Below are 72089 nucleotides of genomic sequence, written 5' to 3'. Positions count from 1 at the left end.
AAGTGCCTGTTTATCTCGGCCTTTTCTTTGTCCTCTATAATTATCTTATTATCATCTTATAAGGGGAAAATACCATCTGTTTTATACTTTTTGGCATTGATGGATTTCTAAAAATGTTGGCATTTATTTTAACGTAGCTGGTGATTTTTTTTCACTGCAAATAACTTTCTGTATTCTCGGCCTTCAAGATTTTGAATGCCCTTTGTTTTTGTCTTATTAAAGTTTATACTGCCATATTTATGCATAATGGTATTTTTATTCCTGGAAATTTAATTAAAAGAGGGTATACGTTTTCTACAGAATTCTATTAGTATATCCTGAAACATGCCCCATTTTTTTCAGCATCCCCAGTTACCATGACATGGTCCCAGTTTACACAACTAAGCTCTTCCCTTAATTTGTGAAATCAGCTTTCCTAAAGCTTCAGGCTTTTACATTTCTACTTTGAAATGTTTTATTGAATTTTACACTGAAACTCTCCATATTATGATCACTGCATCACAAATGCTCCCTGACCTGTAGAACTGAAATTGAATTTGGTCTATTTGACAGGACCAGATCCAGTAGATTATCTTCCCTGGTTGGTTCATCTACCAGCTGAGAGAGGTAATTGTCTTGAACTGTGGATAAGAACGAGCAGCCTTTAGCACAACCAGAATATTATATGTCCCATTGAATGTCTGGATAGTTAAAATCCTCCATAATATGGACCCTATTATTATTTGCTTACTTTCTAAAGGGAACATATCACCAGAAATAACACTATTAACCTGCAGATATGAGGTTAATTTGCAGGTTAACAGGTTATGATGCTGCCCGGCACCTACACACGGCCGAATACAGCGGGGAGAAAATTATCTTTATTCTCGAGGCCAGCATTCGGTATTCAGTCATAGGGGCAGGGGCGGCGCCGGTTTAGTCATGCTCTGAGTATACAGAGCAGCCGCTGTAACTGTGCCCCTGGCCCTGCCTGACACTGGCGCTGTTACAGCTGCTGCTCAGCCTATTCAGAGCAGTGACTTGTGCATGCTTCGATATTATGCTTGAGTCCCCGTAGCTGCATGATTTATGGCTGTTAGACAGCCTGAACACATGCAGGGATTGCCTGTTTGTTAAGGAATCCCCACATGTGTTCAGGCTGTCTAATAACTGCAAATCATGCAGCCACAGGAACATGAACATAATATACTGGCATGCCCCAGATACTCGGATAACACCTGAGCATGCTCGGATAAGACGTTCGCCTATTAATACAAACTATGCTACTATGATATTGTGTTTAACTATGCACTTATCTGCAGACCCGCACTTAAAATGCAGCAATGTCGCTTGGAGGCCATAGAACTTGTAGTTCTCCAACCAGTAAAGAACAGGTGTGGCATGACAGCATGGGAAACACCACTTCTGATCCGGCGGTAATCCGATAGGGACTTTTTAATTAAAGTATATTTAAAAAATTATTAGATTAGATTTTAGTTTCAAACCACTCTTTTAAACTAGTGGCCTAAATCTCTGAAATCATTTTTAACAACTTACCCATATACCTCTAACTTTGTCATTGGTAATATGTCAATCCAATCTGCAATGTGACATCAAACTCTTAATGCCAAGAAGTCAACACACCGTTCAACCATTGTTATCCTTCAACCGGATTTTTTTTTTGCAGTCCTGTTATTGTATTACAGCATGGCACTTAACAACTATCTGAGCCTCTAAATTTCATGACTTAGGCTTAAGAATTTATCATTAACTTTATTTTATTTTTCTGTGATCAAGGACATCTTCTAATATATAATATGAGTGGTGAGGAGTTGTGTTTTTTTTCAGTTCTGTGCTAATGATGACAACAGTTCATTTTAATGTTTTGCTGAAAAAAAACTAGTGTTAATGATGTTCAAGTCTACAAGTGCATAGTTATTCTGTCAAATGTAAAGGAAAAAGGTCCCCAACTGTGTCATATAAATATACTGCATTCTCCCCAGCAAGCGGCTCTTCCAAAATCAATTCATTACCATCTACAACACACAATGAATGCCACTTTACCAGAACATTATGACATAACACAGGAAATCGTATAGGTCACTGTATTAAAGTAAATTAGATTTAGTCCTTTCCACTGACAGCTGTAACTAGCATAATAAACACCTCTTTGGAAGTGACAGATCTGAACTGTAAAATAATTTCTATAAAGTCAAACTCCAATTCTGTCTGCAAGGGCATCATGTGAGTTTTGTTTTAGCACTGCTGGAATCCAATTTGATTTACGTGACTTCAGCTCAAACTAACTGCCGGAAAGTTTGCTGAATCTTTTTGTTGCCTGGAAAAAACAGAGATGTGCCAATTATTTCTTGTCATACGATTGGGTTGTGAGGGAGGTGTCCTGCAAGCTGTCATTTTATAATAGACTTTGGCTGGTATAAAAAAATAAAATTTTAACCCGTGATGTCATGCCATGTGTTATGGCACCCAAAAAATCACTGAAAGAATGCTATAATTACTAATGTCTGGTCATTATACCAATATAATTGTGGGGTGCACTTACATTGAAAGCCTATCTGATCTACTATGGGCATCATTAATAGACTGTAAGATGGTGCTCAATATGTATATGTACTGTAGCTGGCCCCATATATAAGCGTTCTCTTTGTGCATCTATAATTCTAAGCTCGCCTCATGGTTAATAGCTGTGTGAGTGGGTGTTCATCTGTATTTTGCACGTCATATCATTAACATGATCGTGATCGTGTATTTTCCATAACTCCATGATTTTTTCTTCTTGATGTTGCAATTTCATTGTTAAAATTTTTTATTTCATCTAAATGTACCTAAGGCCGTTCACATGTTGCATTTTTTACATCTTTTTTAATGCAAATTTTCACCTGCGTTTCACAGTACCAGCAACATCAAGGTGATTTCAGAAATCTCATGCACACACATTGCTTTTTTTTCCTGACTGCTTTGCGTTTTTGAAAAATGCTGCATGTCACTTCTTTCAGCGTTTTTTCAGTATTTTTCACCCATTGCTTTCTGGGTAATGCAAAAAAACGCTGAAAAAATGCAGGTATCAGGTTTTGCTGCGCTTTTGGTGCCAAAACCTGATGAGGTAAGTCAGATTAATTTTTATGCACCAAACTTTATCAGAATGCACAAGAGGCAAATGTACCCTGACAAAAACGCGGCAATAAAAACATAGCAAAAACTAAGCAAAACCTGCTTTTTGTAAGCAGCTTAGACGCAGCTTAAACTTTGCATTAAAAAAACGCTGCAAAAACACAAAGTGTGCACATAGCCTGATAGTGACTGAGATGGATGTATACATTTGCTTTTGCACCCTTAGTAATGGCTAGTTTTTACTGAAGTTCTTAAAGGGTAGTCTTAAAGCGTAGTCATTAAAGTAAGTGTTTTTACAGGCTTAACATATTGAATATCTATGCTAAGGATAGGTCATTAATAACAGACAAGTGAAGTTCGAGACCTGATACCTCCACCAATCAGCTCTTTTCAGTTCTGGAAATGGCTAGAGATACACAATGAGCTAATCAATTCACCGCACACTCTTCAATGTGAAGATAGCAAAATATACTGTTTAGTGCAAAGTAAAAATGCAAAAAAAATGTAATTGGTGCTGGGAGGTGAGTGACATAGACTTTAGACGTTTCGACCCTTCCTGGGTCTTTGTCACAATTGCCACTGGAAGAAAAGGAGAAAGCATAGCACGAGCGCCAAAGTTGCAGAGATATACAAAATACTCCATTATAGTATATATAATATACTAGATGGCAGCCCAATTCTAACGCATCGGGTATTCTAGAATATGTATGTAGTTTATTTATGAAGATTTTAGAATAATACATTGAATACACAGGATTCGGCTGGCCACGACCAATTAGCGAAGCCTGGTTCAAATCCCGCGTCAATTCTCAGCCGGACTGCACCTGTCGCTGATTGTTCGCAGCCGGCCATGTAGTATATAACAGCCCACATAGTAAATAGCACAGCCACATAGTATATTGCACAGCCACGTAGTATATAGCACAGCCACATATTATATAGCACAGCCCACGGAGTATATAACACAGCCCACGGAGTATATAGCACAGCCACGTAGTATATAACACAGCCCACGGAGTATATAGCACAGCCATGTAGTATATAGCACAGCCCACGGAGAATATAACAGCCCACATAGCATATAACACAGCCACGTAGTTTATAACAGCCCACGTAGCATATAACACAGCTCACATGCTTTTTTGCATGCGGTAAAAAAAAGCGGCGTTGTGCCGCGTTTACATGCATTTTTTCCTTTGTTTGCGTTTTTGAAATGCATGCTGAGAAGTGTGTGACAGCTGCCAATCATTAAAATTAGGGTTGAGCGAAACAGATCGGCCAATTTCAGAAGTCGACGACTTTTGGCAAAGTCGGGTTTCGTTTTATATATATATAAATATATATATATATATATATATATATATATATATATATATATCATTGAGACACACATATATATATATTTATATTTACTTCAGCGCGATATAGCAGAAAAGCCGATTGCCGGCTTTTCATTTCTCCTGCCTACACCCGACATGATATGAGACATGGTTTACATACAGTAAACCATGTCATATCCCCCTTTTTTTGCATATTCCACACTACTAATGTTAGTAGTGTGTATGTGCAAAATTTCGGCGCTGTAGCTATTAATTTTAAGGGTTAAATCGCGGAAAAAATTGGCATGGGCTGTTTGTAGGCTCGGGGAGCCTATATCAAGGGCCCCTTAGCAGCCCCCAGCTGTGAGCTTTAGCAAGGCTGACTGTTAAAAAACAGCGAGGGGACCCCACTATTCTTGATAACCAACCTTGCAGAACCGGACAGCTGGGGGTTGCAGCCCCCTGCTGTGATTTTTGTCTGGTTGGTTAATAAAATAGGGGAGAACCCATTTTTCATCCATTTATTTCCCACATGTGGAATACCCACATCCTCCGCACTTACTGTCACTGTTATTAGCGACAGTTATTAGTGACTTTAATATATCGCTCATCATTCTCCTCTGCTCGCTGGCAGAGCATGGGAGAATGATGACAGCCGGCTTCAGCACCAGCCACCGGGTAACAGTACTTAATGTAGAGCTTCTTCCCCGGCAGCTGTCCGGGTGGTACTGATGCGGCACACGGGTGGCACACGGTTGCCACATGTGTGCCACACGTAGTACATACACGGACACGGATATCTCTGGCACCATTTTTTTCCGGTACTGGATATATATGGACATGTGAAACCGGCCTTAGAGGCACATGTCAACTGTTCAAAACAGCTGACATGTGCCATGAAAGAGGTGGACTCAGCGCCAGAGCCCACATCAAATGGGGAGACACAACATGTGTCGTACTAGTGTGGCGCATATTGTGAAGAGGTTAAAACAATGAACTAATTATGATTTGATTTTCTTAGTTTATTGTCCCGCAGAATCTCTCTATATTTGTTTCTGGATATTTACCTGATGGCTGACTCAGCAGACTTGGCAGGCGTGCTTGAGATCTCAGGAATCTTTTACTGAGTCAAATAGACGATGAGCTATTTTCCAACTTTTGGGTTACATTTTTTTCCATAAAAATTATTGCCTAGCTTCTGACATTCCTGGCTACTGTCAGAGGTCATATTTGCAGCCCCATTACAATTAGTATTATTGGACATCATAGTTTGAAATTTTTTCTCATTTTATGTAACTGTGGTCAAGTTAATGATATATCCACATAATTTCACCTACCATGAAATATTATCATAATTTCACCTACCATGAGATGTTTCTCTGAAAAAGATTGTCACTGTCTGTTCAATACATCAATTTTTAATAGCTCACAAAAGACATTCACTTTGTTTTTAGTTTTTCTTTTATCATAGGACTGCTGTCAGATAGAAAGTCATGATTAATGCATGTATTAGGTGAGCTAAATATTAATGCATATACAGTGCAGTATATTAATGTTCATCATACTCCATAATGACAGTATTTAGTGCATATTTAGCTTTTTAAGTAAATAGGAAAATAGGAAATAATATAATTAAGCAAATCATCATGCATTATTTAACAAAGAAAAAATACTGTAATTGTTCTAATTTAGAAACAGAAAAAAGGGGAGTGTATGGGCTCAATATCATGTAAATCTTGCAAAAAGCTTAGAAGTTACCAATAGCGGAAAAAAAAAATGTGCATTCAATAATTTCCTATTGAACTACAGCTAGACAACATTTAGCCACAGTGGTTTTCCTGATCACAAATAGCGAAGAAAAAATTGCCAAAAAATCATCAGTTTTCCTTCAAACATTGGATGCAAAGACATTCATAAAAGGTTTTTTTTTAATTATTTTAAGTAAGAATGTTGGTAATGAAAAATTATTAGTCTACATAACTGTGAACATAACGTAAACTGTCAAGGGTTAATACATTCCGTGTACACAGCTCCTATCCTGATTCAAAGGTTTATATTTTTACAATCTTTCTGGAAAGGAAGAATTTTGCAGGCCATCAATGGGTGGATAGATGTGCAACGCATGGATCTTGTGCAATTCAAATTCATTGATTTTGTCTAATTTTCTCTAAAAATATATATTTTTTTTAGCAAATCTCAATATTGGAAACCTTGTAATTGTTCTGAAAATACACATGGGAGAGAGGACTATTGGAGCCTACACTTTACAGGTGCGCGAGAGAGTAGCTCGATGACCTTAAAAGCTTATACAGTACAAGAGAGAGGACCCCGTTGATCGTAAGAGCTTACTCTCTACAGAAGAAAGGAATAGAGGACTCTGTTAACTATAAGAGCATACACTTTACAGGACAGAAAGGACCCCATTAACTATAATAGCTTACACTCTACAGAGGAGAGGAAAAGGACCCTGTTGACCATAAGAGCTCATTGTCTGTAGGAGAAAGAAATAACGGACTTGTTAACTATAAAAGCCTATACTCTACAGGAGCGAGACTTTGGAGATGGAACCGTTGATCTCACAAGGCCCATGTACTGATTCCCCATTCTAAGTATGATAATCCGTAAGATGTCATAGCTGCCGTGCAGATGGGAAGTTTTGCCCTTTTCATGAATTACCGTATATACTCGAGTATAAGCCGAGATTTTCAGCCCAAATTTTTGGGCTGAAAGTGCCCCCTCGGCTTATACTCGAGTCACGGTCGGCGGGTGAGGGGGAGAGGGCGCTGAGGCATACTTACCTGCTTCCGAGGCTCCCGGCGCTCCCCCTGCCCGTCCCACGATCTTCGGTGGCGCAGCTCTTCCCCTGTTCAGCGGTCACATGGGACCGCTCATTTGAGAAATGAATAGGCTGCTCCACCTCCCATAGGGGCGGAGCCGCATAATTCATTTCTGTAATCAGCGGTGCCGGTGACTGCTGCCAGAGGAAGAGGCTGCGGCACCCGGAGACCAGCTGTCCGGGAGAAGGAGCGGGACGCCGGGAGCAGGTAAGTATTACATATTTACCTTCCCTCGTTCCACACACCGAGCGCCGCTCTGTCTTCGCGTCCTCTTGTTCTGAATGTGCAGGTCAGAGGGCGCGATGACGCATATAGTGTGCGCACCGCCCTCTGCCTGATCAGGCAGTGCGGAGAGACGCCGGGACGGGACGCTGAGGAGCTGCAAGCAAGAGAGGTGAGTATGTGTTTTTTTTTTTTTTTATTGCAGCAGCAGCAGCAATGGCACAGATTTATGTGGAGTATCTATGGGGCAACGGTGCAGAGCACTATATATAAGGCACAGCTTTATGTGCAGCATCTATGGGGCAACGGTGCAGACCACTATATATAAGGCACAGCTTTATGTGCAGCATCTATGGGGCAACGGTGCAGAGCACTATATATAAGGCACAGCTTTATGTGCAGCATCTATGGGGCAACGGTGCAGAGCACTATATATAAGGCACAGCTTTATGTGGAGCATCTATGGGGCAACGGTGCAGAGCACTATATATAAGGCACAGCTTTATGTGGAGCATCTATGGGGCAACGGTGCAGAGCACTATATATAAGGCACAGCTTTATGTGCAGCATCTATGGGGCAACGGTGCAGAGCACTATATATAAGGCACAGCTTTATGTGCAGCATCTATGGGGCAACGGTGCAGAGCACTATATATAAGGCACAGCTTTATGTGGAGCATCTATGGGACAACGGTGCAGAGCACTATATATAAGACACAGCTTTATGTGCAGCATCTATGGGGCAACGGTGCAGAGCACTATATATAAGGCACAGCTTTATGTGCAGCATCTATGGGGCAACGGTGCAGAGCACTATATATAAGGCACAGCTTTATGTGGAGCATCTATGGGGCCATAATCAAAGGTGCAGAGCATTATATATGGCACAGCTATCTATGGGGCCATAATCAAAGGTGCAGAGCATTATATATGGCACAGCTATCTATGGGGCCATAATCAAAGGTGCAGAGCATTATATATGGCACAGCTATCTATGGGGCCATAATCAAAGGTGCAGAGGTAATATATAGCACAGCTATCTATGGGGCCATAATCAAAGGTGCAGAGCATTGTATATGGCACAGCTTTCTATGGAGCATCTATGGGGCCATAATGAACGGTATGGAGCATCTATTTTTAATTTTGAAATTCACCGGTAGCTGCTGCATTTTCCACCCTAGGCTTATACTCGAGTCAATACGTTTTCCCAGTTTTTTGTGGCAAAATTAGGGGGGTCGGCTTATACTCGGGTCGGCTTATACTCGAGTATATACGGTAGATGGGCGGGAATTGGTTTGCCTCATTCCACCCATGCTACACCTATTTCTAAGAGGCTGGCTGGGATTGGTGTGAAAATACCAAAAGTCACAAAACTTTTGAGCAATTTGCATGTTGCACAAAATTTGTGCTACTATTTAAAGTGCTTTATGCCATAATTTTCATGTAAAAACCTTAAGGAATCAGCCCCTAAAAGTGTTTTATTTTTTAATTGGTAAAACCACTTGGTTTATTAGTCATGTTGAAGTATTTAAATTGTTCTTGTTTGAAGCTTATTTTAGCCAACAAAGGAAAGTTTGGAAATTTTATTAATAACCCTAATTTGCAATGTGGGTTGTTTGATTTTTATTCCATTTGTATTTTTTTAATTAGTATGTGTGCATTGTCCTCCAGATTTTAGCATCGGTCCCAGGTTCCAGCAGCTATGCTTTTGGCTTGAGTTCAACACAGGAGATTTTTTGTTTTATCGGTATATGACCACTGCGTTTGCAAAGGGGCTGGTTGAATTGTTCTTTTCAATAGCCAAGTCAGGCCCTTTGTCTTTGTATTTAACGTGACAGTGAATGGGGTTGACTTATCTTTTTAAATGAGCTGATCAGTCAGCTTCCTTCACATATAGTGCTGGTCATTTACCAATAACATATTTTTTGATGTGGAACAAAAAACAGAAGTAAAGCAGTCAAAGCTGACTCTAATGTCAGAAGATAGGGGCACTCGTGCTAATTAATGCATATGAATAACATGTATATTTCACTATTTTACACACATTTATAATAAATCATATACTTTTAAAAATATATAAATTAAATTTTACCTTTATCTAATTAAAGACATTAATAAACTAATGCCAATGTGGGCAGAAAGACCCAGACACATGGATAAATTATGGTTCAGCTAAATTATGAGTATAGAAATTATTCTACTTTAGCAAGTATGTGAAAGATGACACCAGAGAAATCACGCAGAATCTCCCCACTGCCACTACATGTGACAAACCTGCACCTCGCCACCCAATCTGACGTCACTATTACGTCAGCGAGATCGCATGGTATGATCTCCTCACTTGCACCAACGTGGCATTCCGCACCCCCTTAGTACACGTAAAGTCAGCTTGGCACAGTTTTACACAGACAACCCTGGTCCACATTGGCTCAGGTCGGAACCGAGAGTGAGAGGAAGTGGCCCACACAGTCACTGACATGGCACCACACTCGCCCACAACCCTGATTGGCTGAAAGGCCCCTTTCACTAGCCCCAGTGAAACAGAACCTTATCAGCCCAGTAAAACTGCCACCAGTTCCTTGTTTGACGTAAGCTTGGTCCGTTAACAGGAATTATATCGGGCTAGAAACCAGCCCCATAGCAAGGAAAGTTAAACGGAGAAATGGACGTGTGTATTCATGGATCAAGGTTAAATTATATATTTAATCGCTGTATGGGCACACTAGACAATACACTATATACTGTACACAATGGTTATACATATATAAGGTCAGATATGTAAACACAGGGTATAGTACAAAAGACATAAGCAGAAGATATGAGTCAGTTAACATTAGATGAAAGGCCTGGCTTGCAGGGGAGGGGATATCACATGGGAGGATTGTGGTCCCCATTGTTCCTTGACTTTTCCCCACATGATATGTTGTTGCATTCTATCTAGAGAAAAATCACTAGGCCATGCTTTACACAAGCATGTAACCCCTCTCGGTCACACCCCTCCTGCTGGGCTATACCAAAATACTCTCCCATTGCCTCTGCAGCTGAAAACTCCAAAACCTCTGAAAGATCATAATCCCTTTATGGAACAGTCTAGGGCAGCAATTCTAGCGCTATCAGATCCAGTCAGGCCCCTGTTACACGTTAAGACCAAACTCAGCTTTGCTTTCTGTTTCCTACTAGCTATTCTATGTATCAGACCACCCCATGTAATGCTAGGTCAGATCGAAACCCTGGAAGGTGTATGGTCCAGTCTATGGATCTCTGAAATAAACACAATGTATGGCGAGGAGTGGACGTGAAGCATATCCATAACTCCTTATAGAATCAGAGCTGGCTGAACAAAGGACTAAGGCCGCATGGCATGGATCCACAGGGGGTCTTCCTGTAGAAAGTTGCATACCAGCTATCTAGGTGGGAGTGTGAATCCTTTTTGTCTGAGCTGGCCAGGTGTCATGTTCAAAGCAATTTTGACCTTATGGTCTCCGTATGGCAGCAAGACTTTTGTTCTGCTCGGAGCTGGTCAAAGTGTGAGTTCTGTACCTCCCCTGCTGCTGCTTGGTGTTCTGTTACAACTTCACACTGATGGGTTTTTATAAACCCATGCCAAATACGATACAAATGATTGACATGGAATTATATCTCCAATATTTTTCACAAACTGGATTACATGAAGGAGGCATTTTTATTTCAGATGCAACATAATAGAATGTATAGCCCAACAATGTTGCTCTTTTATTACCATCTTACAATATATATACAATATAATCTAAGGATCTCACTTGTTTGAATCCAGGATAATATTGTGTAGAAATCGAAAGGCCCTTTCAATACTGTAAATGTCCTATTGACGTTCCGCTTTTGATCATTTAGACCAATGGATATTATAAAAAGGGACGACACATAAAGTTCACCATATATTCTTATTCTTCTTAGGTTTTTCTGTTTCTGAGGGCACTACATAATGTGCTTTGCAAATAAGAATGGTTGTTGAAAACACAAAAATACTGAAGAAATCAGAACAACTAAGCATGGATATTGTAGTATATATGAGTAGTAAATGTACTGTAGATACAAAAACTTAAAGGAAATTGATCAGCTCTTTTTTGTCCATAAACTCACCATTACTAAATGATTTTACAATATTTCCAATAAAGCAAAACTTCAAAAATCACTTTTTTCAATAATGTGCACGATATGTATATATTAACATTGGCGGAATAATCATCTGGGTAGTTCCGAGATCACAAACAGTAAAACAGTTCTGACTCTAAGCCCTCATTTCTAACATCACCTTGTTTTGCACAGTTCTCTTGCATGTACACTGTTCATACCAACATACAGTGGGTACGGAAAGTATTCAGACCCCCTTTAAATTTTTCACTCTTTGTTTCATTGCAGCCATTTGGTAAATTCAAAAAAATTATTATTTTTTCTCATAAATGTACACTCTGCACCCCATCTTGACTGAAAAAAAACAGAAATGTAGAAATGTTTGCATATTTATAAAAAAAGAAAAACTGAAATATCACATGGTCATAAGTATTCAGACCCTTTGCTCAGACACTCTATTAGATATTTAAGTCATATGCTGTCCATTTCCTTGTGATCCTCCTTGAGATGGTTCTACTCCTTCATTGGAGTCCTGCTTTAATTAAACTGATAGGACTTGATTTAGAAAGGCACACACCTGTCTATATAAGACCTCACAGCTCACAGTGCATGTCAGACCAAATGAGAATCATCAAGGTCAAAGGAACTGGCCAAGGAGCTCAGAGACAGAATTGTGGCAAAGCACAGATCTGGCCAAGGTTACAAAAGAATTTCTGCAGTACTCAAGGTTCCTAAGAGCACAGTGGCCTCCATAATCCTTAAATTTGAGAAGTTTGGGACCACCAGAAGTCTTCCTAGACTTGGCAGTCCAGCCAAACTGAGCAATCGTGAGAGAATAGTCTTGGTGAGAGAGGTATAGAAGAACCCCAAGATCACTGTGGCTGAGCTCCAGAGATGAAGTAGGAAGATGGGAGAAAGTTCCACAAAGTCAACTATCACTGCAAACCTCCACCAGTTGGGCCTTTATGGCAGAGTGGCCCAACGGAAGCCTCACCTCAGTGCAAGACATATGAAAGCCCGCATACAGTTTGCTAAAAAACACATGAAGGACTCCCAGGCTATGAGAAATAAGATTATCTGGGCTGATGAGACAAAGATAGACCTTTTTGGTGACAATTCTAAGCGGTATTTGTAGAAAAAAACAGGCACTGCTCTGTTGTGAATTGACCTTTTGGCTCCCTCTTGTGGTCACTAGTGTGTTGTGGATTCTGTTGGTGGGCTCCCTCTGGTGGTTACTGCTGGTACTGGGTGACTTTGGTGGGTTGCGGCCTTTGGTTTCCACCTGTCCATCAGAGGCTGGGTGTTTCCTATTTTACCTGGCCTTTCTGTCATTTCCCTTGCCGGCTATCAATGTGTTCAGATGTGCTCTGTTTGGTTCCTGCCTACCTGCTCCCAGATCTTTCAGGATAAGCTAAGTGCTGATTTTCAGTTGTTTGGTTTTTGGTCCAGCTTGCTTAGAATGTCTCTATGCTAGCTGGTTGCTCTAGTGGACTGAGGTTCTCCCCATGTGCCATGAGTTGGCACATGGGTTCTTGTAATCTCAGGATGGTTTTTTTGATTAGGGTTTTTTGCTGACCGCTCAGTCCCCTTTTGTATCATTCTGCTTTCTAGTTTTCAGCGGGCCTCTATTTTCTAAAGCTATATACATCATCTCTATGTGTGTGCCTTCCTCTCATTTCACCGTCAATACATGTGGGGGGCAACTATACCTTTGGGGTTAATTCCTCTGGAGGCAAGTGAGGTCTTGTTTTCTCTGCAGTACTAGTTAGCTCTTAGGCTGGTGCGTGGCGTCTAGAACCAACGTAGGAACGCTCCCTGGCTATCTCTAGTTGCGTTTGTCAGGCGTAGGGCAGCGGTCAGCCCAGGTTCCATCACCCTAGAGCTCGTCCGATATTTGTTATACTTTGCTTGTCCTGTGCTATCCCTAGCCATTGGGGATTCATGACACTAGTGATATTACACTTTGATATTCCTTCCCTTGCTTGGTACCCACCTGGCCTCGTTAGTCCAGGGGTGTCGCTATTTGAACTTCCTGGATTTTCAGTCTGGTGCCTGGCATCGTTGTAATCAGATCCTTCTGTTTGCTCCTATCTGCTGGTCCTGGTTCTATGCAAAATTAAGCTAAGTCCTGCTTTCTTGTTTTTGGTTATTTTCTGTGCTCTTATTTTTGTCCAGCTTGTACTAAATGTGATTCCTGATATTGCTGGAAGCTCTAGGGTGCGGATGTTCTCCCCCCGTGCCGTTAGACGGTTCGGGGGTTCTTGAATATTCCGCGTGGAGTTTTTTGTGAGGGTTTTCGCTGACCATATAAGTCATCTTCCTATATTCTGCTATTAGTTAGCGGGCCTCTCTTTGCTAAAACCTAGTTCATTTCTTGCGTTTGTCTTTTCTTCTTACCTCACCGTTATTATTTGTTGGGGGCTTGTATCCAACTTTTTGGGGTATTTCCTCTGGAGGCAAGAAAGGTCTTTCTTTTCCCTGCTAGGGTTAGTTAGTTCTCCGGCTGGCGCGAGACGTCTAGAATCAACGTAGGTACGTTCCCCGGCTGCTGTTATTTGAGTGCTAGGTTCAGGTATATGGTAAGCCCAGTTACCACTGCCCTATGAGCTGGTTTTTATGTTTGCAGACTTCGCTATTGTCTCTGAGACCCCCTGCCATTGGGGTCATAACAGTATGCCAGGCCATAAGTGAATATTTAATGCATTGCAGAAGTGGGATTATAAGAAAGGAAATTCTGAGTTTTTTTTTTTTTTTTCCTTTCTTTCCTCCCCTTTATCTCAGAGTGGCTGGAGCCTTGCTGCAGACTTGAATGTCCAGACCTTGATTACTAGTGTGGATCAGCTTGCTGCTCATGTGCAGAGTATTCAAGATTTTGTTACTAGCAGTCCAATGTCAGAACCTAAAATACCTATTCCGGAATTGTTCTCTGGAGACCGATTTAAATTTAGAAATTTCAGGAATAATTGTAAATTGTTTCTATCTCTGAGACCTCGTTCGTCTGGAGACTCAGCTCAGCAAGTAAAAATTGTTATCTCTTTCTTACGGGGCGACCCTCAGGATTGGGCCTTCTCGTTGGCGTCAGGCGATCCGGCTTTGGCAGATGTTGATGCGTTTTTTCTGGCGCTTGGGTTGCTATACGAGGAGCCCAATCTTGAAATTCAGGCAGAAAAAGCTTTGCTGGCTATCTCTCAGGGCCAGGATGAAGCTGAAGTTTATTGCCAAAAATTTCGGAAATGGTCCGTGCTTACTCAGTGGAATGATTGTGCTCTGGCCGCAAATTTCAGAAATGGCCTTTCTGAAGCCATTAAGAATGTGATGGTGGGTTTCTCCGTTCCTACAAGTCTGAATGACTCCATGGCATTGGCTATTCAAATTGACCGGCGTTTACGGGAGCGCAAAGTCGCTAATTCCCTGGTGGTGTTGTCTGAACAGACACCTGAGTTATTGCAATGTGATAGAGTTCAGACTAGAATTGAACGGAAAAATCATAGACGTCAGAATGGGTTGTGTTTCTACTGTGGTGATTCTACACATGTTATATCAGCATGCTCTAAACGCTTAACAAAGGTGGTTAGTCCGGTCGCCATTGGTAATTTGCAACCTAAATTTATTTTGTCTGTGACTTTAATTTGCTCATTGTCTTCCTATCCTGTTATGGCGTTTGTGGATTCAGGTGCTGCCCTAAGTCTTATGGATCTGTCGTTTGCCAAGCGCTGTGGTTTTGTTCTGGAGCCTTTGGTTAATCCTATTCCTCTGAGAGGTATTGATGCTACGCCATTGGCGGAAAATAAGCCGCAGTTTTGGACACAGGTGACCATGTGCATGTCTCCTGAACATCGAGAGGTGATTCGTTTTCTTGTTTTGCATAAAATGCATGATTTGGTCGTTTTGGGTCTGCCATGGTTACAAACTCACAATCCAGTTTTGGATTGGAAGGCTATGTCTGTGTCAAGTTGGGGCTGTCAGGGAATTCATTGCGATTCCCCGCCGGTGTCTATTGCTTCCTCTACTCCTTCGGATGTTCCTGAGTATTTGTCTGATTATCAGGATGTATTCAGCGAGTCCAGGTCCAGTGCTCTTCCTCCTCATAGGGACTGTTACTGCGCTATAGATTTGATTCCAGGTAGTAAGTTTCCTAAGGGAAGATTATTTAATCTGTCTGTACCTGAGCATACCGCAATGCGTTCGTATATTAAGGAGTCTCTGGAGAAGGGACATATTCGTCCATCCTCTTCCCCTCTTGGTGCGGGATTTTTCTTTGTGGCCAAGAAGGACGGATCTTTGAGACCTTGTATAGACTATCGACTTCTGAATAAAATCACTGTTAAATTTCAGTATCCTTTGCCTCTGTTGTCAGACTTGTTTGCCCGGATTAAGGGTGCCAAGTGGTTCACCAAGATAGACCTTCGTGGTGCGTACAACCTTGTGCGCATTAAGCAGGGAGATGAATGGAAAACTGCATTTAATACGCCCGAAGGTCATTTTGAGTACTTGGTGATGCCTTTTGGGCTCTCTAATGCTCCTTCAGTGTTTCAGTCCTTTATGCATGACATCTTCCGGAAGTATCTGGATAAATTTATGATTGTTTATCTGGATGATATTCTGTTTTTTTCTGATGATTGGGACTCCCATGTAAGGCAGGTCAGGATGGTGTTTCAGGTTTTGCGTGAGAATGCTTTGTTTATTAAGGGCTCAAAGTGTCTCTTTGGTGTGCAGAAGGTTCCCTTTTTGGGTTTTATCTTCTCCCCTTCTGCTGTGGAGATGGACCCAGTCAAGGTCCGAGCTATTCATGATTGGACTCAGCCCACGTCGGTTAAGAGTCTTCAGAAGTTCTTGGGTTTTGCTAACTTCTACCATCGTTTTATCGCTAATTTTTCTAGCGTTGTTAAACCTTTGACAGATATGACCAAGAAAGGTTCTGATGTTGCTAACTGGGCTCCTGCAGCCGTGGAGGCTTTTCAGGAGCTGAAGCGCCGGTTTACTTCGGCGCCTGTTTTGTGTCAGCCTGATGTCTCGCTTCCCTTTCAGGTTGAAGTGGATGCTTCTGAGATCGGTGCAGGGGCCGTTTTGTCGCAGAGAAGCCCTGGTTGCTCGGTAATGAGACCATGTGCTTTTTGTTCTAGGAAATTTTCGCCTGCTGAGCGGAATTATGATGTTGGCAATCGGGAGTTGTTGGCCATGAAGTGGGCATTTGAGGAGTGGCGTCATTGGCTCGAGGGTGCTAAGCATCGTGTGGTGGTTTTGACTGATCACAAAAATCTGATGTATCTCGAGTCTGCTAAACGCCTGAATCCTAGACAGGCCCGTTGGTCATTATTTTTCTCCCGTTTTGACTTCGTGGTCTCGTACCTGCCTGGTTCGAAGAATGTTAAGGCTGATGCTCTTTCTAGGAGCTTTGTGCCTGACTCTCCTGGAGCCTCAGAGCCAGTTGGTATTCTTAAAGAGGGAGTAATCTTGTCGGCCATTTCTCCGGATTTGCGACGTGTGTTGCAGAGATTTCAGGCTGATAGACCTGACTCTTGTCCACCTGACAGACTGTTTGTTCCTGATAAATGGACCAGTAGAGTCATTTCCGAGGTTCACTCCTCGGTGTTGTCAGGGCATCCGGGTATTTTTGGCACCAGAGATTTGGTGGCTAGGTCCTTTTGGTGGCCTTCCTTGTCACGGGATATGCGGTCATTTGTGCAGTCCTGTGGGACTTGTGCTCGGGCTAAGCCTTGCTGTTCTCGTGCCAGCGGGTTGCTTTTGCCCTTGCCTGTCCCGAAGAGGCCTTGGACACACATTTCCATGGATTTCATTTCGGATCTTCCAGTGTCTCGGGGCATGTCTGTCATCTGGGTGGTATGTGATCGCTTTTCCAAGATGGTCCATTTGGTGCCCTTGCCTAAGCTGCCTTCCTCTTCTGATCTGGTTCCGTTATTCTTTCAGAATGTGGTTCGTTTGCACGGCATTCCTGAGAATATCGTGTCTGACAGAGGATCCCAGTTTGTTTCCAGGTTCTGGCGAACCTTTTGTGCTAGGATGGGCATTGATTTGTCGTTTTCATCTGCCTTTCATCCTCAGACTAATGGCCAAACTGAGCGAACAAATTCTGACTCTAGAGGCTTATTTGAGATGTTTTGTTTCTGCAGATCAGGATGATTGGGTGACCTTCTTGCCGTTGGCTGAGTTTGCCCTTAATAATCGGGCTAGTTCCGCTACCTTGGTTTCGCCATTTTTCTGCAACTCTGGTTTCCATCCTCGTTTTTCCTCGGGACATGTGGAGCCGTCTGACTGTCCTGGGGTGGATTCTGTGGTGGATAGGTTGCAGCGGATTTGGGATCATGTGGTGGACAACTTGAAGTTGTCACAGGAGAAGGCTCAGCGTTTTGCCAACCGCCGCCGCGGTGTGGGTCCCCGACTTCGCGTTGGGGATTTGGTGTGGCTGTCTTCTCGCTTTGTTCCTATGAAGGTCTCCTCTCCTAAATTTAAGCCTCGCTTCATCGGTCCTTATAAGATTTTGGAAATTCTTAATCCAGTGTCCTTTCGCTTGGAACTTCCTGTGTTGTTTGCCATTCACAACGTGTTCCATAGGTCCTTGTTGCGGCGGTATGTTGTGCCTGTGGTTCCTTCTGTTGAGCCTCCTGCTCCGGTGTTGGTTGGGGGCGAGTTGGAGTACGTGGTGGAAAAGATCTTGGATTCTCGTCTCTCCAGGCGGAGGCTTCAGTATTTGGTCAAGTGGAAGGGCTATGGTCAGGAGGATAATTCCTGGGTGGTCGCCTCTTATGTGCATGCGGCCGATTTGGTTCGTGCCTTTCACGCTGCTCATCCTGATCGCCCTGGTGGTCCTGGTGAGGGTTCGGTGACCCCTCCTTAAGGGGGGGGTACTGTTGTGAATTGACCTTTTGGCTCCCTCTTGTGGTCACTAGTGATATTACACTTTGATATTCCTTCCCTTGCTTGGTACCCACCTGGCCTCGTTAGTCCAGGGGTGTCGCTATTTGAACTTCCTGGATTTTCAGTCTGGTGCCTGGCATCGTTGTAATCAGATCCTTCTGTTTGCTCCTATCTGCTGGTCCTGTGTCATGATTCTCAATGGCGAGAGAACATAGCCCAGCATATATGAGAACTAGCTCTTGGAAGATGGAAACTATACTGACCATGAACTAAACCTGCCGCACAACTAGAAGTGGCCGGGTAGCATGCCTACGTTTTTTAACCCTAGATGCCCAGCGCCAGCCGGAGAACTACCTAATCCTAGCAGAGGAAAAGACAGTCCTGGCTCACCTCTAGAGAAATTTTCCCAAAAGGCAGACAGAGGCCCCCACATATATTGGCGGTGATTTTAGATGAAATGACAAACGTAGTATGAAAATAGGTTTAGCAAAATCGAGGTCCGCTTTCTAGATAGCAGGAAGACAGAAAGGACACTTTCATGGTCAGCAGAAAACCCTATCAAAACACCATCCAGAAATTCCTTTAAGACTCTAGCATTAACTCATAACACCAGAGTGGCAATTTCCGATCACAAGAGCTTTCCAGACACAGTAACAAAACAGCAGCTGTGAACAGGAACAAAATGCAAAAACACACAAGGACAAGAGTCCAACTTAGCTGGGAGTTGTCTAGTAGCAGGAACAAGCACAGAAGGCTTCTGATTACATTGTTGACCGGCAAGAAACTGACAGAGGAGCAAGGTTATATAGCGACTCCCACATACTGATAGGAGCAGGTGAACAGAGGGGATGATGCACACAAGTTCAATTCCACAAGTGGCCACCGGGGGAGCCCAGAATCCAATTTCACAACAGTACCCCCCCCTCAAGGAGGGGGCACCGAACCCTCACCAGAACCACCAGGGCGATCAGGATGAGCCCTATGAAAGGCACGGACAAGATCGGAGGCATGAACATCAGAGGCAGTGACCCAAGAATTATCCTCCTGACCGTATCCCTTCCATTTGACCAGATACTGGAGTCTCCGTCTGGAAACACGAGAGTCTAAGATCTTTTCCACAACGTACTCCAACTCACCCTCAACCAACACCGGAGCAGGAGGCTCAACGGAAGGCACAACCGGTACCTCATACCTGCGCAACAATGACCGATGAAAAACATTATGAATCGAAAAGGATGCAGGGAGGTCCAAACAGAAGGACACAGGGTTAAGAATCTCCAATATCTTGTACGGGCCGATGAACCGAGGCTTAAACTTAGGAGAAGAAACCCTCATAGGGACAAAACGAGAAGACAACCACACCAAGTCCCCAACACAAAGCCGAGGACCAACACGACGACGGCGGTTGGCAAAAAGCTGAGTCTTCTCCTGGGACAACTTCAAATTGTCCACCACCTGCCCCCAAATCTGATGCAACCTCTCCACCACAGCATCCACTCCAGGACAATCCGAAGATTCCACTTGACCGGAGGAAAATCGAGGATGAAACCCCAAATTACAGAAAAACGGGGACACCAAGGTGGCAGAGCTGGCCCGATTATTGAGGGCGAACTCCGCCAAAGGCAAAAAAGCAACCCAATCATCCTGATCCGCAGACACAAAACACCTCAAATATGTCTCCAAGGTCTGATTAGTCCGCTCGGTCTGGCCATTAGTCTGAGGATGGAAAGCAGACGAAAAAGACAAATCTATGCCCATCCTAGCACAGAATGCCCGCCAAAATCTAGACACGAATTGGGTCCCTCTGTCAGAAACGATATTCTCAGGAATACCATGCAAACGAACAACATTTTGAAAAAACAGAGGAACCAACTCGGAAGAAGAAGGCAACTTAGGCAAGGGAACCAGATGGACCATCTTAGAGAAACGGTCACACACCACCCAGATGACAGACATCTTCTGAGAAACAGGCAGATCCGAAATAAAATCCATCGAGATGTGCGTCCAAGGCCTCTTCGGGATAGGCAAGGGCAACAACAATCCACTAGCCCGAGAACAACAAGGCTTGGCCCGAGCACAAACGTCACAAGACTGCACAAAGCCTCGCACATCTCGTGACAGGGAAGGCCACCAGAAGGACCTTGCCACCAAATCCCTGGTACCAAAGATTCCAGGATGACCTGCCAACGCAGAAGAATGAACCTCAGAGATGACTCTACTGGTCCAATCATCAGGAACAAACAGTCTACCAGGTGGGCAACGATCAGGTCTATCCGCCTGAAACTCCTGCAAGGCCCGCCGCAGGTCTGGAGAAACGGCAGACAATATCACTCCATCTTTAAGGATACCTGTGGGCTCAGAATTACCAGGGGAGTCAGGCTCAAAACTCCTAGAAAGGGCATCCGCCTTAACATTCTTAGAACCCGGTAGGTACGACACCACAAAATTAAACCGAGAGAAAAACAACGACCAGCGCGCCTGTCTAGGATTCAGGCGCCTGGCAGACTCAAGGTAAATTAAATTTTTGTGGTCAGTCAATACCACCACCTGATGTCTGGCCCCCTCAAGCCAGTGACGCCACTCCTCAAAAGCCCACTTCATGGCCAAAAGCTCCCGATTCCCAATATCATAATTCCGCTCGGCGGGCGAAAATTTACGGGAAAAAAAAGCACAAGGTCTCATCACGGAGCAGTCGGAACTTCTCTGCGACAACACCGCCCCAGCTCCGATTTCAGAAGCGTCGACCTCAACCTGAAAAGGAAGAGCAACATCAGGCTGACACAACACTGGGGCGGAAGAAAAGCAGCGCTTGAGCTCCCGAAAGGCCTCCACAGCATCAGGGGACCAATCAGCAACATCAGCACCCTTCTTAGTCAAATCAGTCAATGGTTTTACAACATCAGAAAAACCAGCAATAAATCGACGATAAAAGTTAGCAAAGCCCAAAAATTTCTGAAGACTCTTAAGAGAAGAGGGTTGCGTCCAATCACCAATAGCCTGAACCTTGACAGGATCCATCTCGATGGAAGAGGGGGAAAAAATGTATCCCAAGAAAGAAATCTTTTGAACCCCAAAAACACACTTAGAACCCTTCACACACAAGGAATTAGACCGCAAAACCTGAAAAACCCTCCTGACCTGCTGGACATGAGAGTCCCAGTCATCCGAAAAAATCAGAATATCATCCAGATACACAATCATAAATTTATCCAAATAATCGCTGAAAATGTCATGCATAAAGGACTGGAAGACTGAAGGGGCATTTGAAAGACCAAAAGGCATCACCAAATACTCAAAATGGCCCTCGGGCGTATTACATGCGGTTTTCCACTCATCCCCCTGCTTGATTCGCACCAAATTATACGCCCCACGGAGATCAATCTTAGAGAACCACTTGGCCCCCTTTATACGAGCAAACAAATCAGTAAGCAGTGGTAACGGATATTGATATTTAACCGTGATTTTATTCAAAAGTCGATAATCAATACACGGCCTCAAAGAGCCGTCTTTCTTAGACACAAAGAAAAAACCGGCTCCTAAGGGAGATGACGAAGGACGAATATGTCCCTTTTCCAAGGACTACTTTATATATTCTCGCATAGCAGCGTGTTCAGGCACAGACAGATTAAATAAACGACCCTTAGGGTATTTACTACCCGGAATCAAGTCTATGGCACAATCGCACTCCCGGTGCGGAGGTAGTGAACCAACCTTGGGTTCTTCAAAAACGTCACGAAAGTCAGACAAGAATTCAGGAATCTCAGAGGGAATAGATGATGAAATGGAAACCAAAGGTACGTCCCCATGAGTTCCTTTACATCCCCAGCTTAACACAGACATAGCTCTCCAGTCGAGGACTGGGTTATGAGATTGCAGCCATGGCAATCCCAGCACCAAAACATCATGTAGATTATACAGCACCAGAAAGCGAATAACCTCCTGGTGATCCGGATTAACACGCATAGTCACTTGTGTCCAGTATTGTGGTTTATTACTAGCCAATGGGGTGGAGTCAATCCCTTTCAGAGGTATCGGAGCCTCCAGTGGCTCCAAATCATACCCACAGCGTTTGGCAAAGGACCAATCCATAAGACTCAAAGCAGCGCCAGAGTCGACATAGGCGTCCGCGGTAATAGATGACAAAGAACAAATCAGGGTCACAGATAGAATAAACTTAGACTGTAAAGTGCTAATTGAAACAGACTTGTCAGGCTTCTTAGTACGCTTAAAGCATGCTGATATAACATGAGTTGAATCACCACAATAGAAGCACAACCCATTTTTTCGTCTAAAATTCTGCCGCTCGCTTCTGGACAGAATTCTATCACATTGCATATTTTCTGGCGTTTTCTCAGTAGACACCGCCAAATGGTGCACAGGTTTGCGCTCCCGCAGACGCCTATCGATCTGAATAGCCATCGTCATGGACTCATTCAGACTCGCAGGCACAGGGAACCCCACCATAACATCCTTAATGGCATCAGAGAGACCTTCTCTGAAAATCGCCGCCAGGGCGCACTCATTCCACTGAGTAAGCACAGACCATTTGCGGAATTTTTGGCAGTATATTTCAGCTTCATCTTGCCCCTGAGACAAGGACATCAAGGCCTTTTCCGCCTGAAGCTCTAAATGAGGTTCCTCATAAAGCAACCCCAAGGCCAGAAAAAACGCATCCACATTGAGCAACGCAGGATCCCCTGGTGCCAATGCAAAAGCCCAGTCTTGAGGGTCGCCCCGGAGCAAGGAAATCACAATCCTGACCTGCTGTGCAGGGTCTCCGGCAGAGCGAGACTTCAGGGACAAAAACAATTTGCAATTATTTTTAAAATTTTGAAAGTGAGATCTATTCCCCGAGAAGAATTCAGGCAAAGGAATTCTAGGCTCAGACATAGGTGCATGAACAACAAAATCTTGCAAATTTTGTACCTTTGTGGCGAGATTATTCAAACCCGTAGCTACACTCTGAAGATCCATTTGAAACAGGTGAACACAGAGCCATTCAAGGATTAGAAGGAGAGAAAGAGAGGAAGGCTGCAGTATAGGCAGACTAGCAAGTGATTCAATTAAGAGCACACTCAGAACTAGAGGAAAAAAAAAAAAAATTGTAGCAGACTTCTTTTTTCTCTCCTTTCTCAGCCAGTAATTTAACCCTTTTTTGGGCCGGTCAAACTGTCATGATTCTCAATGGCGAGAGAACATAGCCCAGCATATATGAGAACTAGCTCTTGGAAGATGGAAACTATACTGACCATGAACTAAACCTGCCGCACAACTAGAAGTGGCCGGGTAGCATGCCTACGTTTTTTAACCCTAGATGCCCAGCGCCAGCCGGAGAACTACCTAATCCTAGCAGAGGAAAAGACAGTCCTGGCTCACCTCTAGAGAAATTTTCCCAAAAGGCAGACAGAGGCCCCCACATATATTGGCGGTGATTTTAGATGAAATGACAAACGTAGTATGAAAATAGGTTTAGCAAAATCGAGGTCCGCTTTCTAGATAGCAGGAAGACAGAAAGGACACTTTCATGGTCAGCAGAAAACCCTATCAAAACACCATCCAGAAATTCCTTTAAGACTCTAGCATTAACTCATAACACCAGAGTGGCAATTTCCGATCACAAGAGCTTTCCAGACACAGTAACGAAACAGCAGCTGTGAACAGGAACAAAATGCAAAAACACACAAGGACAAGAGTCCAACTTAGCTGGGAGTTTTCTAGTAGCAGGAACAAGCACAGAAGGCTTCTGATTACATTGTTGACCGGCAAGAAACTGACAGAGGAGCAAGGTTATATAGCGACTCCCACATACTGATAGGAGCAGGTGAACAGAGGGGATGATGCACACAAGTTCAATTCCACAAGTGGCCACCGGGGGAGCCCAGAATCCAATTTCACAACAGTCCTGGTTCTATGCAAAATTAAGCTAAGTCCTGCTTTCTTGTTTTTGGTTATTTTCTGTGCTCTTATTTTTGTCCAGCTTGTACTAAATGTGATTCCTGATATTGCTGGAAGCTCTAGGGTGCGGATGTTCTCCCCCCGTGCCGTTAGACGGTTCGGGGGTTCTTGAATATTCCGCGTGGAGTTTTTTGTGAGGGTTTTCGCTGACCATATAAGTCATCTTCCTATATTCTGCTATTAGTTAGCGGGCCTCTCTTTGCTAAAACCTAGTTCATTTCTTGCGTTTGTCTTTTCTTCTTACCTCACCGTTATTATTTGTTGGGGGCTTGTATCCAACTTTTTGGGGTATTTCCTCTGGAGGCAAGAAAGGTCTTTCTTTTCCCTGCTAGGGTTAGTTAGTTCTCCGGCTGGCGCGAGACGTCTAGAATCAACGTAGGTACGTTCCCCGGCTGCTGTTATTTGAGTGCTAGGTTCAGGTATATGGTAAGCCCAGTTACCACTGCCCTATACGCTGGGTTTTATGTTTGCAGACTTCGCTATTGTCTCTGAGACCCCCTGCCATTGGGGTCATAACACTGCTCATCACCTGTCCAATACAATCCCAACAGTGAAATATGGTGGTGGCAGCATCATGCTATGGGGTGTTTTTTAGCTGCAAGGACAGGACGATTTGTTGCCTTTAAAGGAATCATGAATGCGGCCAAGTACAGAGATATCCAGAGTGCTGTGGACATCAGACTTGACAAAAGGTTCACCTACCAACAAGACAATGACCCTAAGTACACAGCTAAAATAACAAAGGAGTGGCTTCAGAACAACTCTCTGACCATTCTTAACTGACCCAGCCAGAGCCCTGACCTAAACAAAATTGAGCATCTCTGGAGAGACCTGAAAATGGCTGTTTACCAACGCTTACCATCCAACCTGACGGAACTGGAGAGGATCTGCAAGGAAGAATGGCAGAGGATCACCAAATCCAGGTGTGAAAAACTTGTTGCATCATTCCCAAGAAGACTCATTGCTGTACTAGCTCAAAAGGTGCTTCTACTCAATACTGAGCAACGGGTCTGAAACTTATGACCATGTGATATATCAGTATTTCTTTTTAAATAAATTAGCAAAAATTACTACATTTCTATTTTTTTCAGTCAAGATGGGGTGCAGAGTGTACATTAACCCCTTCACCCCCAAGGGTGGTTTGCACGTTAATGACCGGGCCAATTTTTACAATTCTGACCACTGTCCCTTTATGAGGTTATAACTCTGGAATGCTTTAACGGATCTTGGCGATTCTGACATTGTTTTCTCGTGACATATTGTACTTCATGATAGTGGTAAAGTTTCTTCGATATAACTTGCGTTTATTTGTGAAAAAAAACGAATATTTGGCGAAAATTTTGAAAATTTCGCAATTTTCCAACTTTGAATTTTTATGCCCTTAAATCACAGACATATGTCATGCAAAATACTTAATAAGTAACATTTCCCACATGTCTACTTTACATCAGCACAATTTTTTTTTGTGACGGAGTTATAAGGGTTAAAAGTTGACCAGCAATTTCTCATTTTTACAACACCATTTTTTTTTAGGGACCACATCTCATTTGAAGTCATTTTGAGGGGTCTATATGATAGAAAATACCCAAGTGTGACACCATTCTAAAAACTACACCCCTCATGGTACTCAAAACCACTTTCAAGAAGTTTATTAACCCTTCAGGTGTTTCGCAGGAATTTTTGGAATGTTTAAATAAAAATAAACATTTAACTTTTTTTCACACAAAATTTATTTCAGCTCCAATTTGTTTTATTTTACCAAGGGTAACAGGAGAAAATAGACCCCAAAATTTGTTGTACAATTTGTCCTGAGTACGCTGATACCCGATATGTGGGGGTAAACCACTGTTTGGGCGCATGGCAGAGCTCGGAAGGAAAGGAGCGCCATTTGACTTTTCAATGCAAAATTGACTGGAATTGAGATGGGACGCCATGTTGCATTTGGAGAGCCCCTGATGTGCCTAAACATTGAAACCCCCCCACAAGTGACAACATTTTGGAAAGTAGACCCCCTAAGGATCTTATCTAGATGTGTGGTGAGCACTTTGACCCAACAAGTGCTTCACAGAAGTTTATAATGCAGAGCCGTAAAAATAAAAAAATCATATTTTTTCACAAAAATGATATTTTCGCCCCCAATTTTTTATTTTCCCAAGCGTAAGAGAAGAAATTAGACCACAAAAGTTGTTGTGCAATTCGTCCTGAGTACGACGATACCCCATATGTGGGGGTAAACCACTGTTTGGGCGCATAGCAGAGCTCGGAAGGGAAGGAGCGCTTTTTTACTTTTCAATGCAAAATTGACTGGAATTAAGATGGGATGCCATGTTGCGTTTGGAGAGCCCCTGATGTGCCTAAACATTAAAAACCCCCACAAGTGACACCATTTTGGAAAGTAGACCCCCTAAGGAACTTACCTAGATGTGTTTTGATAGCTTTGAACCCCCAAGTGTTTCACTACAGTTTATAACGCAGAGCTGTGAAAATAAAAATTCTTTTTTTTTTTTCACAAAAATGATTTTTTAGCCCCCAGTTTTGTATTTTACAAGGGTATCAGGATAAATTGGACTCCAAACGTTGTTGTCCAATTTGTCCTGAGTACGCTGATACCCCATATGTGGGGGGGAACCACTGTTTGGGCGCATGACAGAGCTCGGAAGGGAAGGAGCGCCATTTGGAATGCAGACTTAAATGGATTGGTCTGCAGGCGTCACGTTGCATTTGCAGAGCCCCTGATGTACCCAAACAGTACAAACCCCCCACAAGTGACCCCATATTGGAAACTAGACCCCCCAAGGAACTTATCTAGATGTGTTGTGAGAACTTTGAACCCCCAAGTGTTTCACTATAGTTTATAACGCAGAGCCGTGAAAATAAAAATTCTTTTTTTTTTCACAAAAATGATTTTTTAGCCCCCAGTTTTGTATTTTCACAAGGGTATCAGGATAAATTGGAACCCAATCGTTGTTGTCCAATTTGTCCTGAGTACGCTGATACCCCATATGTGGGGGGGAACCACTGTTTGGGCGCATGACAGAGCTCGGAAGGGAAGGAGCGCCATTTGGAATGCAGACTTAAATGGAATGGTCTGCAGGCGTCACGTTGCATTTGCAGAGCCCCTGATGTACCCAAACAGTACAAACCCCCCACAAGTGACCCCATATTGGAAACTAGACCCCCCAAGGAACTTATCTAGATGTGTTGTGAGAACTTTGAACCCCCAAGTGTTTCACTACAGTTTACAACGCAGAGCCGTGAAAATAAAAAATCTTTTTTTTCCCACAAAACTTATTTTTTGGCCCCCAGTTTTGTATTTTCCCAAGGGTAGCAGGAGAAATTGGACCCCAAAAGATGATGTCCAATTTGTCCTGAGTACGCTGATACCCCATATGTTGGGGTAAACCCCTATTTGGGCACACGGGAGAGCTCTGAAGGGAAAGAGCACTGTTTTCCTTTTTCAACTCAGAATTGGCTGGAATTCAGATCGGATGCCATGTCCCGTTTGGAGAGCCCCTGATGTGCCTAAACAGTGGAAACCCCCCAATTATAACTGAAACCCTAATCCAAACAAACCCTTTACCCTAATCCCAACAGTAACCCTAACCACTCCTCTAACCCAGACACACCCAACCCTATTCCCAACCGTAAATGTAATCCAAACCCTAACCCTATCTTTAGCCCCAACCCTAACCGTAGCCCCAACCCTAGCCCCAACCCTAGCCCTAACCCTAGCAATAACCCTAGCCCTATCACTAGCCCTAACACTAGCCGTAACCCTAGCCCTAACACTAGCCGTAACCCTAGCCCTAACCCTAGCCCTAACCCTAGCCCTAACCCTAGCCCCAACCCTAGCCCTAACCCTAGCCCTAACCCTAACCCTAGCCCCAACCCTAGCCCTAGCCCTAACCCTAGCCCCAACCCTAGCCCTAACCCTAACCCTAACCCTTGCCCTAACCCTAACCCTAGCCCTAACTCTAGTCCTAACTCTAGCCCTAACCCTAACCCTAATGGGAAAATGGAAATAAATACATTTTTTAATTTTTTTATTTTTCCCTAACTAAGGGGGTGATGAAGGGGGGTTTGATTTACTTTTATAGCGGGTTATTTAGCAGATTTTTATGATTGGCAGCCGTCACACACTGAAAGACGCTTTTTATTGCAAAAAATATTTTTTGCGTTACCACATTTTGAGAGCTGTAATTTTTCCATATTTGAGTCCACAGAGTCATGTGAGGTCTTGTTTTTTGCGGGACAAGTTGACGTTTTTATTGGTAACATTTTCGGACACATGACATTTTTTGATCGCTTTTTATTCCGATTTTTGTGAGGCAGTGATCAAAAACCAGCTATTCATGAATTTCTTTTGGGGGAGGCGTTTATACCGTTCCGCGTTTGGTAAAATTGATAAAGCAATTTTATTCGTCGGGTCAGTACGATTACAGCAATATCTCATTTATGTCATTTTTTTATGTTTTGGCGCTTTTATACGATAAAAACTATTTTATAGAAAAAATAATTATTTTGGTATCGCTTTATTCTCAGGACTATAATTTTTTTTTTTTTTTGCTGATGATGCTGTATGGCGGCTCGTTTTTTGCGGGACAAGATGATGTTTTCAGCGGTACCATGGTTATTTATATCAGTCTTTTTGATCGCGTGTTATTCCACTTTTTGTTCAGCGGTATGATAATAAAGCGTTGTTTTTTGCCTCGTTTTTTTTTTTTTTTTTCTTACGGTGTTTACTGACGGGGTTAACTAGTGGGGCAGTTTTATAGGTTGGGTCGTTACGGATGCGGCGATACTAAATATGTGTACTTTTATTGTTTTTTTTATTTTATTTAGCCAAAGAAATGTATTTATGGGAATAATATATATTTTTTTTCTTTATTTAGGATATTTTTTTTATTTTTTTTTTACACACATGTGGGGAATTTTTTTTTAACTTTTTTACTTTGTCCCAGGGGGGACATCACAGATCATTGATCTGGCAGTGTGCACAGCACTCTGCCAGATCTGCGATCTGCTGTGCAGGGCTGCAGGCTTACCAGCGCCTACTCTGAGCAGACACTCGGTAATCCACCTCCCTCCCTGCAGGACCTGGATGCCGCGGCCATCTTGGATCTGGGACCTGCGGCGAGGAGGGAGGTAGGAGACCCTCGGAGCAACGCGATCACATCGCGTTGCTCCGGGGGTCTCAGGGAAGCCCGCAGGGAGCCCCCTCCCTGCGCGATGCTTCCCTATACCGCCGGTACACCGCGATCATGTTTGATCGCGGCGTGCTGGGGGTTAATGTGCCGGGGCGGTCCGTGACCGCTCCTGGCACATAGTGCCGGATGTCAGCTGCGATATGCAGCTGACACCCGGCCGCGATCGGCCGCGCTCCCCCCGTGAGCGCGGCCGATTGCGTATGACGTACTATCCCGTCGGTGGTCATACGGGCCCACCCCACCTTGACGGGATAGTACGTCCGATGTCAGAAAGGGGTTAATGAGAAAAAAATGAACTTTTTTGAATTAACCAAATAGCTACAATGAAACAAAGAGTGAAAAATGTAAAGGGGTCTGAACACTTTCTGCACCCACTGTAAGTCAAGAGCACATGCAAAAGATTTGATGATGGTGAAATTGAATTTTATTAGGTGCATTGTGGGTCGAAAATAGAAACTTTGTATTCATGAGCAGCCAAGCATCAACATCAACCTTAAAGGTAGCCTGTCATGTCCCCCCATGCCCTCCAATCCACAGCATTAGACTATTTATTGCTAAATTTCCTGCTTAATCAGCCCTTTATACAGTTAGTCACCTAAACCCATGCTTAAAAAAAGAGTTTATAAACTTTGGTTTTATTATGCTAATTAGCCTTTTAACTAATCTAGGTGACATTAGATTCTCCAGACTAGTCATGCCTTTTAGCATTTTATCATGCTCCTGTGGGTGTGATAACATGATTTGCAAAAGCCAGTGTCATGGCCAGCTCTTTTCAAATCCCGAGCAGGCTCGCAACTTTCTTCAGCAATAGCATTGCACCTTTCAAACCAGGTCCATACTCCTGACTTTAGAGGCGCACTGCTCATGTCCAGAGTGGGGATGATGGCTCATCAAACAAGGCTCACCGACACAAAAAGAGGACTTAAAAAATCCTCCAAAAATGTTTTCAAAAAGTCACAGAGAAAGAAGCAGAGATGTTTACGTGCTCTGGCCTCCAAAACAAATGCACTGGCAGGGTGCAGCGGACCCGATTAATGATGGCAGAAACACAGGTGCAACAATACCGATGAAACAACCACTTTCAATCTAGTGTTGGCTGTTTGGTATTTAAGTGCACAAAAAGATAAAAGATACTAGTCTGTATGTGGCTTTATTCACACAGGCAATGCAGAGCATGTGGCTTACAGCCTATTACTAACGCACATACAGGCGGGCTGCCCAGTGCTACAAAATGCATGCTGTGTGAATAGAGGCCACAGTTTACAGAGCCATCTTGGTCCAACTGCACCCTGCAAGATAAAGTGCACAAAAAAAAACATGTCAATGTATGCAAGGTATTGGTTAATATTGGGGCCCAATATATAAGCTGGCAGTTGGACCAAGATGGCTCTGTAAACTGTGGCCTCTGTTCGCACAGCATGCATTTTGTAGCACTGGGCGGCCCGTCTTATGTGTATTAGTATTAGGCTGTAAGCCAGATGCTCTGCATTGCCTGGGTGAATAATGCCACATACAGACTAGTATCTTTTATCTTTTTGTGCACTTAAATACCAAACAGCCAACACTAGATTGAAAGTGGTTGTTTCATCAGTATTGTTGCACCTGTGTTTCTGCCATCATTAATCGGGTCCGATGCACCCTGCCAGTGCATTTGTTTTGGAGGACAGAGCACGTAAACATCTCTGCTTCTTTCTCGATGATGGCTCATGTATACCGACTAGCCAAAGGTCAGCAGGAAGGAGAGAACAAGAGTAATAGCTTCTATAAGAATGCATGAGATTTGCAGGGAATTGGTGATGATGTGATAACATGTGTGATAACATGGAGAGAGGGACAACTAGTCTGGGAAACTAACACCCCCTCCAATTATACACCCCATCCAATACTATAAAGGGCTGACTAGGCAGGGAATTTATCACTAAATATAAAAATGCTGGTGGGTTGAAGTGCTTGGGGGATATGACAAGTTCCCTTTAACTTGATTCAGAAGTTGCAGCCACTGCACACTTGTCCCACTCTATGACGACTTAGAACCATCATGAACAAAATCTGAACATAAACCTATATAACGCTCCGAACTTTTTGATCCACTCTCTCCCTAAATATAAAATTGCTTTTACTTTTACTCCTCATACCACATAGCGTATGTACTAAGACAAAGTCGGTCCTTTTTCATGTGATTTCTCCAACATAAGCAGCAAAGATATTTAGTTCCTGAGTAACCTGGGAGACATATGGTGATAATACTATATTCTTAGATTTGTCACAGTGGTTGGTGTTATTGTGAATTCCACATATCAATTTAAACTACCACAATCAGTAGAGTTATTTTATGTACTTGAGGCAAGTACAGTAGCAAACAACTGAGTCAATGTTTGGGCCATTTAGCTGAGTATATTGGCTAAAAAAAACTAAAAATGATCTGCAAACAATGAGATAGTTGTATTCTCTATTTCTTAACACAACATTTTTACAACCCCTTGAACAGTTCTTTTGACAATTCAGAGGTCTTTACTTTAATACTTGATATGCCAATAAAATATATAACACATGTATTACTACAAGCCAAATTATGATATAGATTGTTTCAGAGTGACATGGTAGATAATGTATACCCATCTGAATGAAGAATTGTAATATCTATATTTGAATTTGGTTTCAAAATGTATTTGCATCATGGTCAATCTGGGATGTGAAGACTGTACTTTCTGCTGATTTCATAACACCTCAATTAAATTTTCTTGCAGCTTTCACTTAAAAATATATTCTACAGCATGGTAATTCAATTTTTCTGAAACCCACATGCATAAATCTGACAGATGTATTACTCCATCATCTCACTTTCCAACAGACTATCACCAAACACGGTAATGAAATCCGAATTACATTGACTACAGATGTGTCAGGATTAATTTGTATCCAATTGTTGTTATAAAAATATAAGAACATAGACATGTATTTTTTTTACTTAAAATGCATAACCCAGCATGCATTGCTCTTGACACCATTATTAGTGCTAAGTTCTTAAAGAAGTTTTCCACACCATGACAAATTTTTAGCAAATACTGTAGTATGCCGCATCCTAGCAGTGTGTAATATACACACTATTAGCATCAAGCTCCATTCCCGCTGTGTCAGCAGTCGCTCTCCCTGGGGCTCTCGTACAGTGTTGTAACACGTGACCCTGGCACCCAATTAGCGCTGGCATCAATGTCCCCAACTTCGGACAAATTGAATATGAAGAGGAAGTCTGGGCTGCAGCTGATCCACAGCAATTCTGCAAAGATGAATGGGCCAAAATTCCTCCAGAGAGTTGTAAAAGACTAATTGCCAGTTATCGCAAATGCTTGATTGCAGTTGTTGCTGGTAAGCGTGGCCCAACCAGTTATTAGGTTTAGGGGGACAATTACTTTTTTCACACAGGGCCCTGTAGGTTTGGATTTCTTTTTCCCTTAATAATAAAGACCTTCACTTACAAATTGCATTTTGCGTTTGATTGTGTTATCTTTGTCTAATATTTAAATTTGTTTCGTGATCTGAAACATTTAAAGAAGTTGTCCACTACAATAAACTTTTTTTTTTTTTTTCATAAATCTTGCTATTATATTACCTTTTATCATGCTGTAGCAGCACATCTTCAGTGCTGGATCCAGCTCTCATGGGGTTAATCGACAACTTCCTTTCTCCTGAGTTATTGTGCTCTAATACTACAAGTTCCATGATGCATTGCACTCGCCTGTAACTCTGCACCTGGCACACCCACTCCAAAACACACCCCAACCCCTCCCTCCTCTCCCTCCTCTATCTTCAAAAAGATTTGTGATGTCATTTCTGTCCAACCTCCTCTTTTACATTTGTCCAACCCACACTCCATTACACATAGATAGATAGATAGATAGATAGATAGATAGATAGATAGATAGATAGATAACAAAAAGATAGATAGATAGATAGATAGATAGATAGATAGATAGATAGATAGATAGATGAATGAATACATACAGATATATCTATGTCTATTTCCATAGATATGTCCATATACATGTTTCTAAACCCCTTCACCCCTGGAGCTTTTTAGTTTTCGTTTATCGCTCCCCTTCGTTCCAAAGCCATAATTTTTCCGTCAATATGGCCATGTGAGGGCTTATATTTTGCGGGACAAGTTCTACTTTTGAACGACACCATTGGTTTTACCATGTCGTGTAACAGGAAATGTGAAAAAAAGTCAAAGTGCGATGAAATTGCAAAAAAAGTGCAATCCCACACTTGTTTTTTGCTTGGCTTTTTTGCTAGGTTCACTAAATGCTAAGGCTGTGTGCACACGTTGCGGATTTGATTGCAGATCTGCAGCATTTTTTGCCTCACAGAATTGCATCAAATCCGCAGTGTAGTGCACAACCAATGTAAGTCTATGGGAGCCGCAGACTTGTTGTGCACATGCTGCGGAAAAAGCCGCACCGAAACGCAGCTTTTTTTTCCACAGCATGTCACTTCTTTTGTGCCGCACTGCAGCGTTTATGCACCCATAGATTTGCATTGAGTCGGGCACATCCGCAGCAAAACCACAGATATAAAAAAGATCTGCAGTTTACATGCGGATGTGGGTCCGAGAAACACTGCAGTTCGGGAGGAGGGAAGTGTGTGGGCGGAGACGGTGTGCGTGTATGTGTGCGCGGACGGGGTCTGCGGGCTGTTCGGATGTGTGCGGCGCTGTGCGGGACTGTTCAGGTGTGTGCGGGGTCTGCGGGCTGTTCGGATGGGTGCGGGACTGTTTGGATGTGTGCGGCGCTATGCGGGATTGTTCGGGTGTGTGCGGGGCTGTGCGGGGCTGTGCGGGGCTGTGCGGGTGTGTGCGGGACTGTTTGGATGTGTGCGGCGCTATGCGGGATTGTTCGGGTGTGTGCGGGGCTGTGCGGGTGTGTGCGGGACTGTTCAGGTGTGTGCGACGCTGTGCGGGACTGTTCGGGTGTGTGCGGGACTGTTCAGGTGTGTGCGGGGCTGTGTGGGGGGTCTTTTGGGGTGTGTGTGCAGGCATCATCCGATGGGACTACAAGTACGCAGCATCCAATCTGCAGCTAATTCGGATGTAATCCGGACAGTGGACACACCCTACACTATCCATACATCTATCAATAGATATATCTATCCAGATATATCTATAGATAGATATAGGAATAGATAGATGTATGCATCTATAGATCTATCTATATGTAGATCTGTCTATCCATCTCATCTATCATCTATCTGTCTATCTGTGTGTGTAATGGAGTGTGGGTTGGACAAATGTAAAAGAGGAGGTTGGACAATAATGACATCCCAAATCTTTTTTTTGTTCAATAATACATCTTTATTTAGCTTTCAAAAATGCATACAAAAACGCACAAACATGCAAACACCGCAACAAAAAACGCACCTAGAACTGCATCAAAACCACACAAAAAAACCGCATCAAAACCGCTCAAAAAAAATAAAAAAAAAAACGTGAAAAAAATGCATCCAAAACGCAGCGGCGTTTTCTGCAAGGAGATGCAGATTTTGTGCAGAAAATTCTGCACCCAAATCTGCAACGTGTGCACACAGCATAAAACTGACCTGCCATTATGATTCTCCAGGTCATTACGAGTTCATAGACACCAAACACGTCTAGGTTATTTTTTATCTAAGTGGTGAAAAAAAAATCCAAAGTTTGCTAAAAAGAAATAAAATAATTGCGCCATTTTCTGATACCTGTAGCGTCTATATTTTCTGAGATATCGTGTCGGGTGAGGGCTAATTTTTTGCGCGCCAAGCTGACGTTTTTAATGATACCACTTTTGTGCAGATACGTTTTTTTGATCGCCCGTTATTGCATTTTAATGCAGTGTCGCGGCGACCAAAAAAACATTATTTTGTCTTTTGTTTTTTTTTCTCGCTATGCCGTTTAGCGATCATGTATTTTTTTTTGTTGTATTGAAAACAGCTGACATGTTGCGGCTTTGAAGTGGGCTCACCGCCGAAGCCCACCTCAAAGAGGGGGATACTGCCAGCTGACGTACTATTCCGTCAGCTGGCAGAAAGGGGTTAATGAACAATATGTTTCAGTTAAAGAAAAAAAAATGGCGTGGGCTCCCGCAAAATTTTCAGCGCCAGAGGGGGAAAGCTGACGGCCGGGGGCCAATATTTGTAGCCTGCTATGAATATCAGCCCGCAGCTGTCTGCGTAGCCTTTACTGGCTATTAAAATAGGGGGACCCCACAAAAAAAAATGACGTGGGTCCCCCTATATTTTATAGCCAGAAAGGCTATGCAGACAGCTGCGGGCTGATATTCATAGCCTAGAGAGGGGCCATGGATATTGGTCCCCCCGCCCCCCGGCTACAAATACCAGTCCGCAGCCGCCCCAGAAATGGTGCATCTGTAAGATGCGCCAATTCCGGCACTAAGCCCCTCTCTTCCCACTCCTGTGTAGCGGTGGGATATGGAGTAATAAGTGGTTAATTTCACCTTGCTATTGTAAGGTGACATTAAGCCGGGTTAATAACGGAGAGGCGTCAATAAGACGCCCATCCATTATTAATCCAATAGTAAGAAAAGGTTAATAAAACACACACACATTAGGAAAAAAGTATTTTATCATTTTTCATTTAACCATACTTACCATACTTCAGCACCTGCAAAAAACAAAAAATAATAAACCGTATACTACCTGTCCGCCGTAGTCCAATTAATAACGAGTGTCCCACGATGATCTCCCCTATAGAACAGTGACATCGGGTGATGTCTAGTGTTGAGCGATACCGTCCGATACTTGAAAGTATCGGTATCGGAAAGTATCGGCCGATACCGGCAAAGTATCGGATCCAATCCGATACCGATACCCGATACCAATACAAGTCAATGGGACTCAAGTATCGGACGGTATTCCTGATGGTTCTCAGGGTCTGAAGGAGAGGAAACTCTCCTTCAGGCCCTGGGATCCATATTAATGTGTAAAAGAAAGAATTAAAATAAAAAATATTGCTATACTCACCTCTCAGACGCAGCCTGCACCTTACCGAGGGAAGCGGCAGCGTTCTTTGTTTAAAATTCGCGCTTTTCTTTCCTTACGTGAAGTCCCGGCTTGTGATTGGTCGCATGCCGCCCATGAGGCGGCGATGCAACCAATCACAGCAAGCCGTGACGTAATTTCAGGTGATTCAGTATTTTAAAATTACGCTCCGGCTTTGTGATTGGTTGCGTCGCAGTCACATGGGCGACGCAACCAATCACAGCAAGCCGTGACGTAATTTCAGGTCCTTAAGGATTTTAAAATTACGTCCCGGCTTTGTGATTGGTTGCGTCGCAGTCACATGGGCGACGCAACCAATCACAAGCCGTGACGTCACGGGAGGCTGGACACGAGCGCATTTTAAAATGGGCGCGTGTCCAGCCTCCCGTGACATCCCGGCTTGTGATTGGTTGCGTCGCTGTCAACCAATCACAAGCCGGGAGGCTGGACACGCGCGCATTTTAAAAAGCGCGCGAGTCCAGCCTCCCGTGACGTCCCGGCTTGTGATTGGTTGCGTCGCTGTCAACCAATCACAAGCCGGGAGGCTGGACACGCGCACATTTTAAAAAGCGCGCGAGTCCAGCCTCCCGTGACGTCCCGGCTTGTGATTGGTTGCGTCGCTGTCAACCAATCACAAGCCGGGAAGCCATTTTAAAATGCGCGCTGTTGTGAATTTGCTTTTTGCTCCCTCTAGTGGTTACTAGTTTTTTGACTCTGGTTTTTCTGTCATTCCTTTTATCCGCACCTGGGTCGTTAGTTAGGGGTGTTGCTATATAAGCTCCCTGGACCTTCAGTTCAATGCCTGGCAACGTAGTTATCAGAGCTAGTCTTCTGTGCTCTTGTCTACTGATCCTGGTTCCAGTTATATCAGCTAAGTCTGCCTTTTGCTTTTTGCTATTTGTTTTGGTTTTGTATTTTTGTCCAGCTTGTTCCTAATCTATATCCTGACCTTTGCTGGAAGCTCTAGGGGGCTGGTGTTCTCCCCCCGGACCGTTAGACGGTTCGGGGGTTCTTGAATTTCCAGTGTGGATTTTGATAGGGTTTTTGTTGACCATATAAGTTACCTTTCTTTATTCTGCTATCAGTAAGCGGGCCTCTCTGTGCTAAACCTGGTTCATTTCTGTGTTTGTCATTTCCTCTTACCTCACCGTCATTATTTGTGGGGGGCTTCTATCCAGCTTTGGGGTCCCCTTCTCTGGAGGCAAGAAAGGTCTTTGTTTTCCTCTACTAGGGGTAGCTAGATTCTCCGGCTGGCGCGTGTCATCTAGAATCAACGTAGGAATGATCCCCGGCTACTTCTAGTGTTGGCGTTAGGAGTAGATATATGGTCAACCCAGTTACCACTGCCCTATGAGCTGGATTTTTGTATTCTGCAGACTTCCACGTTCCTCTGAGACCCTCGCCATTGGGGTCATAACAGCGCGCATGTCCAGCCTTCCAGCTTGTGATTGGTTGACCGCGCCGCAACCAATCACAAGCCGGGACGTCACGGGAGGCTGGACACGCGCCCATTTTAAAATGCGCGCGTGTCCAGCCTCCCGGCTTGTGATTGGTTGACCGCGCCGCAACCAATCACAAGCCGGGACGTCACGGGAGGCTGGACACGTGCCCATTTTAAAATGCGCGCGTGTCCAGTCTCCCGGCTTGTGATTGGTTGACCGCGCCGCAACCAATCACAAGCCGGGACGTCACGGGAGGCTGGACACGCGCGCATTTTAAAATGCGCGCATGTCCAGCCTCCCGTGACGTCACGGCTTGTGATTGGTTGCGTCGCCCATGTGACTGCGACGCAACCAATCACAAAGCCGGGACGTAATTTTAAAATCCTTAAGGACCTGAAATTACGTCACGGCTTGCTGTGATTGGTTGCGTCGCCCATGTGACTGCGACGCAACCAATCACAAAGCCGGAGCGTAATTTTAAAATACTGAATCACCTGAAATTACGTCACGGCTTGCTGTGATTGGTTGCGTCGCCGCCACATGGGCGGCATGCGACCAATCACAAGCCGGGACTTCACGTAAGGAAAGAAAAGCGCGAATTTTAAACAAAGAACGCTGCCGCTTCCCTCGGTAAGGTGCAGGCTGCGTCGGAGAGGTGAGTATAGCAATATTTTTTATTTTAATTCTCTCTTTTACACATTTTTACATTAATGTTGTTTTGATACCGATACCCGATACCACAAAAGTATCGGATCTCGGTATCGGAATTCCGATACCCGCAAGTATCGGCCGATACCCGATACTTGCGGTATCGGAATGCTCAACACTAGTGATGTCACTGCTCTATAGGACCCTCAGTGACACACTGACAGGAGACAAAGGCTCCTGCAGTGCATCACTGAGAGGTTAACCTTAGTTCATAGTCTCTGTTATGATCCCAATGGCAGAGGATCTCTGATATTCCGGCAAGATAGCAAAAATATAAATACTGCTCTAGGGAGGTGGAAACTGGACTAACCGCATACCTGATCCTGACACAAACAACTAAAAGTAGCCGGTGAACGTGCCTACGTTGGTTCTAGACGTCTCGAGCCAGCCGGAGAACTGACTACCCCTAGAGGGAAAAAATAAGACCTCGCTTGCCTCCAGAGAAATTGAACCCCAAAGATATAGAAAGCCCCCAACAAATAATAACAGTGAGGCAAGAAGAAAACACAAACGTAGAGATGAACTAGATTCAGCAAAGTGAGGCCCAATAGTCTAGATAGCAGAAAATAGATAGTGGACTATGCGGTTAGCAGAAAACCCTACTAAACATCCACGCTGAACATTCAAGAACCCCCACACCGACTGACGGTGTGGAGGGAGAATATCAGCCCCCTAGAGCTTCCAGCGAGTCAAAAATCAAATGTAAAGCAAGCTGGACAAAAACACTGAATAATGCAAACGATCCAAATTGTACAAAACAGACTTAGCTTTTCTTGCATGAGGCAGACTGAAAGGAATCCGGAGGAGACCAAATAGGTCTGGATACAACGATGCCAGGCAAGAGACTGAGTCCAGAGGAGACTCAAATAGGAAACACCCGCTGCTTAACGACACAGCTGGAGCTCAGGCCTGCAACAAGACATACCTAACACAATACCGTTAGTGACCACCAGAGGGAGCCCAGAAACACAGTTCACAACAAGTCTCACTTTATGGCAATTGCTGCTTGTGCCTCACACAGCAATGGCATAAAGTGAGACTAGGGACTATTTTCTCACAGGGGCGTAGGAATACATTGTGGGGAATACATTGTGGAAGGATTCCTTCCTCCCCTCATTGTGTTCCTGGAGTCCCTGGAAAGCAGTCGCATCAGCTGATGCTCCTGCTCTCCTCGGGAGATCGTCGAGGGACACTCGTTTTAATTGGATTTCTGTGGATCAGGGAGTATAGTGTTTGTTTATTATTTTAATATTTTTTACAGATGACAATGGCTTCGGGGATCAAAGTGACAAGTGATGGTGAGTTTATACTCTATGTTATATGTACTGTATGTCTGTATGTACTGTATGTATGTACTGTATGTGGCATGTCGCATGATGTCACATGTTGCATGTCATCGCATGGTGCATGTCGTCGCATGCCGTCACATGTCACATGGTGCATGTCGCATGATGTCGCATGTCGCATGATGTCACGTGTTGCATGTCGTCACATGGCGCATGTCACCGCATGTTGCATGCTGCATGTTGTCGCATGCTGCATGTTGTCGCATGCTGCATGTCGTCACATGTTGTCACATGTAGCGTGCTGCATGTGGCATGTCACATGGTGCATGTCGCATGGTGCATGTCGCATGGTGTCACATGTTGCATGGCGCATGTCGACGCATGGCGCATTTCGTCGCATGGCGCATGTCGTCCCATGTCGTCGCATGCTGCATGTCACATTCCGCATGCTGCATGATGTCACATGTTGCATGTCGTTGCACGGCGCATGTCATCGCATGCTGCATGTCGTCACATGGCGCATGTCGCCGCATGTCTCATGCTGCATGTCATCGCATGTTGTCACATGTAGCATGCTGCATGTGGCATGTTGCATGGTGCATGTCGCATGACGTCACATGTTGCATGGCGCATGTCATCGCATAGCGCATGTCGTCGCATGGCGCATGTCGTTGCATGGCGCATGGCGCATGTCGTCGCATGTTGTCGCATGCTGCATGTCGCATTTCGCATGCTGCATGATGTCACATGTTGCATGTTGTCACACAGCGCATGTCATCGCATGCTGCATGTCGTCGCATGTTCTGTATGTGTGTTCTATGTATGTATGTACTGTATGTATATGTGTGTTCTTTTTTTACATTCAACACATTAGCGGATGATGGGACTACTACTGTCCCATCATTGGCCAATGTGTCACTCACTGTTAATGTAGCAGGCAGGGCCCGATGGGACTTGTAGTCCCATCGGACCATGCCTACACACAGAGACAACGCCGCCGCCACCACCACTGAACAGCCACACTCCAGCACCTTCGGTTTCATCGCGCAGACGTTACTGATGTCACGTCAATTTCCAGAGTCTGGAAATTGACGTGACGTCGGCGGAAATTAGCGGTGGCTGCAGTCTGGGGGTCACGTGACCCGGACCCAGCCGCCGCCATAGCGCCGCTCACAGGTGAAAACGGCAACAGAAGGTATTTCTAAAATTCATTAGGGGCCTCGGGGGGATACATTGGGGGGTTAACTGAAAGTAGTGGACAACCCCTTTAAGGGTAACAACCATTATAAAGAATAGAAAATCAGGAAGGGCTCAAACACTTTTTCACACAACTGTAAGTATAAATAATTTATCATTTTTTATTTAATTTTCTATCATGCAATAATTTTATTGTAATCTATTTTGCACCAGATACTATACTCACTGATCCCGTGCCTTCCCAGTGTAACAAGCCAAATTAAACTCTGTCCAGATTAAGCCTGAGTATAGTTTGGCCCTGGCCAGGATATACCCCGGGAATAAACAATCCTAGGCCAAACTATACCCACGAGTGTAAAATAGCCTACTCCAAACTATACCCCTCCATGCTACAATATTTCCCTCTATTTTATGAGCCCTTGTAAATGAGATAGATTTTAGATGCCATTTTTAAAAACGTAAAACTTAAGGTACCTTCACACTAAGCGACTTTGCAGCGAGAACGACGACGATCCGTGACGTTGCAGCTTCCTGGATAGCGATCTGGTTGTGTTTGACACGCAGCAGTGATCTGGATCCCGCTGTGATATCGCTGGTCGGAGCTAGTCCAGAACTTTATTTCGTCGCTGATCACCCGCTGTCCATCGTTGGATCGGCGTGTGTGACGCCGATCCAGCGATGTGTTCACTTGTAACCAGGGTAAACATCGGGTTACTAAGTGCAGGGCCGCGCTTAGTAACCCGATATTTACCCTGGTTACCATTGTAAAAGTAAAAAAAAAAACACTACATACTCACCTTCTGATATCTGTCACGTCCCCCGGCATCCACAGGGTTACGCGCTGCTGCCGAGAACTTCCTGCACTGACTGTGTCAAAGCAGAGCACAGCGGTGACGTCACCGCTGTGCTCTTCTTTACTGCCGGCGCTGACACATTCAGTGCAGGAAGCTCTGAGCAGCAGCGTGTAACCCTGTGGACACCAGGGGACGTGACAGACACCAGAAGGTGAGTATGTAGTGTTTTTTTTTTTTACTTTTACAATGGTAACCAGGGTAAATATCAGGTTACTAAGCGCGGCCCTGCACTTAGTAACCCGATGTTTACCCTGGTTACCCGGGTGCTGCAGGGGGACTTTGGTATCGTTGAAGACAGTTTCAACGATGCCGAAGTCGTTCCCCTGATCGTTGGTCGCTGGAGAGAGCTGTCTGTGTGACAGCTCCCCAGCGACCTAAACAGCGACGCTGCAGCGATCGGCTCGTTGTCTATATCGCTGCAGCGTCGCTGAGTGTGACGGTACCTTTATTTACCTGTAGCAGGAAGGTATTTGTGTTCTTAATCACATGATGAAGATTGATCTTCAATGTTACTGGTAACAGACAACAGTTATTATATCTGAGATTGCACAGTTGTCTATTAAGATAAGTGATTTTACCTTAGAAAGCAATTGTAACTTTATCTTATCTCTTCACTGTTTTTTTCACCCTGTCTCTGATTGGCTGAAAAGTGTGCAGATCTCTTTCTATCATACTCAAACATAAAGCTACATTCAATGTGTAACTACTGAGAAGTGCGGTAGGATTCTTCACCTCATTATATCTTTGTGGAAGTCTAATATTTTTACTGATTGACTTTGTTTTGGTTCAAGTAATAAAAGTATATGTGTTTAAAACTTTAAGATTTAAGTCAGTTGATTCTTCAAATAACTTACCTGACAAACCTGAAGCCCCCAATAAGATGTTGAAAAATTAAGTAATTCTTGTGCATATGACTCAATGCTGCTGATATCAAGGGGGGTATAAACTTGCACGAAGGGGTATGAAATGGCCTAGGCCTATTTATACCCGGGAGTATAAATTGGCCTAGGGTATAATATACCCAGGGTATAATCAAGCCTAGGTTGCTTTAAATTTGGGTATAGTCTGGACTCACGGTATACTATGGCCTGTTCCACCCGTTCTGCGTCTTCCCAGCCCCATACCAGTCTTTTTATTTTCCAGCAAAAAATCATTTGCCATTTAGCCACATTACAGCTGCAGGGAAGTACAAAAGTATCACATGCCCTCTTGCCAAGTGACTGCTGTAGCCTACCAGTGATTGGCTGCAGTGGTCATTGTCAGACTAGAATGCACATGATCATGATCAAAGACTGGCTAAGGTAAACCAACTTTTTAATTTTGTAACATTTCAAACTATTTTCAGAAATAAATATTTATGGTGGAACAACTTCTTTAACTTCTTAGACTTTGTCATTAGTGAAATAAAATCTACTCACCCTCTGTGGATGATTTTCTCAGTTGTTCTTTGCAGGTCAAATGCATCCTGTAACTGGTGATGAGACATGATATTGCATATAAAATCAGTCTCCTTATCCAGTTCATTGACATTGTACAATATTCTTTTTGTTCTTTTCAGTGCTTATTGTGGTTTCGGAAGAAGAATAGATCTGTCATTTGTGACTATATGGTGCGCTAGCATCAGAGGTAATGTCAGGGTAGCTGAAGTGGCTTGTTGGACCCCTAAACACCTGCCTCTTGCCCTCAACAATTGTCGGGTGGTTGCACTTATAGGCACTCCTATAGAGGTGATGTCTGGGTGGCGGTGTTTGATCTCCTGTGGTGTTAGTACAATTAAAAGCAACCAGACACACGTGTTTTGCTTATGAGAGAAGGTTTTGTCTTCTTTTGAAGCAGCACATTTAGGGTCTGACAGGGCAGTTGCAATAGACTTCAGTTCCCTTGTCCTTGGAGAAATTGATACAGCAAAGCATAGTCCAGGTAATGTTTCACTGATAAAGGTACCTTCATGGGTTTGGCTCCCCTTGGCGACACACTGTAAGGCCGGGTTCACTCTTGCGTTTGGCTGGTCTGCGTATGGATGCGCACGTCCTACCTTAAGCTCCACCTACTTTCACATGCGTCCTGCGTACCTGCCTTTAACATTGCCTATGCAGGGACATGCATTGCATGCGCATGCGTCCACATGTGGCATTCCCGTGCAGTCGGCGGGCACATATAAACGCGCATGAGGACGCATCTGCATACAACGCATGTCCCTGTGTACCCCAATGTTAAAGATAGGTGCGCAGGATGATGCAGGATGCATGCGGAAGTAGGCGGAGAGCAGGTGGAGCTTAAGGGAGGAAGTACGCAGCCATACTTAGACCAGCCAAATGCAAGTGTGAACTTAGCCTAAGTAAGGAGTTACTCACTGTTTTCTGTATTACCATTCCCTTTTGCAGGGGTAGGGCAGACACAGTTTGTGGCATGGAATTCACGTAGTACTGGCTCCCACTAGAGGAACATAAACCAGTATGCAAGAGACCCTTTTTCAGCCTTATCTATCCTGACAATGCAAAGCGTGATTCCTTTGTTAAGGTAACTATTTGAAGAAAGGTGTTTCTTCAGCATGGACTGGATAAGGATTCTGGGAGTAGTAGTGCTTCCATCCGTTCCTGGAACTAGACTGGACAGAAGTGTTTTTTGCCAACTTACAGGAAGGGTGTCAGCACTGAGCTGGGAGGCTCTGGTAGCTTATGATGAGGAGATTGAATATCTAACTTTCATACACATACATCGACCAGAAGATGCCAGAAAAGTACAAAGCACAACACACAACATACACAACATCAGTGTATGCACATACAACACTTAATGCATTATACAGTACACTTCCCAACTCTCAGTGCCCAAATTAAACTGGCACACTGGAACAGACCTACTGCCGCATAACATCCATTTCACTCAGGAGCAGTAGAAGGGGGAACGGGATACCACAACTAACCTTCTACCTATAATAATGAAATAGCAACATTATTTTTTATTATGCTTTGGAGAATGGATGGTCTAGAGTATAACTGACTGACATATAACAAATAGAGATGAGCAGATCAGGCAAAATTAGGATTCGACTATTTGTGCGAATTTCCATTTGAAATTTGATTTTCAGAGAAGCTATTCAATTAAATGTGTCCTATTATGCTTTGGGGTCACTAGAGACCTCAGAGCATAATAAAAGTAAGATGTAAAAAAAAACCTTACCACTCACCTCTTTGGACCCTTAGTTCATCCCCATCTCTCGTCTGGTCCTGCCGCATCATCTGATCATACCGCTTGTGCAGACATATCTGTGGCTTATGGTCCTATTTATACGCGGGGGCTGTCCTGTAAAAGTCCACGAAAGGTCACACATCATGACATCATGAAATGAGCTGTGACCTTAAGTAGGGATAGGCAGAACCCTCCCAGGCCTCAGCAGAGCTGGGTACTTCAGCTAGAGTAGAGGTGAACTGATCAGTAGATGTGGTGAGGACCCAAAAGGTGATGGTGAGGACCTGTGGGTGCAGAGGGGCAGAAGAGGAGTGCAGTCGGTTTAAGGATTTTATTTTTTTACCTTTTGCTAACTTTACATTGCCAGAGGCTGCCTCATTCACGACTCTGCACAGAAAAGAAGTACACAAAATGCGAATTTTGGCAAATGCCGATTTTTGTAAAATATCAGTAGAATTCAATTCCACTTGAAAATATTTTCTCATATCTAATAACCACCAAAGTGGAAACAGCAAATATTTCTTAATGTATCGTACATGGATGACTTAGGAAAAAGAAAATGAAATAAATGAACACCGATGTAATAATACTGTTGCTTTAACTGAATCACTTACACTCACCGGCCACTTTATTAGGTACACCTGTCCAACTTCTTGTTAACACTTAATTTCTAATCAGCCAATCACATGGCGGCAACTCAGTGCATTTAGGCATGTAGACATGGTCAAGACAATCTCCTGCAGTTCAAACCGAGCATCAGTATGGGGAAGAAAGGTGATTTGAGTGCCTTTGAACGTGGCATGGTTGTTGGTGCCAGAAGGGCTGGTCTGAGTATTTCAGAAACTGCTGATCTACTGGGATTTTCATGCACAACCATCTCTAGGGTTTACAGAGAATGGTCCGAAAAAGAAAAAAAATCCAGTGAGCGGCAGTTCTGTGGGCGGAAATGCCTTGTTGATGCCAGAGGTCAGAGGAGAATGGGCAGACTGGTTCGAGCTGATAGAAAGGCAACAGTGACTCAAATCGCCACCCGTTACAACCAAGGTAGGCCTAAGAGCATCTCTGAACGCACAGTGCGTCGAACTTTGAGGCAGATGGGCTACAGCAGCAGAAGACCACAACGGGTACCACTCCTTTCAGCTAAGAACAGGAAACTGAGGCTACAATTTGTACAAGCTCATCGAAATTGGACAGTAGAAGATTGGAAAAACGTTGCTTGGTCTGATGAGTCTCGATTTCTGCTGCGACATTCGGATGGTAGGGTCAGAATTTGGCGTAAACAACATGAAAGCATGGATCCATCCTGCCTTGTATGGAGCATCTTTGGGATGTGCAGCCGACAAATCTGCGGCAACTGTGTGATGCCATCATGTCAATATGGACCAAAATCTCTGAGGAATGCTTCCAGCACCTTGTTGAATCTATGCCACGAAGAATTGAGGCAGTTCTGAAGGCAAAAGGGGGTCCAACCCGTTACTAGCATGGTGTACCTAATAAAGTGGCCGGTGAGTGTATATTGGTGCAGTAAAGCACTAAACGAAGGATAGCTCAGGTACCTCACTATATATATAGTAAGTGGAGCTGACAATGAAATGGCGCATATAAAGAAAGCAGCTTGTTTTCATGAAAAGACTAAGGTGCACTACAAATAGCTGTCAGATTTTCTCTCTCTTCGATTTCGTAGAGAATTTCTGATGTAAAGTATATGTAACACACTCTAATGTGAGTTTAAAATCATCATATTATGGTAGACATTCAAACAGCTGTAGAGGTTGCTATGTATTAACATGATTCATGGTCCCTGACAGCAGTGTCTCTGATGCTCCCACAGGAGTATAAAATACAAAATTCCACACATGTTCAAATTTCACTGCCTGCAGCTATAAGAAGGGAAAAAACATAAAACTGGTAAAAATGCTTTAAGTTTAAAAGCATTAAGGATACTCTAGGGGTCAAATCGAAATTACAATGTTAGAGAAAAGAGTTGCCAACTATGGAGATTAATATGGCCATATTTGATTGTTGTGATAATGTAGAATAAAATTAAAATGACATCTATAAATTCTATATATGGCTAAATCCCATACTGTACACTGTAAAGAAAAATATAATTCTAGAACTCCTTAATAATTATTTTTCTCACATAAATTATTTAAACTTTTTCTAAAGAGGTTTTAAATATTAGACAGTGTAGGACCGTCCCAATCAGAGTCACCTTGCCGTGGTGGGATGGCTTTTTTGCTTTTTTTGATCAAAATCAGTATTACTAAGAACTCTGTGTTATTTAGATGCACTTTTGCTTTTTATTTATTTAGTTACAGCAGGTTTTGTGTGTTTTATGGCCTATGTGAACATGTGTTTATGTGCTGCATGTAAACCAACTCAAACCAAGCTCAATTTTTCTGTGTTATTTTTAACGAGTATAATGTGGTAACTTCATGGGAAGGCAGGAGGTTCAGAGGAAACCACCCCACAGAGGCATGAGGCAGCAAGAAATAGGTGAGAAAGAACTGGATTGTAACTGGAAAAGACAATTTGTAGTACCTTAAAGGGGTTGTCTGGTTTTATTCAATAAGTCTGAAGTTGCAAATGTGGGTTTCTGAGTTGGGACTGGAGGGAATATATGCGTCATACATACTCCCAGCCAGAGCCCATCCAGCGGGCATGGCTTTGCTCCATGCTTTTGCTCCATATTCCACAAATATAGATAACCAAAAAATAAAAGGACACCAGAGTAAAACTTAAAAAATGTATGTATAGCTTTATTACAATTTTTATTCATAAGAATTAATATAACAGAAATGTAAACAATTATAAAATACAGAGGGTAGCAACACCTTAACCCCTTCCCGACATGTGACGGTATAGTACGTCACATGTCGGGACCCCCGCTTTGATGTGCGCTCCGGCGGTGAGCGCACATCAAAGTCGCGACATGTCAGCTGTTTTTTACAGCTGACATGTGCGCGCAATAGCGGCGGGTGAAATCGCGATCACCCGCCGCTATTAACTAGTTAAATGCCGCTGTCAAACGCAGACAGCGGCATTTAACTACCGCATCCGGCCGTGCGGCCGGATATGAGCGCATCGCCGACCCCTGTCACATGATCGGGGGTCGGCGATGCTCCTCCATTGTAACCATAGAGGTCCTTGAGACCTCTATGGTTACTGATTGCCGGTGGCTGTGAGCGCCCCCCTGTGGTCGGCGCTCACAGCACACCTGCATTTTAGCTACATAACAGCGATCTGATGATCGCTGTTATGTAGCAGAGCCGATCGGGCTGTGCCTGCTTCTAGCCTCCCATGGAGGCTATAGAAGCATGGCAAAAGTAAAAAAAAAAAGTTTTTAAAAATGTGAAAAAAATAAAAAAAACATAAAAGTTTAAATCACCCCCCTTTCGCCCCAATCAAAATAAATCAATAAAAAAAAAAAAAAACCTACACATATTTGGTATCGCCGCGTTCAGAATCGCCCGATCTATCAATTAAAAAAAAGCATTAACCTGATCGCTAAATGGCGTAATGAGAAAAAAATTCGAAACGCCAGATTTACGTTTTTTTGGTCGCCACGACATTGCATTAAAATGCAATAACGGGCGATCAAAAGAACGTATCTACACCAAAATGCTATCATTAAAAACGCCAGCTCGGCACGCAAAAAATAAGCCCTCACCCGACCCCAGATCACGAAAAATGGAGACGCTACGAGTATCGGAAAATGGCGCAATTTTGTTTTGTTTTGTTTTTTGCAAAGTTTGGAATTTTTTTTCACCACTTAGGTGAAAAATAACCTAGTCATGTTAGGTGTCTATGAACTCGTAGTGACCTGGAGAATCATAATGGCAGGTCAGTTTTAGCATTTAGTGAACCTAGCAAAATAGGCAAGCAAAAAACAAGTGTGGGATTGCACTTTTTTTGCAATTTCACTGCACTTGGAATTTTTTTCCCGTTTTCTAGTACACGACATGCTAAAACCAATGATGTCGTTCAAAAGTACAACTCGTCCCGCAAAAAATAAGCCCTCACATGGCCAAATTGACGGAAAAATAAAAAAGTTATGGCTCTGGGAAGGAGGGGAGCGAAAAACGAAAACGGAAAAACGGAAAAAGCTCCGGGGGTGAAGGGGTTAATGTCACGTCAAAGCAAGTTGGTGGTATAGAGGTCTATATGTACATACACCTAATGAGAGTCATAAAAAATACACAGGTAGTGGCTCTATATGTTTATAGTCTTATGGTCAAACAATGAATTGCCCTGAAGGGAAATAGTTATAAATAAGGTTGCATAAAGTACGTAGTGCTGAAATAATACAGTGGTCCAACCAGACCTACTAAAAATAAACAATCCTATGACACATTAAAAAGGGATGGCATCCAATAATATGAGGTAGTAATCTGCATACAGGAAAAAAAACATATGCAAATCGGGCTAAGTATAGGCAATAACACTGGTATTCCGAAAGACTCATAGTGCTAAGGTATAGGTAGACAGAGACGTAGGAGAGGCAAACCTCAACGCGTGTTTCGCAATCTGCTTCTTCGAGTGGCATGGTGTAAGGGGTTGACGGGTAGGTTTTTATATACCAGGGAATATGCTGCCAGGGTGAGCAGCTGAAGAGGAACTTCCAGTGGCAGGGAAGGGACCTGAAGCCGGGAAATTGGCGTCCAACGTCATAAATTTCTACATTTCTGTTTTTTTTCAGTCAAAATGGGGTGCAGAGTGTACACTAATGAGAAAAAAAATGAACTTTTTTGAATTCACCAAATGGCTGCAATGAAATAAAGTGAAATATTTAAAGGGGTCTGAATAATTACGGTACCCACTGTAAGTAAGTATAAGTACACATAGCTTGAAAGACAGAGGAAGGGGAGGAAGAAGAGAGGGAGACGGAGAATCATGTTTCAACTTCATCCACAGGGCTCCAAACAGTACTAGGAAAGTGCCAAAGGGCTCCAAGTGATGCTAGGAAGAAAGGGTGTCACAGGCCAACCTGTACAAATCACAAATAGTGAGAGTTAAAAAACAGAAAACATAAACAAAAATAAAACCAAAGACACAATCCAAACTAGCAAAAATGGAACAAAACTTAGGACCTCATTGAGGCCTCTAGGACGAATGCAATTGATTTTTATAGTCCATTGAGCCACAAGTTGAGCAAGTTTTTTCTTGAACTCTCCTCCACCAGGATATGGTCTATTCCGCATATCCAAAGCAGACTGCTGCAGCAGCCATGTGCCACCTTAAAGTGCCTTGAAATTGGTTTTAGTTGTCAATCAGCCAATGAATCTGCGGCACACTGAGGTTGCGAACATGTTCCCTTACTCTTGCATGGAGTTGTCGCAAAGTCAAGCTGACATAGATCAAGCCACATGGACAGGTGGCATAGTACATTATACCCTTCATGCTGCAGGTAATGTGTTGTGTAATCCGGGAATTCTTTAGAACCATCACTGGAGTGGAAGGTAAAACAGCGTTCCAAGTTGGCACAGGCAGCACAGCTTTTGCATGGGAAGAAGCCCCACCTCGGATCCAAATGTATATTCACATTCAGGGCCTTTATAGTAACTGTGAGTTAAAAGGTCCCTTAGATTTTTACTTCTCCGATACGTATTAGAAGGCGTTACAGAGGTACATTTGGCCAAGGTCAAATATTGTCTAATGAGGGGACAGTACTTTCCCAATGTCTCTCAGACAGCATATTCCATACATACCTTCCTGTCCCGGCTCAGACATCGGTGAATCCCCTGACGTGTGCGGGGGGATTCATAAGTCTGCAGTCACACATAGTGACTACAGACTTAACAATTTGGACGAGACAGACCCCTTTAACCATGAAGATTGCGGGAATAAGAACAAGTTAAAAATCTTAAAGCTTACACTAAAATATGATGCACTTTCAATTTCCATGAAGAGGCTCAAAACTAGAATATTCTTTATTTGGATTGACATTTATACACTGGGCCAAATTGGGACTTAAATTCAGCCCTAGAATTTTTAAAGCACACAGGCCCATTCTGTCCACCATACCCAGATGAAGGTCTCTATTACATATATTACTCTACCTGGAGGAAATTATTACATACTGCCAGACCAATATTACCAATAATATTGTTATATCAAATTAAATAAGACTGCTACGCCATGATTTCATAACATCACTACATAGTGACAGAATAATGCCATCATACTGATCATTAAAGGGGGTTGTAAAACCCAGAGTACATTTTCAGCAAGTGGTAGTGCAGCCTGCTGATTCCTAGCAGTATGTAACATACATACCATTAGGATTTGGCTCTGCTTGCCAGATCCAGCAGTCATCATGTGATCACAATTATGCAATTTTCATTCTTGAGATTATGTGCCGATCACATGACAACTGTTGAAACTGGCAAGTGCGGTCGAATTCTAACAGTGTTTAAATTATGTAACCTTAGGATTCGGCAAGCTACGATGCTTGTGAGCAATTTACTCATGAGTGGACAGCCCTTCTAATAAACATGACTGTAACAAGACCAATATTACCATCAATATTGCAATAAAATAGAAAAATAATATAACTAGCAGATTACCAAATATTACCACTATAGACAGCAGTGAAAATACCACCATACTGATAAGTAATCAAATTCACTGTACTATGACTGGTATTATCACCATACATTGACCATATAATGGTAATATCAATCCTACACGAGAGCTCTGCAGACCATGTATGTGTACCCTGTGTAAATACTCACCACCAGTGATGGTCTTGATGATCATAGTCATTCACTTTCCCTTTACATTTCCATTCAGCCAAAATCGCAATGACCACATCTTCTATCCATATCTTGGCAATGCAAAATGCAACACAGATAGATCTTTCACTTACTGCTTATCCAGCACCCTCCCCACATTCCAAGCCTCTACACAAACAAATAGTGCTAAAACAAGTACCCTAGACAATAGTAATGCCCCCTCTGTGCCCTGCACACTAACAGTACCCTCCTTTTGTGCCATCCAGAATATCAGTGTGTTATCACAGTATAGCAACTCAGTTGGGAAAATAGGTAACATGCTAAAATATTTAAACTGACACCACCAGTTCGTGTACAGACTAGTGATCCCGATCCCACAGTCCATAGTGGTTCTTGCATGAGCTGAGATAGTCCTAACCACAGACTAGCCAATAGCAGCTTGGACTTATGCTTTTTAAAATACCGATGAGTGCTTCACATTCCTCTTAAAAAAGGAGCAGAACAGAGTGCAAATTACCCACAGAAAGGAAAGTGTGCTGAAATAGAAAGAGATCCCAGAGTGAGTAAAACAAAGCATGAAATACAAAATAAAGAATTAAGAATATACTATTAGAGAATATGCCACCTACTGTACTTCCTAAAATGAAAAGAAGATAGGTATAGGGTAAACAACAAAAACAGCAGTTAGATAAACCCTAGCTGGTCTTTCACCGACTGGCTTAAACTACAGCACTATGGCTGGACATCCACATGAGACTAGGGCAGACAAATGAGTAAATGAAAACACCTGTTACCCTAAAAACACTTGTGCAAAGATAACAGAAACTTTACACCAGTAGAAAAGGTGTATCTGCTGTGGCTTGGGGGCAGAAAAGCTGACTACAAAGAACAGGCTCAAGGTTTTGAACTAAGACACATGACAGTGCCCTGCATGGTAATAATGCTTCCTTTCTACTTCTGCATAGTAATAGTGCTTATACTGCCTTATAATTGTCATCCCACCTGTCTCCTTATAATAATAATCCTTCTTACAGATATACAACAATAGAAATAATGTCCCCTTGTGCTGCCTTAAATTAATCATTCTCCTGTGCCTCCTTTAATATTAATTCCCCATGACCCTTTATAATAATCATCCCATACCTCATTAAAAAAAAAAAACAACCTTTGCTTTCTTATAATAATAATACCCGTGTGCTTCCTTATAATTATCATGACCATCCATTGTGCTTCCTTATAAAGATACCCCCCATGCCACAACCCCATATGTAGTGTGAAGGCCCCCACATCCCCATCATATACAGCATGATGGCCCAAAGCCACCTATACCCAGTATTATGGACCATAGCCCCATACACATTATGTTGGCCCATAGCTCCCTATACAAAGAATAATGCCACATTATCTCAAATTCACAGTATGAAGGCTGCCCTATATGATATTCTGACAGCTCCATATATAAAGCCCAATAGTTCATTATATACATTATGAGTATTCCAAAGACATACTGATAGGGAATTTAGATTGTGAGCCCCATTGGGGACAGAGATGATAATGTGTGCAAACTGTAAAGCGCTGCAGAATATGTTAGTGCTATATAAAAATGAAGATTATTTATTTATTATTTATTTATGATAGACCCACAGCTCTCTAAATACAATATAATGCCCGCACACCTCCCAATCTACTATATAATTGTCTAAGGGTCACTTCCGTCTTTCTGTCCTTCTGTCTGTCTGTCACGAAAATTCCAAGTCGCTGATTGGTCGCGGCAAATCAGCCACGACCAATCAGCAACGAGCACAGTCCAGCGGCAAAATGGCCGCGTCTTCCTCCCCGCAGTCAGTGCCCACTCCATACTCCCCTCCAGTCAGCGTTCACACAGGGTTAATGGCAGCGTTAATGGACCGCGTTATGCAGCGGTGTAACGCAGTCCGTTAACGCTGCTATTAACCCTGTGTGACCAACTTTTTACTATTGATGCTGCCTATGCAGCATCAATAGTAAAAAGATCTAATGTTAAAAATAATAATTAAAAAAAAAAGTTATATACTCACCGTCCGTCCGCCCCTCGGATCCAGAACCGGCCTTTCCTGCTCCTCGCGACGCCCCGGTGACCGCTCCATGCATTGCGATCTCGCGAGATGATGATGTAGCGGTCTCATGAGACCGCTACGTCATCATCTCGCGAGACCGCAATGCACTCTTGGGACCGTAGCGCACGAGGAGCATCGGTAAACGCTTCGCCTGGAACCGGGGGCCAACGGAAGGTGAGTATATAACTATTTTTTATTTTAATTCTTTTTTTTTTAATAGGGATATGATGCCCACATTGCTATATACTACGTGGGCTGTGCAATATACTATGTGGGCTGTGCAATATACTACATGGGCTGTGCAATATACTACGTGGGCTGTGCAATATACTACGTGGGCTGTGCAATATACTATGTGGCTGTACAATATACTACGTGGGCTGTGCAATATACTATGTGGGCTGTGCAATATACTACATGGGCTGTGCAATATACTACGTGGGCTGTGCAATATACTACGTGGGCTGTGCAATATACTATGTGGCTGTACAATATACTACGTGGGCTGTGCAATATACTATGTGGGATGTGCAATATACTACATGGGCTATGCAATATACTATGTGGGCTGTGCAATATACTACGTGGCTGTGCTATATATTACGTGGGCTGTGTTATACACTATGTGGGCTGTGTTATACACTTCGTGGGCTGTGTTATATACTGCGTGTGTGAGCTGTTATAAACTACGTGGCTGTGTTATATGCTATGTGGGCTGTTATACACTCCGTGGGCTGTGCTATATACTACGTGGCCGTGCTATTTACTCCGTGGGTTGTGTTATATACTACGTGGGTTGTGCTATATACTACATGGCTGTGCTATATACTACTTGGCTGTGCAATATACTACGTGGGTGTGCTATGTATTACGTGGCTGTGTTATTTAATACGTGGGCTATTATATACTACATGGCTGTGCTATATACTCCGTGGGCTATGCTATATACTCCGTGGGCTATGCTATATACTACGTGGCTGTGCTATATACTACGTGGCTGTGCAATATACTACGTGGCTGTGCAATATACTACGTGGCTGTGCTATGTACTACGTGGCTGTGCTATTTACTACATGGGCTGTTATATACTATGTGGCTGTGCTATATACTACGTGGCCGGCCGCGAACAATCAGCAAAAGGCGCAGTCCGCGAATTGGCACTGGATTTGAACCGCGCTTCGCTAATTTGTCGCGGCCGGCCGAATCCTGTGTATTAAATGTATTATTCTCAAATCTTTACAAATAAACAACATACATATTCTAGAATACCCAATGCGTTAGAATCGGGCTACCATATAGTATCTATATATATAATTGTCTAAGGGTTTTTCTGTCTGTCTGTCTGTCCTGGAAATCCCACGTCTCTGATTCAGCGACGGGCACAGCATGGCGACGATGATGTCATAAAGGTTGCCTCTACCAATCAGCGACGGGCACAGTCTGCCGCGAATTTGACTCAACCAATCAGCGACGGGCACAGTATTGACGTAGATGTCATAATGGTTGCCATGGCGATGATGATGTCATAAAGGTTGCCTCGACCAATCAGCGACGGGCACAGTCTGCCGCGAATTCTGGAATCATCATTGTCCATATACTACGGGGACATTCATATTCTAGAATACCCGATGCATTAGAATCGGGCCACAATCTAGTACTATATAATGACCTTGCAGCATTCTATACACAGTATAATGGCTTCATAGTTATCTATATACAGCAAGATGACCTCCATAGTTTGCCTATATACAGTTTAATGGCCCCACAGCTCCTTCTATAGAGTCTGAGGCCCCCACAGCTCCCTTTATACAACATGATGGCCCCACAGCCCACTATATACAGTATAATGTTCCCCACAGCTCCTCTTTATACAGTATAATGTCTCCACAGACATTTATTTACAGCATGATGGTACCCACAGCCCCCTATATACAGTATGATGGCCCTCTCAGCCCCTTTGTATACAATATGATGGTTCTCATGTCTTCCTATATACACTATGATGTCCCCACAACTCTCTATATACAGTATAATGGCCTCACAACTCACTATACCCAGTATGATGGCCCTCGCAGCTTCTTATATACAGTATGATGTCCCCACAGCTCCCTATATATAATATAATATCCCCCACAGTTTCCTATATACAATATGATGTCTCCACAGCTTCCTATAAACATTATAAAGGTTCCTACAGCAGACTATATACAGTATGATGTTTCTTACAGCTCTATATACGGTATATAGCATGAGGCTACCACAACTTATTATATACAATATGATTGTCCAACTCCCAATATAGAAAGTCCACACAGCTCCTTATATACAGTATGAAATTTCAACAGCCTCATATATTCAGAATGATGGTCCCAAGAGCTCACTATATATAGTATGATAGCCCCAAAGCTCCCTATACACAATAGGATGTCCCCACAGCTCTCTATAGACAGTATTGTGTTCCAACAGCCCTATATACAGTGGGGCAAAAAAGTATTTAGTCAGTCAGCAATAGTGCAAGTTCCACCACTTAAAAAGATGAGAGGCGTCTGTAATTTACATCATAGGTAGACCTCAACTATGGGAGACAAACTGAGAAAAAAAAATCCAGAAAATCACATTGTCTGTTTTTTTATCATTTTATTTGCATTTTATGGTGGAAAATAAGTATTTGGTCAGAAACAAACAATCAAGATTTCTGGCTCTCACAGACCTGTAACTTCTTCTTTAAGAGTCTCCTCTTTCCTCCACTCATTACCTGTAGTAATGGCACCTGTTTAAACTTGTTATCAGTATAAAAAGACACCTGTGCACACCCTCAAATAGTCTGACTCCAAACTCCCCTATGGTGAAGACCAAAGAGCTGTCAAAGGACACCAGAAACAAAATTGTAGCCCTGCACCAGGCTGGGAAGACTGAATCTGCAATAGCCAACCAGCTTGGAGTGAAGAAATCAACAGTGGGAGCAATAATTAGAAAATGGAAGACATACAAGACCACTGATAATCTCCCTCGATCTGGGGCTCCACGCAAAATCCCACCCCGTGGGGTCAGAATGATCACAAGAACGGTGAGCAAAAATCCCAGAACCACGCGGGGGGACCTAGTGAATGAACTGCAGAGAGCTGGGACCAATGTAACAAGGCCTACCATAAGTAACACACTACGCCACCGTGGACTCAGATCCTGCAGTGCCAGACGTGTCCCACTGCTTAAGCCAGTACATGTCCAGGCCCGTCTGAAGTTTGCTAGAGAGCATTTGGATGATCCAGAGGAGTTTTGGGAGAATGTCCTATGGTCTGATGAAACCAAACCGGAACTGTTTGGTAGAAACACAACTTGTCGTGTTTGGAGGAAAAAGAATACTGAGTTGCATCCATCAAACACCATACCTACTGTAAAGCATGGTGGTGGAAACATCATGCTTTGGGGCTGTTTCTCTGCAAAGGGGCCAGGACGACTGATCCGGGTATATGAAAGAATGAATGGGGCCATGTATCGTGAGATTTTGAGTGCAAACCTCCTTCCATCAGCAAGGGCATTGAAGTTGAAACGTGGCTCGGTCTTTCAACATGACAATGATCCAAAGCACACCGCCAGGGCAACGAAGGAGTGGCTTCGTAAGAAGCATTTCAAGGTCCTGGAGTGGCCTAGCCAGTCTCCAGATCTCAACCCTATAGAAAACCTTTGGAGGGAGTTGAAAGTCCGTGTTGCCAAGCGAAAAGCCAAAAACATCACTGCTCTAGAGATCTGCATGGAGGAATGGGCCAAAATACCAACAACAGTGTGTGGCAACCTTGTGAAGACTTACAGAAAACGTTTGACCTCTGTCATTGCCAACAAAGGATAGAGTACAAAGTATTGAGATGAAATTTTGTTTCTGACCAAATACTTATTTTCCACCATAAAATGCAAATAAAATGATAAAAAAACAGACAATGTGATTTTCTGGATTTTTTTTTCTCAGTTTGTCTCCCATAGTTGAGGTCTACCTATGATGTAAATTACAGACGCCTCTCATCTTTTTAAGTGGTGGAACTTGCACTATTGCTGACTGACTAAATACTTTTTTGCCCCACTGTATATAGTATAATGGTCCTCACAAATCTCTATTTACAGTATGATCATCTTCATAACTCAATAAATACAGTATGATGGCCCCCACAGCTCCCTATGTACAGTATGTGCCCCCTACAGCTCCTTAAATACAGTATAAGGCCAAACAAAGCTCTTTATATACAGTACTGTGTCCCTAACAGTCTAATGTCTACCCATAAGTAGTGTTGAGCATTCCGATACCGCAAGTATCGGGTATCGGCCGATACTTGCGGGTATCGGAATTCCGATACCGAGATCCGATACTTTTGTGGTATCGGGTATCGGTATCGAAACAACATTAATGTGTAAAATTAGGAATTAAAATAAAAAATATTGCTATACTCACCTCTCCGACGCAGCCTGGACCTCACCGAGGGAACCGGCAGCGTTCTTTGCTTAAAATGCGCGCTTTTACTTCCTTCTGTGACGTCACGGCTTGTGATTGGTCGCGTGCCGCCCATGTGGCCGCGACGCGACCAATCACAGCAAGCCGTGACGTAATTTTCAGGTCCTCAATGCCTAATTCTAGGCATTTAGGAATTTAAAATTAAGTTCCGGCTTGTGATTGGTCGCGTCGCGGTCACATGGGCGATGCGACCAATCACAAGCCGTGACGTCACGGGAGGCAGGAGATGCGCGCATTTTTAAAATTACGTCACGGCTTGTGATTGGTTGCGTGCCGCCCATGTGACCGCGACGCGACCAATCACAGCAAGCCGTGACGTAATTTCAGGTCCTCAATGCAGAAATAGGCATCAGGACCTGAAATTACGTCACGGCTTGCTGTGATTGGTCGCGTCGCGGTCACATGGGTGGCACGCAACCAATCACAAGCTGTGACGTAATTTTAAAAATGCGCGCGTCTCCTGCCTCCCGTGACGTCACGGCTTGGGATTGGTCGCGTCGCCCATGTGACCGCGACGCGACCAATCACAAGCCGGAACGTAATTTTAAATTCCTGAATGCCTAGAATTAGGCATTGAGGACCTGAAAATTACGTCACGGCTTGCTGTGATTGGTCGCGTCGCGGCCACATGGGCGGCACGCGACCAATCACAAGCCGTGACGTCACGGAAGTAAGGAAAAGCGCGCATTTTAAGCAAAGAACGCTGCCGGTTCCCTCGGTGAGGTCCAGGCTGCGTCGGAGAGGTGAGTATAGCAATATTTTTTATTTTAATTCTTTATTTTACACATTAATATGGTTCCCAGGGCCTGAAGGAGAGTTTCCTCTCCTTCAGACCCTGGGAACCATCAGGAATACCGTCCGATACTTGAGTCCCATTGACTTGTATTGGTATCGGGTATCGGTATCGGATTAGATCCGATACTTTGCCGGTATCGGCCGATACTTTCCGATACCGATACTTTCAAGTATCGGACGGTATCGCTCAACACTACCCATAAGTCTTTACTCTGAAACAGCAGAATTACCTGGCTTCCCTTGCTGCTGAATTTCCAGTATTTCTTGGTATCCCCAAAATGTATTGTTTTTGTTTCTCCAGTCACCCTTCTCAGTGTGCACCTGTCCTCCACTGCATGTATCACTGCCTCCATTCAGTCTTGTTTCAGCATCATCCCTCTACAGTGATCCACATGGAGATGAGTTGGGCACTGTTCATAGTAGCAACAGTGGCAAGGTTATGTGTGTCATGCCCATATTAAATAAGCCATGCATGTTTTATATAACAAATCATATAGTGTTAGAAACAGGGAGAAAAGAAAGCTGACCCTCCTGCAGGCTGATAATTCCAGCAGTTGCTGTCCCCATGAACATAACTCTTAAAGGTTTAAAAAAAAAAGTTCTGAAAAGGTAAATCATATAGCATTTAAGAAACTAACCCAAATTGATGCCATAGCATCAATGAGGAATTGATGCTATGTTGTGAGGAATTGAAAGTATTTTAAAAAGTTGGAGAACTTTTAACGTAATGAGCATTAGTTGTAAGAGGCAAAAAAAGCATAAAATCTATACAATATACTGATATACAGCATGTAAAACAAATATTAACTAAAAGTGTGAATTTTAAAGGCAAATAATAGTAGCATGAATCATTTATGAGCTTTATAAACTTGACAAAGCTTGACAAAGAAATGCACAGTGAACTTTGGAGAACTGATACTGATACTGTTAATGGTGAGTTATAATGCTAATTTAGAGTAGGTATGCAGGTGCTGTAAAATGAGCATTTAGACTTATGTGGTCTGGCAGTTGTGGTCTGCTTGATACATCGAGCTGACGTGAAAATACAAAAGTATTCTCCTTGGCTTATAAACTGAGTGAGTCACAAAATTATATCACTGATGTACATTCCATGTGGTCCACTCCCGGTATATTGTGAAGTTTTGGACTTTATGAAAAAATGTTACAAAGCAAAACTTACTGCAAATATAACTACCGTAATAATAATAACTGCAGATATATTGTGCAGCTTATTTTAGGATATTAGTTAGGGAATATTTAGTTTTACTCCTGATTCTATTGCTAAAGTACACATCTAAAAATATTAACTCTTTTACTGCATGTACAACATTCTCTTTATCCTTGGGTTTAATTGCAGCACCGTGTCCCCTTTATGGTCTATTAGGTACAGCTCTGTACTTTTAACAACATTGCTCAGCATTTACTTGATGTCACAGCCTATAACAACAAATTTGCAATTGTGTCCCGTTCTTTTTTTTTTTTCATATGTACCAATTACACATTTATGGCACAAATCAATGTTTGTTTAAAAGAAAATATTCCGGCTTTAAGGAACATGTTCAAAATGCATGATTTTAACACAAAATAGGTTTGACATGGACCAATCCATATTTTTAATTTCCACCATAAACTTTAGATGTGATTGTGATGAGGACTATTGCTGGACATGTCCTTCAAGTAAATAAAAGCATTAAGATTAGTGTTGAGCGATACTGTCCGATACTTGAAAGTATCGGTATCGGAAAGTATTGGCCGATACCGGCAAAGTATCGGATCTGATCCGATACCGATACCCGATCCCAATACAAGTCAATGGGACTCAAGTATCGGAAGGTATCCCTGATGGTTCCCAGGGTCTGAAGGAGAGGAAACTCTCCTTCAGGCCCTGGGATCCATATTAATGTGTAAAATAAAGAATTAAAATAAAAAATATTGATATACTCACCTCTCCGACGCAGCCTGGACCTTACCACTGTGAACCGGCAGCCTTCTTTGCTTAAAATGAGCGCGTTCAGCACCTTCCATGACGTCACGGCTTCTGATTGGTCGCGTGCCGCTCATGTGACCGCCACGCGACCAATCAGAAGCCGTGACGTCATCCCTCAGGTCCTAAATTCCTAGAAGGGAATTTAGGACCTGAGGGATGACGTCGCGGCTTGTGATTGGTCGCGTGGCGGTCACATGAGCGGCACGCGACCAATCAGAAGCTGTGACGTCATGGAAGGTGCTGAACGCGCTCATTTTAAACAAAGAAGGCTGCCGGTTACCAGCGGTGATGTCCAGGGGCCTCCGGACAGGTGAGTATATCAATATTTTTTATTTTAATTCTTTATTTTACACATTCATATGGATCCCAGGGCCTGAAGCATAGCTCCCAACCGTCCCTCATTGTGCGGGATTGTCCCGGATTTCATTCTTTGTCCTGCTGTCCAGCGCAGGACGCTGTGATCCCGGGAGACAGCAGGAGACCTCTCGTCACGCCCCCTTTTGTTAGGCCACGCCCCTTCCCCTGTATGTTCCTGAGTCTCCCAGCGTCACTGTTCAGAGAGGGAGAGAGGGGAGTGACTCACTTCTAGTTTCAGTTTGAGGTACGTAATTAGTAACACAGCCGAACACAGCCTGGGTGCCAGCGTCAATGTAAGCAGCAGACCAGAGTGTGAGTGGACTGCTGGAGCTGCTAATTATAATGCCTAGCTAATAATAATCGTGCGGAATGAGAGTGGGGCTGAGCAGGGAGGGACGGACACACACTCACAGCCTCCCTCTGTTTGCCTCGGCTGCTCAGTGCTGCTCACTGCTGTGTTCTTATTGCAGAGCGCCCAGTGTGAGTGAGTAGTCCATGTCACAGATCAATGACTCACTGACACGTCTGTCTCCAGTCAGTGGCATTTGAGGAGGAGCAGCTGCAGCTCCCACGGGGAGGGTGACGACACGACGCTATTGTGGCTGCTATTTCCCCACGCATAAAAGGGCTACCAAAGCCCCTCTGACAGTCTGACACTGTATCATCATGTGCTATGAGACAGCAAATCATGGCACAATTAATTCATTGCTCTACACAAAAATTACAAGCAGCTCCGCTCGGTACACACTCTGCTCCGCTCGGTACACACTCTGCTCCGCTCGGTACACAGACACACACGTGGCTCCACTCGGTGCACCTCGTACACACACGCAGCTCCGCTTGGTACACTTTGTACACACACGCGGCTCTGCTCGGTACACCTCGTACACACACACGCAGCTCCACTCGGTACACCTCGTACACAGACGCGGCTCCGCTTGGTACACCTCGTACACACACACAAGCGGCTCCGCTCGGTACACCTCGTACACAGATGCGGCTCCGCTTGGTACACCTCGTACACACACACAAGCGGCTCCACTCGGTACACCTCGCTCACACACACACACGCGGCTTCGCTCGGTTCACCTCGTACACACATGCGGCTCCGCTCGGTACACCTCGTACACACACACACGCGGCTCCGCTCGGTACACCTCGTACACACACACACACATGCGGCTTCGCTCGGTTCACCTCGTACACACACGCGGCTCCGCTTGGTACACCTCGTACACACACACACGCGGCTCCGCTCGGTACACCTTGTACACACACACGCGCGGCTTCGCTCGGTTCACCTCGTACACACACGCGGCTCCGCTCAGTACACCTCGTACACACACGCGGCTCCGCTGTATAGATCAGCTGAGATGCTCAGTTCAGAGCGGGCTCAGCGCCGGAGCCCGCGCTGAAACAGGGTTTATTACCTATGTCGTACTAAAGCAGTTAAAGAACAGCACCAGAATGGGGGGGGGCATATACCAAGATAAGGGATATATATTACCAGGATGGGGATATATATACCACGATGAGGCCCAGTATAAGGGACATATACCAGTGTGTGTATATAGATAGACTAGCTATTGAACCCGTTCTACGCCCGGGTGGCGAGCATTTATATTGGTATATGGTCTCCATCCTGATATGTACTGCTTCCATCCTGCGTCCCAATCCTGTCATTTGCTCCCATCCTGTGCCCCCATCCTGTCATGTGCTGCTCCCATCCTGCACCCATCCTGTCATTTGCTCCCATCCTGCACCCCTGTTCTGTCATGTGCTGCTCCTATCCTGCGCCCCCATTCTGTCATGTGCTGCTCCCATCCTGCGCCCCCATCCTGTCATGTGCTGCGCCCCCATCCTGTCATTTGCTCCCATCCTGTACCCCTATTCTGTCATGTGCTGCTCCTATCCTGTGCCCCCATTCTGTCATGTGCTGCTCCCATCCTGCGCCCCCATCCTGTCATGTGCTGCTCCCATCCTGCGCCCCCATCCTGTCATGTGCTGCTCCCATCCTGCGCCCCCACTCTGTCATGTGCTGCTCCCATCCATATGCCCGTATGCTGCTCCATGAAGGTTGATGGCCCCCATAAGATGCTCCATAGCATAATATGCCCCGTATGCTGCTGCGATAAAAAAAAAAATGGCTCAGGCCCCCAACACTTGCGAAATTCACCTGTCCCCGTTCCACCGCTGTGCTCCAGTCTGTCTTCTGGGTCTCTGGCTGTGACTGTTCAGTCAGATGGCACGCACTAAGCACGTCATCGCGCCCTCTGACCTGAACTTCACAGAGGACGCGGAAGCCGTAGCCCAGTGGTTGAACGGGGACAGGGGAATATCGCATACTTGCCCTCCTGGCACGTCCATGCTTCTCCGTCAGAGATCTCAGTATGCGTTCAGTGCTTACGCATACTGCGATCTCCTGAGCCACAATTCTCATCACCGGATGCATAACTCTGTGGAGTCCAGACTGAGCAGGCGCTTGCTCAGTTTATAAAGGCTTCGGACACAGTGATGCTCCCAGTGTTATATTATAGATAGATATGATGCGGGGGTCCGGTTCAAATCTTGCACCACAACCCATCACACTCTATTTATGCCGCTGTTCTCGGTTGCTCTATGTGACTGTAGACATTTGAATCTTCACAGCGTTCACATCGCACGCTGTGAGGATTCTCCAGACACGGCAGCAGGCGGTTATATGACTTTGAGTATGTGACTTGCATACTCCTTTAAACATTCTCATACCTCCCAACCGTCCCGGATCCCGTAGGACTGTCCTGATTTTGACAGTCAGCCCCGGGATCCCGGACGGGACATTAGTTGCCCCGCATTACGCGCCTAGGGCGGGGACAATGCAGCAGGGGGCGGCATCTGAATAAGGTTTGTGTCTTTTTTTTTTTTTTTTTATAAAAGCTGGGTCTCACCTCCCGACTGACCCCGCCCCCTGTGCGGCGCTGCCACGCTGAGGGAGAGAGCCAGCAGCAATCAAGATGAAAGGTCAGCGACTCACTACCTCCTGTGTGTGCATGGAGCTCCGGCTTCTCCTGCTCTTATCTGCTATCCCGGCAGAGAAGGAGTAACGGGGGAGGTGCAGGGACAGTGCAGAGCTGTGAGCAGGAAAAACTGAAGAGCTGCACATGGACATCAGCCACCCCTGCACTACAGAGGAGATTGTGTGATGTGTGTGTGTGATCTGTGTGATGCTGCATGTGTGTGTGTGTGTGTATGAGGTATCTGGTGTGTATGTGATGGCTGTGTGTGTGTGTGATGGCTGCGTGTGTGTGTGTGTGATGGCTGCGTGTGTCTGTGATGGCTGCGTGTGTCTGTGATGGCTGCGTGTGTGTCTGTGATGGCTGCGTGTGTGCCTGTGATGGCTGCGTGTGTGTCTGTGATGGCTGCGTGTGTGTCTGTGATGGCTGCGTGTGTGTGTGTGTGTGATGGCTGCGTGTGTGTGATGGCTGCATGTGATGGCTGCGTGTGTGTGATGGCTGCGTGTGTGTGATGGCTGCGTGTGTGTGTGTGATGGCTGCGTGTGTGTGTGTGATGGCTGCGTGTGTGTGATGGCTGCGTGTGTGTGTGATGGCTGCATGTGCGTGATGGCTGCGTGTGTGTGTGTGATGGCTGCGTGTGTGTGTGATGGCTGTGTGTGTGTGTGTGATGGCTGCGTGTGTGATGCATTTGTGTCAACGCTGCGTGTGTTTGTGAGCTGCGTTTGTGATGCTGCATGTGTATGTGTGATACTGCGTGTGTGTGATGCTGCATGTGTGTGAGCTGCGTGCGTGTGTGAGCTGTGTGTGTGAACTGTGTGCATGGGTGTGAGCTGCGTGCCTGTGTGTGCTGCGTGTGTGTGAGCCATGTGTGAGCGTGGGTGTGAGCTGCGTGCCTGTATGTCATTATACAGTATGGAGAACTGTGGCCATTATACAGTATGGAGCATCATGTGCAGCCAGTATACAGTATGGAGCATCATGTGCAGTCATTATACAGTATGGAGCATCATGTGCAGCCAGTATACAGTATGGAGCATCATGTGCAGTCATTATACAGTATGGAGCATCATGTGCAGCCAGTATACAGTATGGAGCATCATGTGCAGTCATTATACAGTATGGAGCATCATGTGCGGTCATTATACAGTATGCAGCATCATGTGCGGTCATTATACAGTATGCAGCATCATGTGTGGACATTATACAGTATGGAGCATCATGTGCAGTCATTATACAGTATGGAGCATCATGTGCAGTCATTATACAGTATGGAGCATCATGTGCAGCCATTATACAGTATGGAGCATCATGTGCGGCCATTATACAGTATGCAGCATCATGTGCGGTCATTATACAGTATGGAGCATCATGTGCAGCCAGTATACAGTATGGAGCGTCATGTGTTGTCATCGTACAGTATGGAGCATCATGTGAGGTCATTATACAGTATGCAGCATCATGTGCGGACATTATACAGTATGGAGCATCATGTGCAGTCATTATACAGTATGGAGCATCATGTGCAGTCATTATACAGTATGGAGCATCATGTGTGGTCATTATACAGTATGGAGCATCATGTGCGGCCATTATACAGTATGGAGCATCATGTGCGGCCATTATACAGTATGCAGCATCATGTGCGGTCATTATACAGTATGGAGCGTCATGTGCAGCCAGTATACAGTATGGAGCGTCATGTGTGGTCATCGTACAGTATGGAGCATCATGTGTGGCCATTATACAGTATAAGGCACTGTGTGGCCATATTTTTTTGTTTATAATTATTGTATATGAAACAGTGTGATCGGCAGTGCTAAATGGGTGTGGTTGGGACGTGGATATGGGTGTGACTAATTATGAATGGGTGTGGTTAGAGGCGTGGCCTAAAATTTGCCACGGCGAGCTTCGCGCGCCGCAAACTTTGTCCCTCTTTCCCATCTTCAAAAGTTGGGAGGTATGCCTGAAGGAGAGTTTCCTCTCCTTCAGACCCTGGGAACCATACACTGGAAACTTCCGATTCCGATTCCCGATACCACAAAAGTATCGGATCTCGGTATCGGAATTCCGATACGGCAAGTATCGGCCGATACCCAATACTTGCGGTATCGGAATGCTCAACACTAATTAAGATCCAAACTCCATAATTACTTATTCTCTTTGTCCTCTGTAACCTTATTTCCTATGTTTAGGTGTCAGTCTGCATTCACACATTTTGGCCACAGCATTTTGAAAATTCATTAATATAAGTAAGAACACAAGCTTTTTTTAAGCTTTAGACTTCTTTCACACTTTCGTTTTTACAATCTGCACAGGATCCGTTAAAATGTTGAATTGATGGATCCTGTGCAGATTGTAAAAAATGGGTGCACTGGGCCCGTTTTTCTGACGGACCCGTCAAGGCTATGTGCACCTGTTGTGTAATGCATACACAACACAACCCAGGTTTAAAAATAATAAAAAAAATAAAAAATCGCAATATTCTTACCTTCCGGCATCCCGCGCAGCGTTACCGATGCTCACAATGCTCCCAGCAGCTAGCGCTCCCAGTAATGCCTTGCATGCAATGACCTCTGATGATGTCGCGGTCTCGCGAGACCGCGATGTCATCGGGTCACTTTGCAATGCATCCATGGGAATGCTAGCTGCCGGGAGCATCGCGAGCATCGGTAACACTGCATGGAACGCCGGAAGGTAAGAATATTGCGATTTTTTAATTTTTTTTATTTTTAACATTATATCTTGTTACTATTGATGCTGCATAGGCAGCATCAATAGTAAAAAGAGAGAGAGAGCAAGCGAGAGAGAATTTCCCTGACGGTAAATTCTTCCACGCATGCTCAGTTTCAAAAGATGGCATCCGTCACTGGATTCCTGCTTTTCACAGTCAGAGATGGATCCTGCACCCATAGGCTTCCATTATAGCCAATGACGGGCAGCGCAGGACCCATCGCTGAGTGATTTTCCGACGTGCAGAAAAAACGTTCCTCTGAACGTTTTCTCCGCCCGACGGAGAGCAGTTTTCCGACGGATCCAGTGCACGACGGATGACACGGATGGCCATCCGTCACAATCTGTCGCCAATACAAGTCTATGGGAAAAAACAGGATCCAGCAGAAAAATTTGCTGGATCCTGTTTTTTCAAAAATCGACGGGTTGTGATGGGAGCTCAAAGACGGAAGTGTGAAAGAGGCCTTGTATAGTGGTTTTTGTCTGACTTCTCTGTGAGGAAATCCCATTCAGCTGATTTTACTCCGTTCTGTCACAAATGTCTGTTTCTGCCAATTGTTTTTGTTGTGCATTTTCCATTTTGAAAGGTATAGGTCCTTGAATTTTCTATCTTTGATATATTCCTTCACTTCCTATTCTTACCTGTACTTATAGGTCCAATGTTAGGGCCATGTGTTTTGATGCAGGACCTGAGCCTGCACTTTCCCAGTGGATAATGCTATGCTATTCAGCCATCATCTGTTTCTAACAGCCATGAGTGGAGCCAAAGTCTGCAACTGCGGATGACCTAATAAATGCCACTGTCAACCTCTAACAACGAAATTTCCAGTGGGATTGTATCCTTTTAAGGGCCCATTGCCCACCACTACTCCTGTCACTGAGCTTCAGAGGAAACATGATTTTTGCTATATATTGCAATAGTTTGGTATTGCACTATTTAGTGTAAGTGATCAGATGATTGCAGGTTCAAGTTCCCTAAAGAGGCTAAAAAATACAGTAAAAATAAAAAAGGGGAAAAATATGAAAAAAAATATATAAAAGTTTGAATCATTCACCTTTTAACCCCTTCATGACCCAGCCTATTTTGGCCTTAATGACCTTGCCGTTTTTTGCAATTCTGACCAGTGTCCCTTTATGAGGTAATAACTCAGGAACGCTTCAACGGATCCTAGCGATTCTGAGATTGTTTTTTCGTGACATATTGGGCTTCATGTTAGTGGTAAATTTAGGTCGATAATTTTTGAGTTTATTTGTGAAAAAAACGGAAATTTGGCAAAAAATTTGAAAATTTCGCAATTTTCACATTTTGAATTTTTATTCTGTTAAACCAGAGAGCTATGTGACACAAAATAGTTAATAAATAACGTTTCCCACATGTCTACTTTACATCAGCACAATTTTGGAAACAATTTTTTTTTTTGCTAGGAAGTTATAAGGGTTAAAATTTGACCAGTGATTTCTCATTTTTACAACAAAATTTACAAAACCATTTTTTTTAGGGACCACCTCACATTTGAAGTCATTTTGAGGGTTCTATATGGCTGAAAATACCCAAAAGTGACACCATTCTAAAAACTGCACCCCTCAAGGTGCTCAAAACCACATTCAAGAAGTTTATTAACCCTTCAGGTGTTTCACAGCAGCAGAAGCAACATGGAAGTAAAAAATGAACATTTAACTTTTTAGTCACAAAAATGATCTTTTAGCAACAATTTTTTTATTTTCCCAAGGGTAAAAGGAGAAACTGGACCAGGGACGTTGTTGTCCAATTTGTCCTGAGTACGCTGATACCTCATATGTGGGGGTAAACCACTGTTTGGGCGCACGGCAGAACTCGGAAGGGAAGGAGCGCCATTTGACTTTTTGAATGAAAAATTGGCTCCAATCTTTAGCGGACACCATGTCGCGTTTGGAGAGCCCCCGTGTGCCTAAACATTGGAGCTCCCCCACAAGTGACCACATTTTGGAAACTAGACCCCCCAAGGAACTTATCTAGAAGCATAGTGAGCACTTTAAACCCCCAGGTGCTTCACAAATTGATCCGTAAAAATGAAAAAGTACTTTTTTTTCACAAAAAAATTATTTTAGCCTCAATTTTTTCATTTTCACATGGGCAACAGGATAAAATGGATCCTAAATTTTGTTGGGCAATTCCTCCTGAGTACACCAATACCTCACATGTGGGGGTAAACCACTGTTTGGGCACATGGTAAGGCTCGGAAGGGAAGGAGCGCCATTTGACTTTTTGAATGGAAAATTATCTCCATCGTTAGCGGACACCATGTCGCGTTTGGAAAGCCCCTGTGTGCCTAAACATTGGAGCTCCTCCACAAGTGACCCCATTTTGGAAACTAGACCCCCCAAGGAACTCATCCAGAGGCATAGTGAGCACTTTAAACCCCCAGGTGCTTCACAAATTGATCCGCAAAAATGAAAAAGTACTTTTTTTTCACACAAAATTTCTTTTAGCCTCAATTCTTTCATTTTCACATGGGCAACAGGATAAAATGGATCCTAAAATTTGTTGGGCAATTTCTCCTGAGTATGCCGATACCTCATATGTGGGGGTAAACCACTGTTTGGGTGCACGGCAAGGCTCGGAAGGGGAGGCGTGCCATTTGACTTTTTGAATGGAAAATTAGCTCCAATCGTTAGCGGACACCATGTCGCGTTTGGAGAGCCCCTGTGTGCCTAAACATTGGAGCTCCCCTACAAGTGACCCCATTTTGGAAACTAGACCCCCCAAGAAACTTATCTAGATGCATAGTGAGCACTTATAACCCCCAGGTGCTTCACAGAAGTTTATAACGCAGAGCCGTGAAAATAAAAAAATAATTTTTCTTTCCTCAAAAATGATTTTTAGCCCAGAATTTTTTATTTTCCCAAGGGTAACAGGAGAAATTGGACCCCAAAAGTTGTTGTCCAGTTTCTCCTGAGTACGCTGATACCCCATATGTGGGGGTAAACCACGGTTTTGGCACACGTCGGGGTTCGGAAGGGAAGTAGTGACGTTTTGAAATGCAGACTTTGATGGAATGCTCTGCGGGCGTCAGGTTGCGTTTGCAGAGCCCCTGATGTGCCTAAACAGTAGGAACTCCCCACAATTGACTCCATTTTGGAAACTAGACCCCCAAGGGAACTTATCTAGATGTGTAGTGAGCACTTTGAACCCCCAAGTGCTTCACAGAAGTTTATAACGCAGAGCCGTGAAAATAATAAATGTGTTTCCTTTCCTCAAAAATATTTTTTTAGCCCAGAATTTTTTATTTTTGCAAGAGTAACAGGAGAAATTGGACCCCAAAAGTTGTTGTCCAGTTTCTCCTGAGTACGCTGATACCCCATATGTGGGGGTAAACCACTGTTTGGGCACATGCCGGGGCTCGGAAGGGAAGTAGTGACGTTTTGGAATGCAGACTTTGATGGAATGGTCTGCGGGCATCATGTTACGTTTGCAGAGCCCCTGATATGCCTAAACAGTAGAAACCCCCCACAAGTGACCCCATTTTGGAAACTAGACCCCCCAAGGAACTTATCTAGATGTGTGGTGAGCACGTTCAACCCCCAAGTGCTTCACAGAAGTTTACAACGCAGAGCCGTGAAAATAAAAAATCATTTTTCTTTCCTCAAAAAAGATGTTTTAGCAAGCAATTTTTTATTTTCACAAGGGTAACAGGAGAATTTGGACCCCAATATTTGTTGCCCAGTTTGTTGTGAGTACGCTGATACCCCATATGTGGGGGTAAACCACTGTTTGGGCACACGTCAGGGCTCAGAAGGGAAGTAGTGACATTTGAAATGCAGACTTTGATGGAATGGTCTGCGGGCGTCACATTGCATTTGCAGAGCCCCTGATGTGCCTAACCAGTAGAAACACCCCACAAGTGACCCCATTTTGGAAACTAGACCCCCGAGGGAACTTATCTAGATGTGTGGTGAGCACTTTCAACCCCCAAGTGCTTCACAGAAGTTTATAACGCAGAGCCGTGAAAATAAAAAATAATTGTTCTTTCCTCAAAAATTATGTTTTAGCAAGTAATTTTTTATTTTTGCAAGTGTAACAGGAGAAATTAGACCCCAACAGTTGTTGCCCAGTTTGTCCTGAGTACGCTGGTACCCCAAATGTGGGGGTAAACCACTGTTTGGGCGCACGTCGGGGCTTGGAAGGGCGGGAGCACCATTTGACTTTTTGAACGCAAGATTGGCTGGAATCAATGGTGGCGCCATGTTGCGTTTGGAGACCCCTGATGTGCCTAAACAGTGGAAACCCCTCAATTCTAACTTCAACACTAACCCCAACACACCCCTAATCCTAATCCCAACTGTAGCCATAACCCTAATCACAACCTTAACCCCAACACACCCCTAACCACAACCCTAACCGCAACACACCCGTAACCCTAATTCCAACCCTAATCCTAACCCTAATCCCAACCGTAACCCTAATCCCAACCCTAACCACAACTGTAACCCCAACACACCCCTAACCCTATCCGTAACCCTAACCACAAGCCTAATCTTAACCCTATTTCAAACCCTAGCCCTAATTCCAAC

This window comes from Ranitomeya variabilis, chromosome 6 (assembly GCF_051348905.1).
Source record: "Ranitomeya variabilis isolate aRanVar5 chromosome 6, aRanVar5.hap1, whole genome shotgun sequence".
NCBI classification, from domain to species: domain Eukaryota; kingdom Metazoa; phylum Chordata; class Amphibia; order Anura; family Dendrobatidae; genus Ranitomeya; species Ranitomeya variabilis.
The sequence above is the reverse complement of the archived record's forward strand: the minus strand, read 5'-3'. Positions refer to the sequence as shown.